Genomic DNA, 53,261 nt, shown 5'->3' with positions numbered 1-53,261 from the left:
TTATTTGTCAAGATTCATGTGGAATAACATGTTGCGTTTACACCCCGGTTTAATACTGAGGTAGGTAGGCTACTGTTGTCCGTGTATACCACCTTTTGGGTGTGAATACACACTCTTTTGGCTGACAGTGTACGACATCGCAGTGGCATAGGACCATACGCTACCGCGTATGGCTTTCGTTGAAAATGCCGCTGCCGCTGCCGTGGAAAGCTGATGCCAAGCGTGCAAGATGTGATCTACTCGAACATCGAGGTATTTTGTGATTCAGCGAGATGCCTACATAGTCAATAAACGACTTCGTACCCAGTCTTATTCATGTTTCTGATAGATCTAGACACACATTGATCAGGGACATTGATCAGGGTTCGCTTATCACAACGACATTGCAATTGACCGATTGACATCTCACAATAGTATTAAGTTAGAAGCAATGAGTGCCAACTCGAGTACCGCTAATCGCAAATACAGGAGTGCTGGAGTCAAATCAAGTTAAAATGTCCTTTCCACGATTCCTCACGTGACCTGTAATAGTACTACACGACCATACTTCGATTGAACAAAGAACTCTCCGTTGGGGATGTCTCACACACTTAGTTTGATGAAGGTCTGATACGCGAGAGTTGAAACCTTGCGACGATTAGGCCTACATTCGCCACTCTGTTTTATGATAGCCTTTATGCGATTGGACGGATGCATTTTTTGCGCATTATACTGCGTAGCAGGGCATGGTATGGTATGGAATGAAATAGGAATCTTCCATCCTCCATACCCGCCCCATGAATTAGTAGCATTATGTAGCCCGAGTAGTCGCTAGGTATCGGGTACATTTATATATCACTTCACTTAGTTATGACCCGATCAATGGTTGGTTTTGTTTTATACATATATATTATCATCAAATTTCCTCGGTCACTATTGTATTTAACTAGCTAGAGATATTGCGTTTTGGCTAATGATCTCAATTGAATATAATGCGGCCCGCGAATAGATTCAGAATTTGAATGCGGCTCGCGAGCAAACAAGTTTGCGCAATCCTGGCATGATTATTTCATCAACCATACCTATTTGATTATAACAATGCTGTTGGTCGATCATGACTTGAAATGCCATTTCTACAAACTTTTGTAGCATTTGTACTACATCTTTCGTATGCGTAGATATACGACCATTAGAGGTTTCAAGGCTTCCGCGATGGTGAAACTATATATTTTTCTTTGATAAATCAACTCTGCGGCACTGTAAGAGCCGGGATTTTGGCTCATGAATAGTCTTATTCTTGCGGCATGAGGATTTATCATGTATCAATAATAATTTACGTGCCTGACATTTTCTGAGTCATTACCTCCATCAGCTCTACCAGTACACCTGATCACGTGGACTGAGGGCTGATAAACAATTAATATCGGCATATGCAAGTATGAATTTTATTGACGAAGTGCAATCAGCAACCTTAAAAAATTCTCGCGCTTAGCTCTACTAAAAACAGCTAAAGCCGATAAAATGTATATGAATTTGAAAAGTCATGCGTTTGCGATTATATAGCGTGTACGGGACTTAGCTCGCCACGGAAAGAGTATGTGTTCTCTGTGGATCATATGCATATAGGGGGGAGATGAAATGAGACGTAAAATATATAAGATCTGAGCGGCTAAGCCCCCAGAATTAGGATTGGTCAAGCAATCGGGAGGGGGCAACAACAGCGGTTTTTGGTGGGGGAGGGGCGACAATGTGCTGTTTCGGTCCGGATTAGAAGTAGTCTGAAAACGTAGCTACTTACATTAGATAATTAGGTTATCGATTTGTATGATCTACCGAATCAACAGCAATCGGATATTCGATAGAATATGAATATATTTTTTAGTACAATGAATAAAAATAACCATCATTTACTGTAGTGAATCCCAACCGGTAGATCGCGAATACTTTGTAGGCCTGCTCCAGGAAAGATTATAACTGTAAGTAATTATATTAGGCTGATTGTCTCTACTTTGTCGATAACTCAATGCGGCATTTTACTGTTCCTGTCCATGTGATCGAACCCGACTCTTCACGAAAGGAATAGCTTGCTTACTGCAGTAAATCAAATGAAGGCAAATTGGAACTTGAATCACGTCATTTATTTTTGATGAATAAGTTCGTTTGTGGAGCACTTGAAAGTCTATTGTCAGTCGATGACTGAAATGATAATTGTGTTTTATCAATAATAATTTACGTGCCTGACATTTTCTCAGTCAGTACCTCCATCAGCTCTACCAGTACACCTGATCACGTGGACTGAGGGCTGATAAACAATTAATATCGGCATATGCAAGTATGAATTTTATTGACGAAGTGCAATCAGCAACCTTAAAAAATTCTCGCGCTTAGCTCTACTAAAAACAGCTAAAGCCGATAAAATGTATATGAATTTGAAAAGTCATGCGTTTGCGATTATATAGCGTGTACGGGACTTAGCTCGCCACGGAAAGAGTATGTGTTCTCTGTGGATCATATGCATATAGGGGGGAGATGAAATGAGACGTAAAATATATAAGATCTGAGCGGCGAAGCCCCCAGAATAAGGATTGGTCAAGCAATCGGGAGGGGGCAACAACAGCGGTTTTTGGTGGGGGATGGGCGACAATGTGCTGTTTCGGTCCGGATTAGAAGTAGTCTGAAAACGTAGCTACTTACATTAGATAATTAGGTTATCGATTTGTATGATCTACCGAATCAACAGCAATCGGATATTCGATAGAATATGAATATATTTTTTAGTACAATGAATAAAAATAACCATCATTTACTGTAGTGAATCCCAACCGGTAGATCGCGAATACTTTGTAGGCCTGCTCCAGAAAAGATTATAACTGTAAGTAATTATATTAGGCTGATTGTCTCTACTTTGTCGATAACTCAATGCGGCATTTTACTGTTCCTGTCCATGTGATCGAACCCGACTCTTCACGAAAGGAATAGCTTGCTTACTGCAGTAAATCAAATGAAGGCAAATTGGAACTTGAATCACGTCGTTTATTTTTGATGAATAAGTTCGTTTGTGGAGCACTTGAAAGTCTATTGTCAGTCGATGACTGAAATGATAATTGTGTTTTATCAAAAACGGTTTTATTCTCTTTGTGCAAAAAACATACAGCTCTTGTAGAAATTCGAAATATTCATTTCAAACTTCTTTCACGAGACCCCTCAAAGCATTTATTAAACCTTCTGATACGACTACACTGTAAACCGAAACGCGTACATTTATGCACAAAAAAAACACACAATATTCGAATTTTTTTTTAGATGCCACATTGCGTGGTAGCGATGTATGTCATAATATTGTGTGGTCTGAAGTGGCGTGTCCGTACCTATCACTGCAGAGCTCTAAATTATGTACCTGATATACCTCCACAAGCTCTGGAAAAATATTTTATTTTAAAAGAATCGGTTGTAAAATGTACGTTAAAAGTGCAAATTGCCGTTATAAATATGACAAGAAAAATTGAAAACAACAATGTTTTGACACTGTAAGACAGGATTTTATACAATAATAACAGAGCTTCTTGGAGGTAAAGAACTTCAATATATAATTGAATAGTATGTTCATATTGACATGAGCCCGAATATTTTCGGCTGACACTCGTCAGGGGTAATCGTCAGTAACTAGGAAAGAATTGGAATGAACATTGTTTATCAACAAAATCGTATCACAAAATATGATGTCACCAGCATGAAATTTCGAGAGAGCGTTCAGTGCACTATTCCGATGCAGCTGGTACACGACCTCCTTCTGTTGACAGAGTTCCGGCTGGTGTATTTTGATAAGTGAACCACAGTATGCTAATCAAAGTACTAGAAAAACTCCAAGTCACTCGCGAAACGCTCAACGCCAACATAGAGATATACATTATACAACAACCCAATCGCAATAGTGGAAGTAAAGGGACTAATGGCAGCGGAAATCACATGTATAAAATACACCAGCCTAAACTCTGTAAACAGGCTTTCGTGTTCCAGCTGGAAATAGTGCACTGAACGCTCTCTCTCGAAATTTCATGCTGATGACGTCATATTTTGTGATACGATTGTTGATATACAATGTCCTTTTCAAATCTCCACTAGATTTGCTGACGATTACCACTGACAAGTGTCGACCGAAAATATTCGGGTTCATTTCAATATGAATATGCTATGTAACAGTAATAACAGTATAAAAGAACTGGATTCGGAACTAAAGCAAAGTGTATGAACAGTAATGTTACCAATAAACATTGTTTCTCACGAATTGACTAGTTACATGATCAAATGATTGAATTGCCAAAAAAACATAGTAAACCAATTTTGGCTCAACAGTATGTTATTTTGGAAAAGCCTTAATGTACAGTGCCACTAAAAACGAAAAGTTTACAAATTGAATGCATAGCAAAAAGTCTAGCCACAAAAAAGACGAATTATTTTGCAAATGCAAAAAATAACAAAATCCACTATGTGCAGGTACCAAAAGAAAGCAGTACTCACAGCACAAGTACTTTGAGCAAGGGAGATTAATTAGCCTACATTTTTTTAATCGATTGCTGGGCATTTTGATCTTTTTTCCAAGAATTGACGGACTTGTTCAACTGAAATCCCGAATTTTTATCACCAACAAGGACACATTGAATGAATGGCATTATTTGAAAGACCTTGGGATAACTAAGATCTCATGAGTAGTAGCATACTACGAGATCAATTATCATCTCAAGCGGTCTTCTTTGGTTTTCGGATCTGTGCTTGATGGTGATGCCATTGTCCGCCATCCACGATTGTTCATCTCCATTCTCATGACGTGCAATCAAAAGATGAGGAGTCAACTTTGAAGTCGGTAAATCGACTGTATGTGCCTGGAATTAAAACAATATGTTAGCTTTAAATTATTTTGCTAAATATTCACGTGCAAATCCAGAGCACATGACCAACTTCAGCAAGAAATGCTTACAGGGGACTTCTCATCAGGGATGTAATGACTCGAGTAATGACTTTCTCATGACTCGGGTCATTTTCTCAGAACACAAAAATGACTCGATTCGACACAAACTGTGTATTGACTCGACTTGAGTCATTACGCATGACTCGAGACTCAGATGATCAAGATCGACATTTCGTTGTAATTTCAAAGAATAGTAAAGTGACCACACTATTGAGATTTCGTCTATTGGTACTGGTACTTAAAATGAGATCAGAAACTGCTACAAATGAGGAAAATGAATATATTAACATGCGAACCATTCGATATCAACAACTGGGTTACCAAGACTTTAACTGGAAGCTGAGCCGTCGACACAATGACTTGGATTCGAGTCATAACACCATGAATCGGACTCGAACCTCTACTTGTTGATTTTGACTCGGACTTGACTCGAGTCAATCCTACAAAACGCGAGATCGAGTTGTGACTCGGAGCCTTGTGACTTGGTTACGACACTGCTTCTCATACTAAAGATTCAAGTGTAGTTGAATCAGCGAATAGTTTGAAAGGGCACTGCACTCTAAAAATCATGTCGTCTCAAATTGAAGGGCGAAACGAGAAATTTTTTTAGGCCGCAGCCATTTTCTTCAGAACGCCACCGTAAAGAAGCTGCAAATTTTTTGAATTTTCCACATCGGAATCATGCTCCAGCAGTCACGCAGAAATCGAACTTTATATCGTTGTCAGCCAATGTTATTATGAAGGAAATATGTCGTACACGCGAAGGTAATTTAGATACCGCGTTCAACGGAAGATGTTCAGTCAGGAGATTCATGTCAAAATCGGGCCTAGTGTATTCTATTTTTTTGGGACATAGGGCGTGTACGACATGTTTCCTTCATAGCATCGGCTGACAACTATATAAAGTTCGATTTCTGCCTGACTGCTAGAGTATGATTCCCCTGTGGAAAATTCAATAAATTGCAGCTCCATTACGGTGGCGTTCTGAAGAAAATGGCTGCGGCCTGAAAAATTTTCCCGTTTCGCCCTTGAAGTTGAGATCACAATAGTTTTTAGAGTGCAGAGCACAGTTAACAAGCTTAGCTCCAAAGGGCAAATTGATTAAAAGTTGATATATTATTTGATTATAAATTGAAGCATTAATTGTGTTCAGATGCATGAATTTCTCTACATCATCAGAATTTTAAGGGGTAACAATGAACCTAGGACTTCGTTCCATCATAACTTGTTAGCTGCTCAATCTTAGAGGGCCACTGCGCTATAAAAATGTTGTGGTCTCAAATCAACTCGCAGGTCGAAAAAAATTTGCCGTAGACATTGTCTTCAGAAAGCCACCGTAATGGTGCTGCAATTAAATTAGGGTTAACATACGATCTCCTTTAGGAGGATTTGTCCTCCTTTTTCAGGTTTTTGAAATTGTCGTCCTAGGACGGCCAAATGTCTTTCTTTTTGGTAACTCCAATACTGTTAGTGTGAAAATCCTCCTTTCCCGATTCCAAAATATGATAAACATAAATTAAATGAATTTTGCATAAGACCCGTTACGCTCGAGCTTCCGCGTTTCTAGTGCGTTAACTTCGCCATCGCATATTTTCGCAACGGGTTAAGAATCGATGACGCGCAGCCACATCAGTTGGTCTTAATACAAAATTTTGCAGCCTCATTACGTCGAGCGCAGTGTTTAGCATAGCATAATTTACCTTCGTTTTGGGACGGCTCAAGAATTTCGATCATATCTGAGGATTCTATTTTCTAGAACTTCTATGTATATCTAAACTGAAGCAGATCCATACTAGACTGGTAGCAAATCTTACCTGACAAAGACACATCGCACTCAAACCATGGTTCGACTTTATTTTCTTGTCTATTCGAGAGCCTTCTGCAGTTCGAGCAGGATATGAATTTCATCGTCTTCAGTTCCCTGCGAACAATTAGAATCATAATAGACAGGTGAAGGACTAATAAGAACCATATTAGACAGGCGAGGAGCATTCCTGCAATTAAAAAGTTTCCATTCCAGCCATCACATTACATTTCAGATAAAGGCAAGTTTGGGCATTAGCGCTGTACGCAAGTTGTGGAATTACTGATTAGATGCGCGCTATCTAGTTTGCTATCATCTGAAGGCTACTAATTCTTGTCTGCTTTAGACACTCGTATTCCCTCGGCGTCACTTGTCAGTGTTTTATTTGTTATTAATACTGCGCATTGTGCAGTACACGGGGTTGAATTACGTTTTCAAAAATTGATGCAACACGAGATTCTCGATGGCGCAAATTCTCAATTTATTCGTTAGTTTGAACGACAACATTCTATGCTGATTTCGTTATTAGATGTACAAATTCGACCTCATCGTTAGAAACGTAGATTTCATCGCGCGCTCTGAGAAACACCATCTCCTATCGCGATTTGACAAACAAATACAAATTCTACAAATTAAAGTGCATTATTTGCATCAATGAGGGCCGCAAGCCGCGTTTAAAATATTTCAGCAGGAAATCGCGTCTCGTAGCATTGTGCGATATGCGTGCACAGACGAATATCGCAAATGGGTTGCGGCCCCGCGTAACACCGATAATACGACTTGTTGAATTGCAACTGAATATTAGAGTCAGAATGGTCATTTCAAAAGATCGTTGTTTTGCGTTTCAAAAAGAGGGATTTCGACACCCCCTGGCTACGCGCCTGCCGCCACCCCATGCAAAAATAAAAGTCGGCGCCTATGACTGTACCACTGTTAATTATCAAACACAATACCAACCTCTTGATCAGTCTGCTCTCCAAAAACTTCATCAAGAGTGAGAAGCATTTCCATGTACTTCTCATGCATTTCTTCAACACATCTAGCAACAAGCAGTTGAAACTCATGTCTGATCTATTGGGAATAACAACGCGTTAATCAGAGCTGTTAGTCATGAATATGCACATCACTTGAACAGGTTAGTTAGAGTGAGTAAATTCATCCATATTATTAATTTTAAAATACATAGTTATGCACTAACTTATCTTGATACGAACATAATTAGATTTTCTTAATTTAATCATCACAATAATTGAATTATTTTTAGCATATGGTATCACGAAATCTCATTAATCTAATTCTAACCCAATAGTGTATATTAATGCAATAGGAAGATACATAGGCAATATAATTGGTTAATTTGCCGAAGCACACAAACAATTTTATTTTACTGATTTTTGAAGTTATGACTGCAAATTGAAGTCATCTGTAAGGAATGAAAGAACTTACAAGTCTAATATCTTGCAACATTGGAAAGCTCTTCAAAATTTCAGCAACGCACCAAATTCTAGCACCTTCAACTGATTACGTCTGTCGTGATGAGTGTACTTCATGAGAGTGATGACATTCAGCCAATTGGCGCCAGGTCTGTTGTACTCTGTTTCCAACTGCACCAACTGCATCTTTAATTGTTATATTAGGGTGACCTTTCGAATAACATGAAACTTATAAACAATAAAAAAAAAGAATAACAATCATCCCAATCACCTGATGAGCCTTGACACAAAGCATGCGCTCTCCATGAAGATGTACCAGATGCCTTTGTCTTTTGTCTGAGATTCCTCAACTTTTGTGACAGCTTTTTGGAGAAGTAATACTGAAAAGCATTTCATCATGAATGCACTTTAATACAGAATATATTGAATTCGGAGAGGATTCGGGCAGTGGGTCATAGTCAAGAGAGGACGGTGCTTCATACAGCAAAACAAGTACAGTGTCTTCATATTTTTGTGTCTCCTTTTACAATGGCTACAGAGATCTTCATATTTTGAATACACTATGCCACAGATCCTGCATGACATGATAACACTCGGATGTTGTCTGTGACAATAAATGTGTAGACAGCAAATCGATAGTTCCGATAAAAGGGCACAAACCAAACTTTCCATCAGACATTCTACCAAACCATATCAAGTAATTGAAACAGGTCAAGTGCAAAGAAAGATGTACATAACTTCATCTGCAAATGAGGTTTCATCACTAGATCTATTATATCTTCAGATGAAATTATTAAACAGCATTAGCTCCCATTTTCATGGTCTGCTCTTATGGCGCATCAAGCTGCTAGATCGAAAATAGGTAATCTATATCTACCCATACCGCTGGGCGCTGGTGCTGTATGTGAAACTCGATAACATGAACATAACATTATTTACAGATGATGTTGAATATTTACATAAACGAATTACCTTGCAGTAAATCAATGTGCTCCCTCCTCATTCCGTTTTGAACTAAAAACATCTCCATTTCTTCGCTATATGCTATTTAGATTCACGTAACAAAGACCGACAGATTTACGGTATATCTCACTCACACTGGTCCTGCGTGGTAACGATCGATTGTCTCAGGATTGCGTCATACAATCACGTGACTCAGTAAGTCATGCGTAAAGAGACAGAGTTAATTTTTTATTTCATCAATGATAAAATACAAAGGGTACTACTAATAATTAAATCATTGCTATACTGTTGCTCGATGGCAATGACAGCGGTACCGGATACAAGTCAAATGTCCAACGTCGGGGTGTTTCATCCATATTTGTATTATAAATTTCTTCAGTAAGTTCGGTAGGGAAATAATATGATCACCTTATTATTTTATCGCAATCTCTTGGTATGTTGATCTGATATTTTGTTTGTAATAAACTGAAATGAGAAACAAGCGATTAACTATAAGGATTAACGTGACTATCGTAGGTATGTAAAGTCAGATCAGAGCAAACCTCAAGACAGCGGGTCGTCAGAGCGAGATAGTGTAATGGTTATGCGTCCGGCTTCTCGAGCGGCAGGTCGTGGGTTTGATCCCCGGCCGGGTCATACCACAGACTCGAAAATTGGTATCCGCAGCTATCCTGCTAGGCGCTCAGCAATCACGGATAGCATGGAGGAGAAAAAAACGGGGGTGCAGACTAGATGACCTCATGGGGCCGTATCGCAACTCCGTCGTCAAAGCATCTCGATGGTGCAGGCGAAAAAGTATATCATATCTCTCAGGTATTGGTACAGCACGCGACCATAATATCTGATCACCAACCTATTTGCTTGAAGCCCGGTACCACCGTCGGTTACAACCTTGGTTATTTATAACTGTAATAATATTGTTAATTAAACACTGCAGCCTGAAGAAAAATCTGTGGCTAAGGACATACCGATCAAATCACATTTGGCGAGGCTTTACGACGTGTATCAATATTACCGCGCTTTAGGCTGCCAGGGATGATATATCACGTCAATAGTAACTTCGTGAAGTTTCAGAGTGAAGATTGGCCAGCGACCACTCAAACTCCCTCTCAATGGGGCTGTTCCACTTCATTTTGAACACGCGGTGGCGACAAAGGTAACTCGACCCAAATCTGTTTTGTTGCTATGTACTTCACTATGGGACTGGACTAAACATCGACCTAATTTCGTCTCTTGACGTACAACGAGGATGGTGAAAGTATCCATATCAACTTAAATCATCCATATGGATATCAAATAGCTGTTAAATGACGAAATGATGCTATTTCTTGGCGTCTTGTCCTCGTGATGGAAGTGCTGAAATTATGATTCTATCCTTATCACCAACTGCGATGGTTCTATCATTATCATTTTCGCCATTCAGCGCCCAATACTACACCAGGTTGGACTGGGCTCAACACAAACCCTTTCTAGATATATTATTACCTTAACCAAATAGCTGTCTGGTTGAAAGACTTAATGTCCTTCCAATACCTTCCTATTCTTCAATCTCATCACTATCTGTTGGTTTTTTAAATGATAAAATACTAATAATACCAACTAGATCTCATCCTTTCTGATGATTGGCAATTAAACAGTGTACCAGTAGTATTGTAGCAGTTATAATACTAATTATACCAACTATAGATCTCATCCTCTCTGATCATTGACAATTAAAGGATGTACCAGTTGTATTGTTACCGTTATTTTGTTGAATAAAATGGAACGGTTATAAACTGTAGTTGCAAAGCGTACATATAGTCTATAAAGCAAAGGTTCTCGAATATTTTTTTGCCCGACCCGAAAATAAATAGTATGGTAAGCACATAAACATTGGATTATAACATTCTAAGCAACGGATTTATGCATACTCATTATTACACATTAACATAGTTCTTAGGAAGAAGGAATGTCAACCTGCTATTTGAGAAACCCATGTATGGGACTGAGACAAAAAGAAAAATATTATGGTGTAAACCAAATTGATACAAATAGCATTACCATATCCAAGAATTGTAAAACACAAATATGAGCTTGTGAGCCTTGGTCATTTTTGATCATCGAGTTTGTACTTGAAAATCTTGAAGGTTGTAGCAAAGTTCGTTGTGCTACCAACATAATAGGTATCAGATAATCAGATACGTATAATAAGAGTCCATGTAGTGAGCAACCGAGAATAGTCCTGTTTTGTTGAAGTACCGGTAATATGAGATAGTTGTCTTACAACTAAGCCTGATTGCCAAGTCTTTCAGTTGGAAGTACACAAATGACGCCATGCTTTCAATATCCGACAGTGCTGAGTGTTCAGGATTTATAATTGGAATGATGGTTGCTTTACACTATCAACTATAGAGTATGCTTCTTTCAATAACGGGTGAATCTCTGTATATTCAGCTATCCCCTTTTCCGAATTGTTGAATTGTCAGAACAAGATGCCGTGACTGATGACTTGTACGGTATATTCTTTTGCAACAGCTTTTGACACTGACCTCTTTTCTGCAACCTCTTTCATTGAAAACAGAATAGATGAGGCTGCCTTGACTGAAGTTTCATCAGCTTCATTGTAATTCAAACGCATGATTTGTATATGTTGTAGGACCTCACAGCAGCAAATGTACAATGTACATAGCATAATTTTCCACAACAGACAACACTCATGGGGGTACTGATTTACAGCAGCGGAAGCAGGATAAATCATGCTGGTGAAATGATATTCTGCAGACTACTTTTCCAGGAGAGGACCAGGCATCCATACCTCTTCTTCGTAAACGGAACCCATCCTCCTGATAACTTTTTGTTTCTAATTGATGCATCTTCTGCGATCAAATGACCGTCATCCTTACACAATGAGGCATATGACACTTGCCATATCAACGACTCTCGGAAAATTTACAGCAATGTACCGGTAAGCTGCAACCTGCCAGGCGCCAATGTCCAGCACGAGGACAAGACGCCAAGAAATAGCCTCATTTTCGTCGGCTAACAGTTATTTGATATCCATATGGATGATTTATATTGATATGGATACTTTCACCATCCTCGTTGTACGCCAAGAAACGAAATTCGGTCCGTGTTTAGTCCATTCCCATAGTAAAGCATATAGCAACAAAACAGATTTGGGTCGAGTTACCTTAGTCGCCACCGCGTGTTCAAAATGAAGTGGAACAGCCCCATTGATATCCGGTATGAATGTTTGACACCGCAGGAAATTCGTCCGGAATGACTATACTGATATGCATGTGAGCTTATAGACACATCATATGAGCATTAACCCACATCTTATGACATTCCCTGATGATGTGTGGACGTGCACACAACATGGCGGATTCTCGATGTCAGATCTCAGCCGATAATATGTGTCAGCCAAATATTGTATATACCTATGCACAATGTTGTGTCTCATTCAACGCTGTGAATTTACAGTGTAACATTATGCGTAATAATGCTGCATTCATATACGAATTTGCAACGTCAAACACGGCTTTGTGGCAGTATATCATCATTATCAAGATTATTATTGCCAATACCAACTGGTGTCCAAGATAGATGGATCATCTCTCCCTCACGAGATTTGCGGAGTCATAACGTTTCCGTAAATAAATCAAGAAAAACCTTAGTATAGTTGAGTGAAGTGACCAACCACAGGGATTTCATGTACCACATTAGGGTGTTGAGGGATAATTTATGATGACATCATCAAATATAATTACCTTACTCCTCCAGGATTGCTTCGATGTCCCGACAAAAAAAAAGAATACGTATTACACTTGGATACGCAGAGAATTGGAAGACGCATATATTCATTGGTTGGTCGATCGATCGATCAAGCAACTCGGGAATAGGAAAAACGCATTGCGAATGACTGAACTACACATTGCCGCACAACTAATCCAATAAGCGATACGTACTTAACCTGATGCCATGGATCCGTTCGGGGTACGCGAACTAGTTTTAAGAGGGCCGTATAATTCCCAATGTTGAAAGTACAATTGTACAGTTAGGGTTAGGGATGGTGTGAACGTGAGGTTCACGTTCGCGTTCTGTGTGTGAACCTCGGAAATTTTGAGGTTCGCGTTCACAACAGAACCTTGGAAGGTTCTGCACTGTGAACCTTCTTCTTACATTACAATTTTAACTTCATTATAACATCTTTGGTTCACATTTATTGCATTTCAACTGCGAACCACTCTATGCATGGCGCTGGCAGCAAAAACAATCAACACTAAACGAGCAATTCGAGCATGCACCTTGACAATCTCAAAAATTTTACTTGCCTTGTTACAAAATTTTGCTCGAAATATCCAGCTTTCCGTTTGTGAATACACTACATGTAGTCAGCGAATGATGCTTATTCAACCAATCAGTGAGATTGATATCGTTTTATGATGTAAAAATCTAGAAGGCGCACGGCTTAATCTTGACTTCATATGTTTACTGCATCATAATGAGCAAATCCGTGCAATAAGGGTGTTGGCTACTGCTGTATAATTTCTTAATGGGGTAATATCGGTAGAAAGTATAGAAACCTGTTTTGCACTCTGCTCAATATCCGTGTATATTGTCCGGTCTGGCCAAGACCGTTAAGGCGTAAGCTTGTATTCCCTGGCAAGTCCTCATCAAAACTGTTGTCAAAGCGACAGAAATTATTGAATTTATGGCATTATTATATCATTTGATTGCCTCAGTTGATACATTAGGCGACGTTTAACACGTCAATATATACTTCGGCATTGTGGCATTATGTGACACGAGTAGTCGTTAGGTATTGTGTACATTACTACAGGCTATCCCTTCATTGAAATATAGGGTTGAAATTAGCAATATGACGTCACATGACGTCACGAGGTTCACGTTCGCGTTCACACAGAACCTTTCAAAAAGGTTCGCGTTCACACGAACCTGAACCTTTCAGAGGTTCACACCATCCCTAGTTAGGGTACATTATGCGGTCTGTCCTCAATTTTGATTTATGTCTACATTTTGTCTTATTTATCAGTACTTACAAGTCGCAATACCGCATGGACTATACACACACCACAAATAAACTGCAGCTGGTAACCAGGACTTTATTAGTCATTAACCAAATTTTCGGTCTCACAGGTTCGTTCGGTTGTTGTAAATTTCGGCCCCGACTTTCGTGATGGCAGGTTAAGATCAGATAGGGTATATGAAACCAGGGTTGTAACCAAGTCACAAGGCTCCGAGTCACAAGTCAATTTCACTTTTCATGTTTTGACTCGAGTCCAGTCGAGTCATTTTCAATTCACCACCGAGTCAAGTCCGAGTCCAAGTCATCGAGCAGAGGGTCAAGTCCGAGTCATGGTATCATGACTCGAGTCCGAGTCCAAGTCATTGTGTTGACTGCTCACTGCTCAGTCTCCAGGTAAAGTCTTGTTAAACTCACTTTATATAACTATGTTTGGTGATATCGAATGTTTCGCATTTATAATAGCCTATACTAATTTTTCACACTTTTGGCAGTTTCTGGTTGCATTTTCAAGTACCAGTACTAATCGAACGAAATCCCAGTAGGATGGTTACTTCACAATTCTTCGGAATTACAATGAAATGTCGGTCTTGGCCGTCTGAGTCTCGAGTCAATGACTTGGTCCGAGTCATGCGCAATGACTCGAGTCCAAGTCGATTCAATACACAGATGGACTCGAGTCGAGTCGAGTCATTTCCGTATTTTGAAAAAATGACTCGAGTCAAGTCGAGTCATCAGAAAATCGTGACTCGAGTCGGACTCGAGTCGAGTCATGACTCGAATCATTACAACCCTGTATGAAACGGTAGTATCTTTCTTATCACCATACACGCAATATAAAGCTGACTAGCGTGGTCTAGTGGCTACCCGAATGAAGACATTATTATCAATGCGATCACCAAATGGGGCCAATACTAGATAGTAGCTGCGTAATAGATAAAGCTGTATCTCAAAGCCTGAGGTTTCGTCTTCGTTTTCTTCATCGTAAGTTCGTAACGGAGATGGCGGCGACGACGACGGTATATATGTCTGCGGCGCATGTGGCGATGGCGCCCACGACGGCGATGATGGCAACGAGCCTCGGACTGCATCATGAGTCCACAACGAGCAAGAGCATCATCGTTCTGATCTGCATACTAATAAAATGGAAGAGGACTGTTTTAGAAATCATAGAGCTGCTGAACAGATGAATCATGTGCTTACTTGGCTGGTTGCTGTAGGATAGGGTTGGCATACGTCCGGAATTTCCCGGACATGTCCGGAATTTCACTGAAAAATCTGCGTCCGGGAGGAATTTCTAAAATATGCATAAATGTCCGGAATTTCGAAGGCCTGAAGTAGGCTCAAAAGTTTTTCGTAAATCAACATAAACAATACTATTTTCAAGCAGATTTATGCTATTCAAAATTGTTCTTCGTGCCGCGCGCGAGTTAATGCACCGTATAATGATATTAGTATGGGCACCAGGCACCACCCTCTCCAAAAATTGCAATCAGAAGTAATATAAATAACCATCATTTACCGAAATAAGTCTGATTGTAATCGTCATTATAAGCTATAACGGTATATTCCCAGAGTTGGTTAAGGCCGATTGGATGCTTCAATCACAGACAGTGGTTCCAAATCTTGGGGTCGTTCGCCTTTATCTGGCGATCGCGATGATCTTGAGCTTTGCCACGGAACATTTTCGAGTGGGAAATGAGGTCGCGACCATAAAAGGTTGGAAATCACCGGATGTGCAACCTGCTGGTGCATTTATAGTAGTCTAATATATGGAAGAATCAATATTATTGACAGAATTCATACATAAAATTTAACAGCCAAATGCATATAGTATGTGCCCAACAAGGTACATCGACTATCCTATGGTGGGCTCAGGATCAGTGCTTTTATGGGCGGAAGGAGGGGGTAGGGGGGTAGGGGGAAAATGTTGGTTCGGATATGATTAAAACACATATACCGATAGCCCACCGACCTAACAGTATAGCAAGACTGCCAATCACAATCCTGACAGGCCAAACACGGCCCGTCAGATGATTTCATCCGGCCCGTGGAGAAATCTATTGCAGACCCTAGCAAGTAGCAATCACCAGAGCTCACATTACAGATGGCCTAATTCATGCCCTATGTTTCACTCCATTCCTGTATGCAGTGGTTCACAACCTTTTGGGCTTCGCGGACCCCTTTTGACCGTCACGGACCCTCGCAGACCCCCTCAAGTTTTAGTTCAAATTTAGCTCAATTATGGTGCAACCGTCATCTGTCTTGTGCAAATATGAGCTGTAGGCTTGTGATAACAGCAACAAAATGACTGTACTGGAAAATAACATCATACAATTTATGTAGAAATTAGGGGGACTTTTATTATTATTTCAAAGCTAATTTTGCAACTGTATTTCTTGAAGTACGTGGTCGTGTCTTGAAAATCCGCGTCTTCGATTTGACATGAACGATGAGTGCCGAAAATCCATTTTCACTGAGATAGATGGAAGCTAATGCAATATTAACGCGCAACGCTTCCGACGGTACTTTTGGTGTGATCACAACATTTATGGCACCAAAATGAAGAAACATATTTTTAAGGAACATATCACGTCCAGCCTAGTCATTTTATCTAGCATCTCATCTTGAAGTTATTCTAGAATAGTGGTTATGTATATCACAGGATAAAATGGATTTCGTGGCGATGTTTCAATCCCTTTTGTAGGACAAATGAGGGGAAAAAATTCGAATATTCTTATTTCGAAAGACTGTTCACTAATTTGACGAGGCTGACAACGTCAAATAGAAAAGGTTTCGCAAACATTACGAAGTCACCCTGATTGACTTTACTATCTTCATATTGTTGTTTTTTCCACAAACCCCAACTAAATGTCTTTAAACAGCAATACGTTTGTATCAGTAGGTTATTGACAATTTGACAATTAAAATGAATTTGCACAATAGGATATTTCATGTCAGACGATTATTATGATGATGTGAGTCATGGGGTTGTAGCAGTTGTGGTGCGAAACTGCCTCAGGCTTTCTCAAATTAAAAAAATTAAAAAGTAGGTTATCAATCATTTTGAAAATTTAGAGGTCTCGCGGACCCCCTGGAATTGCTTCGCGGACCCCTAGGGGTCCGCGGACCCCCGGTTGAGAACCACTGCTGTATAGTGTGTACAGTCGATGGGCAATGCTTTGCCAGTGTGACGTCATATTGACGGTCAATGAGTTACACCTCATTTTAAAATCCGCTAGTGGGCGCTACAAAGTGTCCGGAATTTGCTTCACAAAAATATGGTAACCCTACTGTAGGATATCTTTCGAATACCTGTGATAAAATATTCAAAATTTTCGAAGATATATTGAGATCTCTTGGTAAACAGGAACCAGAAGCACCGATTCTTGTTTTAATGACTCATTGTGATATAATGATCATTATCACACTATGGTTGAATTTCGTAACCAAACTCTGTACTGCAACTTTCCTGTTGAAGCGGAAGTTTTATAAAATAATATGTTTCTGTTTGATGGTAATCGTACCTAGCAACTAGCTCAGCTATGCGTGGAATATCTTACCGTCTTCAATATCGTACGATCTCGACTTTACCCTGTTTATGTAGTTGCCTACGGTTGCCACCTATGGTACGCGAAAATAGTTGAGGTGGTACGCGTAGAGTTCGGCTTTTTTGCGTTTGTATACAATTTTCTTTTCATTTGCGGTGGCTAGATCGACTAAAAATACACCATGTAATTATTGCGCTGGCTGTGCATCAATTTCACGTTGCTCCTATTGCGTCACAGCAGATCCACAACAAATAGATAACCAAACAAATGATCAGATTGGCTAACTAGGCTACTAAAGCTAACAAACTAATCATAAGTATGGTAAATAGGATCAAAGAATTCCACGACTATCCCATTCAAATTTACTCGACTGACTCTCATCAGGAGCGACCGCCAGTATATGCAATTTACCGAATTAGGAATATAAAAAATCAATTTGTCGTAATTATGAATAGCAAACAGATTCGTGAACACCATACTGACGCAAACGCTTAGGTAACGGTTTAGCGGGGACAAATTCAGCTATAAGAATAACCGAATACCAACAGAAAAGAATATTCCTAGAGCGTGCCCTTTCTGGCAGCAGAAGATAGGTAATGATTGATCCAATAATCCTAGAGAGCGAGCACCAGCAACTCCGCAAAACTGATTACTACTATTATTATTTGGACATGCACAAGTATGGTGTTTTATAAGGTGCTGTCCGATGTAGGAATTGCAAGTCGTTATGTTTTCATACAGTCAGCAATGGAGTCGGTGGAGTGTGATGATGGGTAAAACTGTCATCCACCTGAGCTTTTCTAATTTTGCTGACTAATTCCTTGTTGCAAGCGCTGAGATGTGGAGCAGTGCGACTATCAGCTCGGCACTATATTGGTAAACTATATGTTACTCTGATCAACCGCAAGTAGCGCATCCAATTCCTTTGCGGGCATCAACGATTTCGTAGTAAATATAACACCGGGCTCCATGCACTTGTGTCAAACAATTGACTCACTGATGATTTTATTTGTTTTTGAAACTGGTCATACAAACTATACCCAACAGCCGAATATGCAAACAAACTGGATATATCTCGGTATAAAAGACTTTGCATTATGGCAATCACAAAGTTTATCTTGAATAGTCACTTTGACAATGTGCTCCGGATAGGCACTAGCAAGAAAATTATTTTATGGCATTTATTTCAGAATGCCGCGTGTACGAGGGTTCTTATCAAATTGTTTCCACGTTTTACGGGGAAAAGAGAATCTCACGAAATGTATTGGCCCCTGAATGTAGCCTTTCGATACGCCAGTGGTTCTCAAACGGTGTGCCGTGTACGGCTCGCAATGGTGCCGCGATCGATTTCTTCGAAATTTTAAAATTATGCGCAATATTATTCTAGTCTATTGCAAACAATCGATAATATAAAGATCGGGCTCGATGTGAAGTTCGTACATTTGACGAAATTGCTGTCATGCCCGCAATCATTATCTCCGCGAAATCGCTTTACCCGACATATCCCATGCCGTGAAAGTTGAATTCAGTTTTGCACAATACGGTGATTGATCGCAGAGAAGAGCACACATGGTGGCGCCTGTGTGACGCTGTCTTCCAAATCACCAGCGTAAAATGAAATAATTTGGAAGCGATTTTCACATTTACAAATTCGAATTACAAACATAGCCGTCCACATTTCGATTGTTAGGCACTGCCGTTATAATGCAGGCTCAAAGTGCAACGTTATGTTACAGGCGACGAATTTGAGCATTGAGAAGTAAAGTAGATCAAATTCTATCAGCTAACAAATTTCCCAGCTACCGAGGTTATTATTCCGCTGTGTTGGAACTAATTGAACTGCGGGTGACTGCCAGTATAACTATTGAAGCCTTACTATCCTCACGCGTGCTACACGGTGGTTCTCAACCGCAGGTCCGCGGACCGGTGCCGGTCCGCCAGGTATATTAGAATTTTATACCTTAATTTCAAGATACAAGATGATAAAGGCTTTTCCATTGATCAAAATTTGAACTGATTTAGAACTTCTAATCTATTCATTCATTTTGTGGATGACCGCTGACAAGGTATTGCTGCTGCCAGGTGTTTCCATAAGGCGTAGTGTATTCGTATTACGTCTGCTGGTAGTGGGAAATGAGCAACATAGCACGATCGTGTGCTTGTTCCGACTCCGAAACGCGTCTTCCGTCGATATTGTCGAAGAGAAGGGTATTATTGAGTTGGTGTGGACAGTTAAACCAGAGCCTTCAGCGCGAAAGACAGTAATCAATCTTCTCTCGGCGGAAGTAAGTTTTTTCGGGCATAGCAATTTTACCTGACTCACCAGACAGACAAACGTAAAATGACATGAATACCATCATAGATAACATATTTTATTACGAACAAAACCCTCGAAATGTCACTAGTACAATACTTGCAAAGAACGGCTGTATACTTTACATTTCGGATTTATTGCAATTTTTGAAGGTCCGTCGGTCCGTCAAATATTTTTAGAAATTTTACCGGTCCACTGTGCTACACGATCTGCGTGGCATCCATGCATAGTGTATACTAGATATTGTGTGAACCTCCGAAAGGTTCAGGTTCGTGTGAACGCGAGCCTTTCTAAAAGGCTGTGTGTGAACGCGACCGTGCACCTATGACGTCACGTGATTGCTAATTCCAACCTCACATTTGAGTGAAGTGATATATTAATGTACATTGTACACGGTGCCTAGCGACGACTCAGGCCACGCTTTTTGAACGTCGCCAAATGTATTAACTGGAGCAATCAAATGATATAATAATCCAATAAAATCAATGTCTTCCCTCGCTTTGCCAACAATTTCGACGAGGACTTGCAAGGGAATGTAAGCTTACGCCTTAATGGTCTAGGCCAGACCGGACAATGTAGGCTACTCGGCGTCTGACTATTGCTACATTGATATTGAGCAGAGTGTAAAACGGATTGCAATAATACTTACTACCGACATTACCTCATTAACAAGTTATACAGTAGCCAACATTTCAATTGCACGGATTTGGTTTTTATGATATAATAAACATATCAAATCAAGATGGAGCCCGCACGCCAGTTAGAATTTTTAAGTGGGACAACGATGTATTCTTTATATCAATTTCATTGCTTGGTTGAATATAAATCTTTTGCTGACAACTTACATCTAGCGCATTTCGCTCTGTGTTGTGTGCTTTCTGGTCAAGCTCACAGCAGAGAGTCGCTAAATATTCACAAACGACAAGCTGGATATTTCGCCAACTTTTGTAACAAAGCAAATGAAATTTTTGAGATTGGCAAGGTGCATACTAGCTTAGTGTTGATTTTTCTACGCTGCCAGTGCCACAACCATGTATAGAGTGGCCGGAAGTGGAAATGCAACGGATTTCAACCAAAGATGTTATAGTGACGTGGAAATTGTAATATATTCAAAAGGTTCACAGTGCAGAACCTACCAAGGTTCGTTTGTGAACGTGAACCTCTAAATTTCGGGGGTTCACACACAGAACGCGAACGTGAACCTCACGTTCGCACCATCCCAAGTGTAAACACCTCCCCGCCTTTGTATTCGTTTGTGGAGATCGTGCTTGGCCTCTTCAACGCGATGGGTAATGACATCGATATTGTAGTAGTGGGTAGAGTTTATTGCCACAAACAAAGTTTATGTATCTATGCACGACACGAAGTTTCAACGAGATCGCAGCAGGCCAGTTATGTGGTAGCAGAGGTAATAGCTAAAAAATTAAAATCTCACACGCAACCGGAGAGTTATGCTTCCGACTTGCACCTGAATTAGAAGAAAAAACATGTTTGGGAACACTGCTGCAATGGAATTTTAAACGATTTACATGTGAAATGATATACCATTCGTGGACGAATTTGCGTCATGTCCACAGACATAGACGATAGCGTAATATCTTCTTTGAAGCAGAGCAAAGCCTACTTGAGTTCTCCGGAAAGGCAGAAGTACTTCTGTGTACGACTGTGGGTGCTGCCAAGTATTTTGCATGTGCCGTAAGCCAAATAAAATTGAAAATCATTGTGCTAGTGTGCCGCAAACGATTTTTCATTTTCAAAGGGTGCCACGTAGGGTTGCATGTGAAACAAATGGTTATTAAAAACACTTTTTCTAACACAATTTTAAACAATGTTTCAAGAAAAGGACTTTTTGAAAAATATTACGCCTTTTTAAGCTGTAAAATATGCCATAATTATGTAAACACTTTCCCAAAAACATGTTGTATGAGCGTAGGGCGAACAATTACCACCGGATTTAACCAACGTATATATCGATATGGGATGGCTGGAACCTTCAAAATAATCGGTTCAACAGTTATAGTACAGATATTTCGTCAAAGGAGTTATACTTACCCTATATTTGCAATTTTCGATATTAATCCAGTATGTCGTCACAATTGAATATTCGTGACCACATGGCCTAAAAACCAAACAAAAAACATTAAAAAACATGCCTATTTTAAATTGATATTTGTTTCAAATGCAACCCTAGTGCCACGAGGTCAAAAAGGTTGAGAATCACTGCAGAAAGCTGGTGCGAAAAGAGTCGATATATCAAAGGATAATTATTAGGCCTGGGTGATGCGAAAGCGGGCGGCGGGCGGAAAATGCGGGTCCCGTTAAGTGTTAAAGGAAGCAAATTCACAGGTGTCTAAAATATCTTACGTGTTTCGAAACACGTGTTAACGTAGTGTGACTTGGCAAATTGTCAGATAAAGATAGAAGTCTAGGCGAGACAAATATCAAGTATCATTGCAGTATGGAACGATATCCTGTTTCTGGTTAGGATATTGAAAGTGATTGATTCTATTGAATCATGCTAGCATATGCTGCAGATCCGAAACAAGAAAAGCGCGTATTATTGTTAAGCGTAACATGATATTCATCCTATGCAGGCGCGGGCAGAAAACGTGCTGTTCCGTAAAATGTAATAGGTAGCCTAAAAGACGCCCCTAATGCGAACGTATGTCATACCTGAATACACAATACAAAAGGGGGATATTTTTTACCTAAAAACAGAAGATTTGTCTTTAAAAATGTACTTAACAGTGGCGGCTCGTGACAGTATCGGGTGGTGGGTCAAGGGGTTCACGCGATTTTCATTGTCTAAATGACGACGCAATAGTCAATAGTGTATTCCGACGTGAAAATATGACTTCGTGGTGGTCACACACATTTTGTATGGTGTACAGTATAGACATTAGGTATGGTTAACTAGGCTTAAGTCGGGGCCTACGATATTCGTACGATATTGAATATCGTAGGCCCTGCTTACGCAGTTCTAATTTTATTGATATATTCATGACAGAAATATATTAAAGTCCGAAGCTTTTCGAGCTGACACTCTTCAAATTATTCGGAAGAAAATATGAAGTACTGTAGCTCATACCCGCATATTTTAGCGTTTGTATCAGTAGGCGTATGATTTCATAGTTGCAAAATGTTCAATGACGAATTCATTGAAATCTGGAATACTCATAATGACAGCGCTGAACATCCTAAGCACATCTACTTACGCATCGAGCCTAAATCTTTGCACATCCCGATTCAAAGAGAAGTCTCGATGCGTTTTAATGTGCTGAAACCACGCTTGGATTCTGCGGATGAAATCGCGGTGGTCAATATGATATTTAAAAAAGCTAGTTACTGCAGCGAAGTTGATAGAAAGCGATTTTTCAACTATAGGAATTTTGAAAGTTCACCAGTGGTTACTACTTCGTAAAAGATGTATTGGACTATAAGCAAGTCAACTCTAGCCGAGTAATGTCGACCATCGGGTAATATCGAGACACCGTTTGCAGTATAGAGACCTTCAGATCACGATACCCAATTTTGTTCCAACTAGAGACACTGCCTTTGACACCAGCAGTGTAAAAGTCTATAACAAGGCGTCCTTATCCTCGCTTATACCTCAGCTATTCATTTTTATCGAAATACGTTGGGAATAAGGTAAGAGTGCGCTTTCATCCCGCGTACGATTAGATCAATGGACAATTTTTAGGCTGATAGGGACCGAGTCTCTTTATCTCTAATTATTGCTCTAAAACAGTGGTTCTTAACCTTTTTTCTTCCAGCGCCCCCTTTCAAAAATTATCGTGCTCCAGCGCCCCCCAACTTCATATTGTAAGGAATGTAATAAAGACAATGAGTAAGAGGTAGGGTCGTAACAGCACTTCGTTAACCCCCCTAAAAACGATTGCCTTGCGCACCCATAGCGTGATAAACCGAACTTCTGAGGGCTTCGCCCCCACGAACCCCATGTTGTGATTTTGATAGTCAGCAAAGTTTGTGTGGCCTGGTCGCCCTAGGTACGAAAATTTTCCATGATGCATGAATGAATAGGTGGTAATTACATATATAAGTCGCTATCAACTTTTTAGCCTCTCAGCCCACGTAATCAGATTTACCAGTAACACTGAGTGAGCTGTTTTATAGGAAAATAAAGGGCACGTAATTAATAATTAAACATATTCGGGCGTGCCCGCAGGTACAATTATTCGTTACCAGGGCCGTAACAGCACTTCGTCAGCCCCCCCCCCATAAAAAAAACGTTGGTCCTGGGCCCCCATCGGGTGATAAACCAAACTTCCGGGGGACTTCACTCCCAGACCCCCATTAGGCTGTCCGCTATTTGCTGATAGCCTATTAGGTATCTACATTGGGTGTCCATTTACTGAGGCAGCTATTCCCGCCTATTCGCACAAAGTGCGAAAAATTTCACTAATTAATGATTGAATTGGTCAATATCATCGGGAATTGCATGTAATTTGAGATCAATTTTTATCCTCTCTCTTCTCACGTAAACACATTTACCGGTAGAGCTGAGTGAGGTGCAATGTTCCCTCTAAGCTGCGCACGTGCGCAGTGCTGACACGGTCTCTGCGCACAGAAAATCTACGTTGCGCACAACAAATCCGGAGTTATTACCTTTTTTTAGTCGTTACGCACTGTTGTCCACGAGTCAGAGCAGTGAGTTGTTGAGTGTGCGCAGACTCATCAAAACTTAAAGCGAACATTGTGAGGTTTCTTGAAAACTGTAGGGCCCGTTTCTAATAATTAAACATATTCGGGCAGGCGAACCCGTTGGTATGACTTCGTTGCATGATGTTATTTCGTGACCCCTGTCTGCGATATCAAAAAATATAGAATCGCTCAACGGGGATATCGCCCAACAGGAATATCCCTGTCGCCCAATCGTACTAAACTAAAAGACGCACACGATTTCAGATTGGTATTTCTTCACTGACATATAATTTTTCCCTGCCAGATGGAATTCGTCTTCTGGGGTTCAGATTGCCAAGACAGGAACATTCGGTGTCAGTCATTTAGGCGCCCATGGACAATTAAACCTATATGTATTTTGAAGGCTATATGTAACGAAGTTTTCGGTGTTAATTTGCTCTGAATACTCATTAAGGATATGTCCTATCACCACATCATCTACTGCGAAGCCATTTTTCTCCAGCGCCCCCCATACCGCCCCCCTGAGCCCAGCGCCCCCCATATCGCCCCCTGAGCGTTTCCGCCCCCCTTCAAGATCGCCAGCGCCCCCTGGGGGGCGCTGGGGGCAAGGTTAAGAACCACTGCTCTAAAAGAAACTGCATAAACGGCATACGGAGCAGAAATTCAACACGATTCATGTTCGCACTTGGCCTGACTAGCAATCTGCAGAAGTGGGGGTCAAATAAACCAAGGAAAACCCAGATACGATATTTCACTCAAATTTACAGAAAATAGCTGTGAAACTAGGACCTGACAATCATACGGTCGTAGGAGTCTTTGATATTGAATTTACAACAGTTCATACTATATATCAGGGGTTCTTAACTTCGCATGTACAACTGGCCGCATTTTACCCGCAAAAGACGCTGCGGGCCGCAAAACATTATTACCATGCATTTGTGAGCTTCTATCAAATTTAGGCTACTGGAGCCTATTTATTAGTCGTATACGGGCGTCTAGCCCATTTTTATGCATTTCAAAACATTAATGGACAGCGTTCGTAAGTTTTCAATCGCTGTTTTTTGTGAGAATATGTATCTTCCGGCGTCGCAAGTAAATCACTTCATGGAGCGTGCATTGCATTCATTTCCAAGTCGGTATATGTACCTTATCATTAATATTACACACGGTATTGCTGTGACGCTTATCGCCGTTTAGGCCTTGTGCGTAACAATACAGGCACTTTTGTGTTACAACAGAGGCCATTATCACTTTGAGCTCTCAGTGACATGAGAAGAAGTCTGGCGTTTCGAGGTCATTTCAGAACAAACCAATTAACCCACGTCCTTTCCTTCCATGGCTGGAGCCCTCCACCAATAGTTACAGAAGTCAACTTTGTCAAGTTGATGTTTTTCGCTGGCCACCTCCCCACGTTTGCCATGCCAGCATTACTTCTGCAAATATGTCCATGCCCACTCTGATAAAATGCACCAAGAAAATTAGCTATACAATGTCTGTGCAGTCGGTGGATTCGTCCAATGCTAGTCTAAAGTAGCATACGCGGCAACGTGTTTCAGAACATGCGATAAAATGTCGACTGGCTACTCTTCTGGTCACGGTTGAATCGGACAACTTCAGCTTCAAAATTTGTCAGGTAATGTTGTCCTTCCTGCTAAGCAGTGTTCCCTCTAATTTTTGACGAGTCTGCGCACACTCACCAACTTACTGCGCAGACCCTTGGACGACCGTGCGTAAAGACTATAAAAAAGGTCATCATTTCGGATTTTTTGTGCGCAACATAGATTTTCTGTGCGCACAGATCGTGTCAGCACTGCGCATTTGCGCACGTGCCCAGCTTGGAGGAACAGTGCTGCTAAGTCCCGGAAACAGCGAATATTCGCACAGTATGTTAAAGTAGGTAGTAACGTTCTTTCTAAGATCAGGTGATATGTAACCTAGAATAAACTTTAGTGGTATCGTTTTAAACTTCTACGCTTCGTTACGACAACTGTTCTTCGACAGATATGACAAATATAGGTTTTCCATATATATATGAGAAAGCAAATTCATCAAATTCAAGCTGCGTGCGTGCGCGGCCGCACACTGCTGACAAAGTCGCCACGCACAGAAAATCTGTGCCGCGCACCAAAAAAGCCGAAGTGATGACCTTTCTTTCAGTCGTTATACGCACTGTTGTCCAAGGCAGCCCGCGGTGAGTTGGTGAGTGCGCGCAGACTAGTGAAAAATTAAAGGTCCATACCAATACTGATTCAGAACAATAACAATCTAAACTCAAGAACACATCAAAAGACCAGAACAGGTAAAAGAATGGGTATTCAAACGAACAGCGACGGTGCGATAAGAGAGCTAAGTAGCTAAATCAATATGCAACAATGCTGGGCCAGTAGTAATTGCGTTCGTAATGAAAGAGGCCGCGGGCCGCAAAATAGACCTCTGCGGGTTGAGAACCCCTGCTATATATTTTACTCGGTTAACACTGAAAATCCCACAAAAATATGTTGTTTTCCTCTCGACCGGTGCGCGCGGCTTATATACCTAATAGTACATTAATTATATAATTGCGCTCACAAAGTTCGTAGGAATGCCACCCATTCCCTATTTCTGAGGGTGACTTTCGTATATTTCCAGTGACCTGACCAGATGGAACGTAGCTTTCAATAGATTAATTTTGGGACAATCACTTTTATCTGGGCTAATGACACAGACCCATGTTTAGTCGAAAAAATAACTGCAAAATAATGAAATTCGGGGTGCATTCGAATGTGCGCTGATAACCAACGCAGCCAATGAATAGCTAGCTGGGGGTGTCCCTGTGTGAACTAAATAGAATCAGATAACAATCATCGCCTGGTCTACCCATGTGCAAGTGCATATAACATAAAGTTACATGTTACTTATCGATACACGACGAATTTGCTGGAGTGATACTAGCATTCAAGTTATAGATCGTTTCCAATGAGTTGCCCTGTGAACATGACTTTTTCTTCGACCTCGAAGTTACTATACAATGAAGCTTCGTCACATCACGCCGAGGCCTCTCATTTTAGTAGTGAAGCAAGACTATGTCGGTACAATAACAGCGAATTCCATAGACAACGACGAACTAAAGTGCGTTCATTTTCCAGCATTATGATCTTGCTAACCTAATATTAATTTTCGAGCGTAAAACAGACCAGGCGAACATGATGTAGAAAAATAAAAGATTTCAATGACAAAAACCCAGAAACCCAAGTGATGCTTAAAAACAGACATGGGTGGAAAAAACTAGGAGTGGCATATCTGGATAAGAATATAACTCGAGATATTGCGTATAGCCTAACCGGAAAGGTCAACGAGTTCAGACTTTAGACACAAGCGCCATTGTTATGTCGTAGATTGGGCCTGTCATATTGAATCTAACACATCATTTTCAATTTGAAGAAGTAAGACGAAAGCAGCCTCGGAATTTCGGTCTCGAGACAACATAGGAGATTTTTGGCCTTGAAACTGGAGACCATAACATAACACAAATGGCTTCCTGTCTAGAAGTCTGCTGCTAAATCGACTTTGGAAACAGACAAGGGGTGCTTACTTCATGAATGTAATCGATTGCGATTACGATTACTTCCGAATCTCGCGATTACGATTACGATTACAGCGAAATCTGAAAGTACTCGATTACGATTACGATTACATTGGAAAAGTAATCACGATTACTCACGATTACATTTATTTTCTTTCTTAGAATTTATCTTTGAACTCATAGTGGAACACAACGTAATGATTGCGATGAAGGGTCTGATGAGAGAACAACTTTATTATTAAATGAGACATCATGGCGTCATTTACTGTTTACGTCATAATATATCCATTGCTCAACTTTATTGCTGGCGATTTCCCGCACAAAACGATTTGCATTCTAGCCAGGGCAGTAGCCAAAACTCCCTATAGGGTTGGAAGAGAACTCGAAGGGGACAAAAAAAAATTTCGTAAATCCGCAATACGCATATATTAGAGTATTTTCGGGTGATTTGATTAACTTGAAAATTCTTTTCGCGCCTCGCGATTTAATGTCGCTGAATATTTTGATTTTGAAAGGCATACCTCACGCCCTCAAGAAAAGATATTCATAATTTATGGAAATAGGCATTTCGGTGCCGGCCATTACCGTACCACAGGAAACATCAAGACACAAGCAGTTTCAGTCAACATGTGACTTCACGGAGTGTGCAACCAAAGAAAGACCTTGGCTGAAACTTTGTGTGCGTAAGTAGTGATATCATCGACCTTATACGCCGGCCAATCCCAGAAGGCCACGTCGCCTTAATTGCCACGCCTACATTGCCACATCATCCGCCCATTGCCGCACCTATAGCACACCCATTGTCACATCATCCGCCCATTGACACATCATCTGCTACGTCATCAGCCACACCCATTGTTACATCATCCACCCATATAACGCCCATTGCTACATCATCATGATTATGCGTACTGAGCTGTTTTTGAGAATATGAATTCTCGCTACACTAAACTTTTAACTAGATTTCATAACGTCATCACAGAGGAATCAGCCAACTATCTTGATCTAGGTTGTAGGTTCGAGTCCTGTAGTCACCGCATTTCATACGATTCAGCACCTTCCATGTCTCCTAACTTTTACTCGGTCTCATTGAAATAGCATTGTATAGTGTACGATTTTATTTCGAAAAAAGAGCATATCAATGATATCGTTGATCGTTATTGCGCCGATTCGCGTGCTGAAATCCTCCAGATCGGTTGATGTTTCGAGGTACACCGCTTTGCTGCCATCCGACGCTGCGATCCGAGTTCTTGCGTTCGATCTGACCGTTTTGTTTGATGTAGCGATCACTGGCTTGTAGTATATACGATACGAGCGGAAGGTCGGGATTAGGAACAACTACGCTGGGCGAATAGATGACGAATTCGTCAGCTGGATTCAGAGGTTGATAATGCTCGATCCCGTCGCGAGTATACGTAACGACCAGACCTCCTTCATGCTTCAGAGTGGCTCGATATTTCTGAATGGTCCCGTTTGTGGAATGTACAAAGAGTTGATCCGAGGTCAATTCTGCTCCATTCGAAGCTTCGATACGTAATTTTGTGATGTCATTAAAAAGATACAAGTCTTTTCTATAGGGCCCCTGGGCCAGAATAGTATCTCCACGGATTGCTAGACTCATTCTTTGAAAAGAAATATCAAACATAAGTACAACAGTCATCACGCAATTCCACCTCGCCATCAAATTTAGTCGAGCCTCTTCTTATATTAGGTGTCGCATAACAGACATTACGAATATATTGCAACCCCTTGCGCTTTATGAGAAAAGGACACGTAGGATAAAACTTTGCATGCTCGAGCCAGGGGTCATCGCACGGCAACCAATTTTGAAACAGCCCACCACACGAGAAACACTTCAAATGATCCTTATAGCCCAAATAGAACAATCCGCAGTCTGCGAGCTCGGTTCCAGAGGTATTGATATTATCCGGCCACCGCATAAATGTGCTTAGTCTACGAGCATAGCGTACCATGTTATAGAAAACGGGATCATTCAACGGGGAGACAGTTACATCTCTATGCTTCGCATAGCATTCATAAATCTTTTCTCCTCTGTTATTTATCATAGCTTGGTACTGTTCAATGGGACAGATCCGAGTTTCATCTTCGCTTATATCTAGGCTACTTGTGGTACCGATGCAAGCGCAGTTTAATGCAGCATAATTTGTAGGATCCACACTACGCTTAGGTAGCGAATCGCTTTGATCAATGTTCGACATTGCTATCCAAATTGATATACTCTCATGATCAGTATGCTTTATATAGATATTGAGCTATGCACCATCGAAAAATGTGCTTGGTACCGATCGAATGATAGGCCCCGAGGTCGTATCACGGAAATTAGAACGTCGACTGCTCACAGAAAAAGACACGTACCTCATATCCGTTCCTGGTACGTATTATCATTAATTAGAATGCTAGTAAGAATGCAACGAGTACAATCACGCGCTCTCCGCGTGCAAAGCGCATGTAGTTCACTATATAAGAGAGGCTCGAATACGAACTAAACTATACCGCAAAAAGGATGTCAACAATGGAGAAAGCAAGCGACGTAGTTAGCGAATCAGCAACTATGATTCCTGATAATCAAGCAGATACATTACCGGTTGGTGATTTCGATTCCGATGTCGATGCAGAATTGATCGAAGTTACGATTGCGGCTGAAAAGAGTAAAGAGGCGGAAGCTAGTGATGATGACGTAACAATTATTGATGAGGCAGTGGCGCAATCTGATGAGGCTTCCTTAGCTGACGTGATGACTCCAATCAATATCGATATACCACGACCGGTGATGGGACCAAGTGAACCTAAATCTAAGCGCAGACTCGACTTCGATAAGAGCATACTACCAGTTGGTGCTCAATTTATGCCTCCGCAGAGTACTGATAACTCGACAGCTGTGACCAGTGCCCAAAGCCCACCTCACTCACCGATCATCGCCCCATGGAGAGTTTATTCGTCCCCTTTTCGCAATAAGCGACGTCGTATCGCTAATAACGTATTGGACGAGGAAAAGTTTGATGGTCTGATTTATAATTTGGATTACCCTCTACTTACGATTGATGATGGTGTATTATTTTTCCGTTCTCTTGAGCAGAATATCGAGGAGGTGTTGTTTGTTGATCGAAAACGGAGCCCTAATTTTCTCCGTGCTGTGTTCATTATCACCCTAATGGAGGCTCATATGCATAAGAAATATTTTGCGCCTCACTTCTTTATAGAAGGCAAAAATCAGACCGGAAAAGAAGTGTTGATCGATTTGTTGTTCTCTGACGATATCGCCAACTTCCTAGATCCTTTTCATCCGAATCTAGAGGCGTTCAAATTTCACAATACCGAGAAATCTATTTCAGTGATGCGCAATTGCGGGTCTCTATTTTTCGATAACAAGATGTTGCAGGAAGCCATTATGTACATTCATCGCAGTCCTTTGCAGTCTGCTTACGGACAAGTAAAGCCGTCGTCGTTTTGGCTCGTTTCTGAAATTCAGAATGGCAGTGATGTTATGTTACGCAATTTGGGAGGGATGTTTCAATCTAGCACAGTGATTATTCGCTTCGGTAATCAGTGTTATCCTTGCTACTTGCCTGAGATGAATAAGCATGCTCGCCGTAAAATCATACATGATATATTTGCTCGTACATTCATACCGTCAGATTCCGGATTTGAGAGTGATTCCTCTTATGTTGAAAACGATGTGCATGCACGTGAATTTTATGCCAAATTCGATGAGCTCAAACGACAGTACAATGACTGGTATATTTGATTTGTTTTCTCAGATTAATATGGAACCTTTTAATTGTGGTAAAGATCTAAATATGTTGTTACAACAATACGGTTCGGGAGACACAAGACGTACGCGAGATGCTACGACTGCTACCTTTGAAGGTTTTATTGATGACGATATCAAGAGAGTTGCCACTTGGCGAAAAATGGTCTCACTGGAAGGATATGGGGAATGGCAAAAAGATTTTCTCGTTATAGCAAAAAATGTGCTTAAAGATATCGATAAATTTACTCCCAATGCCGATGAACTGCGTAACTTGGAAAATATCAAATTTCTATTTCTTTATGAAGCTTTCAAGTGTAAATTGCGACTGAAATACGGAATAAATTTATGAATGTGTATTTTTGCAGAATATAGTTAAAAATATATGGCTCGTCGAAGACGCTACGAGGAAGATGCTAGCTTTATCATCGATGAATCGCTCGGTTTTGATAACGACGCAACAGAGGTTTTGCAATCGCACTCCAACTCGATTATCGATTCCGAATGGATTAATAGCAGGAGGGTTGCAAGAGGTGCGAGAGAGGCGATCAATGTACGTCTAATCGGGAGAGGTATGAATGATATTCATGCACGCATGTCATCGATATACCCGAGAAGATTGCGACAATTCAAAGCTAACTATGCATACGGCTTCTTGCTGTTTAATCGAGAGACAGAAAGACATAGCTATTTTCATCCGCAATCGACCCACGCTGTTTTGAATGTACCGAGAGTTATACTTTCGCGTGAGGACTTTGATCGTTTCATCAACGAAATCGATTTATCAGCTGCTTACGAACAAGCGAGACAAGCAAGGCCGGACACCAAGTTTTATTGCGTTGCTATATTACATATCCAATTTTTCTTGTACGAGATGCGTCGAGTTTTATTAGGCTGCCCGACTGCCTCCATATCGAGCGATGTAACAAAATGTCGTCATATTATGGCGTTTGTGCGAAATAGGCAAGGAGAACCGCTCAACGATTCGCTATGCCTCTTCCGTTGCTTATCCCATTTCATCAAGAAAAAACGAGACGAGAAGCACGTCGCACAATTGGCCTCTCAATTTCGTGAACGGTACCGTATCCCTATAGATGACGGTGTACCACTTGACGAATTAGGCAAAGTCGAGGAGTGTTTTCACGTAAAGATACTTATTTATGAAAAACGTAATCATCAAGCATTTTTATTGCGACAGTCCGAAGCGGATGGGCCAGTGGTTCATATACACATGGAAAATGGTCATTCGTGCCTGATCACTAATATCGAGACTTATTCCGAGACGTATGTTTGTGAATCGTGCAACTTTTTCTTCAAAACCAAGAAGAATTTGACGACACATGTAAAACGCGAATGCAAAACTTCCCAGACTCGGAAATATGCTAGCGGCGTATATCGTCCTAAACCCACCGTATTCGAGCAATTGGAATCTGAAGGCATTTTCGTTGAGAACCAAAAGAGATTCTTCCCGTACCGTATGTGTTTTGACTTTGAATCCATGCTCGTGAAGGATGACCTCAGAGCTAATTCTGCAAAAGTAGAATACGTTAATCGGCACGTTCCCGTCTCCGTATCCTTATCAAATAACGTAACGAATGAAACGAAAACTTTCATATCCGAGGGTTGTCCGCAGACGTTAATCGATGAAATGATCGGGGAAATTTATCGCGTACAGGAACTCGCCTCAACCGAAATGCGAGAATCTTTCGCTAATGAAATAATCGAACTTGAGAATTTGATTGAAGAACGGAAATTGATCGATCCCTCTAATAGAAGATCCTATTTGGATAATATCTCGCTTCGACTCCATACGTGGCTCGATCAGATACCCATAATCGGTTTCAATTCTTCGCGCTACGATCTGAAGTTATGCAAAAAATATCTAATCAAATCCTTGCACAAGGAAAGCGGATTCTTCGTTTTGAAAAGAAACAGCGCTTATTTAACAATCGCAACGCACAGATTAAAATTTCTGGATATTTCGCTATTCCTGAGTCCGGGTTATAGTTTGGACGCTTACATGAAGCTATACGGGGATGGGGTAAACGCAAAATTTTATTTCCCCTACGAATATCTCGACAGCATCGAGCGTCTCGATGAAACGTCGCTACCGAGCCATGAATCGTTTTACAACGCGTTCCGAAATTCGAATATAACGAACGAGCAATACGCAGAATGCGTCGCTGTATGGGAACGCGAGGGTATGACCACATTCCGTGATTTTCTCCGGTATTACAACGAAGGTGACGTCATCGGCTTCTTAACCGCGCTGAATAACAATTTCGAATTTTACAAAACGCTTGGGATTGATATGTTCAAGGGTAACGTGAGCCTTCCGAATATAGCGAGTAGACTGATGTTTCGTGATTGCTACGATATCACTCTTCTGAATAAGGCCAATGCTGACCTTCACGAAACGATTCTGAACAACTTGGTAGGAGGTTTATCACAGATAACGTCACGGTACGCTATGGCAGATGAAACGAAAATACGCAGTCTTCGCTACGGTGACAGTGCTAAAACCGTCAAGAAAGTAGTAGGATATGACGCAAATGCCTTGTATTTGGGATGCATAAATCAAAATATGCCAACGGGTTACCCTATAAGGTGGATTTATGATGAGGAAAAGCAAAAATTCCATAAACAGCGCGTTTGGCCTACTCATGCGGAGCGCGAATGGTTGGAATACGAAAGTCACGTTCGTGACATCAAAATTCAGCACGCGTGGAACGGTAGTCAAGTGAGAATCGGAAATAAACGCCTATTTGTCGACGGGAACGCCGGTAAACTCATCTTTCAGTACGATGGGTGCTATTACCACGCTTGTAGGAGCTGTTTCCCCGATAAAGAGAACACCGAGAGGCGTGAACTCACCAAACAAAACACGGAATATTTGGAAAAATTGGGATATACCGTTATCCGAATGAAGGAGTGCGTTTGGATGAATATGAAACGAGACCCCGAAATTGCGCAATTTGTCTCAAAGTTCGAACGTAAAGTCACGAAAGCTTATTATCTCACTGAAGCGGAGTTGCTCAAGCGCACGCTAGACGGGTCATTTTTCGGTGCAATCGAGTGTGACATTCATTGTCCCGACCATTTAAAATCGAAATTCGAAGAGTTACCTCCTTTTTTCAAACATATGGAAGTAAACGAGTGCGATATCGGTGAACATATGCGTGAATACGCCAAGGAAAACAATATTAAGTTTCCAAAAAAATTTCTGGGCTCTAGTTATTTCACGAAAAAACAGTTGTTTAATACGGATTTGCTTCAATGGTACTTGAAAAGCGGCATGATCGTGACTCGCGTATTCCAAGCTGTCGAATATGAACCAAAAAAAGTTTTCACACCCTTCGTTGAGCGGGTATCCTCTGAGCGTCGCAAAGGCGATGTCCTCCCCAAAGATCCGGCCCGTGAAATGGAGGCGTTGACCTGGAAGACGATTGGAAATAGTGCTTTTGGTCGTACTATTCAAAACCCCAATAAATATAGGGAACACGAATACGTTACGTTGGAAGAATTACCATCGCGCGTTGAAAAAAAATTTTTTGTCGATGCTGTTGAAATTGATTAGAGCGACGAGGGCTTGCTCGAAGTGTCTACGCGTCCGCTAAACATTTGTCACGAAAACCCAATCATTGTGGGCTTCTTTATATTCTGCTGTGCCAAGCTGAGAATGCTCCAGTTCCTATATGACTGCCTACATGTGTATTTGGACGATAGCGATTGGGCTTTTTGCGAAACAGATACTGATTCGGCGTACATAAGCTTAAGCTCCGATACGATCTATTCTCTCATCAAGCCTTCCATGAAAAAACAATTTTTTGAAAATCACGACAAATGGTTCGTGGCTCGCGCATGTGCAGAGCATAAATGTGATTTTGAACGAGATCCCGTCGGTTTTAAAACTGATAAAGCATGCTGCATTGAGGTTCGCAATTACTCGAAACGTATACCGGGTTTATTCAAAGAAGAGTGGATCGGAGACGGGTTTATAGGGCTCAATTCCAAGACCTATTATTGCAAAGGCGACACCGATAAGTACAGCTCGAAAGGGCTTCAAAAAACAGCCAACAAAACTTTCAAAGATTTCAAAGGCATTCTTCAAAATAGATCGATCACGGGTGGTGTAAATAGTGGTTTTCGTTGCTATGGGAGCGATATGTTTACGTATAAGCAATATCGAAATGCATTGAGTTATGGTTATTATAAAAGGATTGTGCTTGATGATGGAATTCATACATTGCCTTTATCTCTGTAATAAATGGATCGAATACGTACATTGCATGCTCCGTTTCGGATGATCGTGGCTGGTCCGAGTAGTAGCGGGAAGAGTTATTTTACTTATGAGTTGGTGAAGAACGCAGAGAAGATGATTAGACCGGCTCCTGAAAAAATTGTATGGTTGTATAATAATTATCAGGCGTTGTACGATAAAATGAAAGGGGTAGAATTTTCGCAAGGGCTCTCCGAGCTCAAAAAGTTACAGAAAGGAAATAGGCACGTTCTCTTGGTGATCGACGACATGATGACGGAAGCGAAAGAGGCTAGAGATCTATTCACTCGATACAGCCACCACGCAAAGATTAGCGTCGTGTTCATATGTCAAAATTTGTTCTATAGGGGTCAAGGCTTTCGGGATATGACCCTGAGCGCGAGCTATATCGTGATATTTAAAAATCCCCGTGATGCGAGTCAAATCAGTTTTCTTTCACGTCAAATGTTCCCGGATAAAGCCGGATTCCTTACGGAGGCTTATAAAAAGGCAACTCGAAAACCGTTCTCGTACATACTGGTTGACGTGACGCAAGAGACAGACGAAAATTATCGTCTTCGCAGCAAAATATTTCCACATCAAAAGTTGACGGTATATCAAGAATAAATACAGCTCGCGCTACGGATTTTAGGGCATTCAACATGTCGAAGAGGGGAAGTAACATATCTCGAAAACGATTGAGCGACTATCACGTTAAATTAAAACTTTTGAAAAACGCTAAAGGGAAACAGCGAAAAGAACTTTTATCGAACAATCAATTTTTAAGTTGCGTCTGCCAGTGCGTTCATAACTTGGCTTCGGGGACAGTACGTATCTCCCCGTCGAGAAAGTTGAGGCTTGGAAAACACAAATCCGATATCAGACAATTGTTGGCGCAAAAAACTCGCAGAGGTCAACGGAGGGTGCTACAAAAGGGTGGATTCCTCTCAGGTATAAAAATTATGATAAAATAGAAACTTTTTTCTAATCAGTCTGTTTTTAGCTATATTAGGCGCTGCAATCCCCGTCATCGGGAGTCTGTTGGGTAAACTTTTCGGGAAGAATGCGTGAACTACAATTCCCCGCATTTCGAAGCAAGGACGAATGGGAAAAGAAATTTGATAAACATATATCGAAAATTAAAAGCTCTCCATTAAATGCTTCCGAGAAACTAGCTCTGTATAGGCATGGTATTGCTCAACTGAGAAACTTGAGAAAAGACGTAGACGCAGCGACCGCCCGCCTTCCCGCCGCACACACGGGGCTCGCGAGCCCCGTAGCGAAAGAAAAGCGCCCGCAAAAGAAACGTCCGCGCCGGATTCCACAACCTTCGTTTCCCTGGCTTTATAAGAGACAGCGTAAGCCTAATCCCCGTATATACGGGAAAGAATGGGAGACGTAGACTATTTTGATCCGAAACAGCCCAAATCGTATAGGGGCGCTTATTTGCAAAAGGAAAAAGAATGGCTTAAAGGACAAGATACTTATACTTTTCATTTTCCGTTACGTAAGAAATTTAGGCGTGAACGTGTAGTGGTCTCCGGTATCAATGCCCAGTTTCAGAGCGATTTGATGGATCTGCAATCTATTTCAAAGTACAATAGCGGTTTTCGTTTTGTGGTGGTGGTGATTGATATTTTTAGCAAATACCTTTGGATGATAGCGATTAAAAATAAAACTGCTTCAAGTATGATTTCTGCTTTCAAACGTGTGTTTCGTGAACGCGTACCGTTAGTTTTACAAACCGATCAAGGTAGCGAATATACCAATCGCGCTTTCCAGAACTATCTAAAGGAGAACAAAGTTAGATATTTCTATACGAGGAGCGAATTAAAATCCTCTGTCGTCGAAAGAGTGATTCGTACTATGAAGGCGATTATGTATCGATTTTTCACAAAAAATAACACGAGGAATTACGTGAGCGCTCTCGACGACTTTACTTACTCCTACAACAGGACGTATCATCGTAGCATTGCCATGGCCCCAAACCAAGTGAATTCGTCTAATCAGGAATCGGTTTGGAGAAGACTTTACGGATTTCAAGAAGCTAAACAACCCGACCTCGCTGTAGGAGTACCCGTCCGTATATCGAAAATTCGAAATCTTTTTGAGAAAAGCAGCCTACCCAACTGGCAACGGGAAATTTTCTATATCGCAGACGCCCAAAAGGGGGATCCCCCGATGTATCGCTTACGTGATTACGGCGGTGAAGTCATTCAGGGTAGATTTTATAGAGAGGAGCTCCAACGCGTAAAACAACCGCAAACTTGGCGTGTCGAGAAGATTATAAGAAGGCGTAAACGCGCGGGACGAGAACAGTATTTAGTACGCTGGTTGGGATATGGAAGTGGATTCGACAGCTGGGTCGATAAGAAGGATATCGTCTAGTCGGAACCTTTATCAGTTTTTGGCGCAACTAGTAATCATACTGGTCATCGTATCGTTCTCTCTCTATAATCTTACCATTTCGAATGGGAACAAAGAGCTTTGGATATCTCTCCTCTCCTCTTGCGTTGGTTATATGCTTCCGAATCCCAAGCTCAAAATATGAGCTACGTCACGCTATTTTCGAACGCTTCCATGGATAAATTTCCTGATAATACAACAGCGAGTTATTGCGTTGAATTGGACGTCCCGAAAAACGTGGAAGATACAGAAGTTTCTCTGGCTGAGATCTCCTTCCCTACGGATTATCAAAAACAGTATAGGATCACGAAGAATAGGTATGGGATCAGATCGCAAAAGAGAGCAAGAAAATTTCATTTTAAATTGGGAGAATACGACTCGTTATATGACATGTATAGATCGTTGGAAAGAGACAATCCTGATGTAAAAGTAACATGTTTCCCAGAAAATCATAGTATGTCTATCTCTATACCTCATAACGAGGTAACCGACAAATTGCGACCAGAGACGGACATAGGGCATAGTAGCTTGCTACGCCGTGGAGAATTGTACGGTGCTCTTATGCGTAAGGAAACGAAGGAGGAGTTATTGGTGTTTCATTTCCCGAATGCTAATTGTACATTGTGGAATTATTTTTTCACTGAGGGTATCATTCATTTGAACTTTCGCATGCGACATGATCCGACTATCGATTTCGTTTATGTTCATTGTAATATCATTGAGCCACAAGAAGATAGTGGTAGGCTCTTACCGTTGTTACGCGTCGTACAGGTGAACAATCGTAAATCATTTTCGAAATATTACACGAAGCCTTTTTATTTCCCTGTTAATATAAATAGGCTAGAACGCGTCGAAATATCGCTACTTGATGAGAAGGGACAGAAAATACCCTTTCGAAGTTCTCCTTCGAGTGTTGTATTGCATTTTCGTAGACGGGGAGTTGCATTATGAAATATATTCATATTACGTCACACGAGTCTGATTTTACTATCGATCTCGCGAAACCGATAGATTCTGGTGAATGGGAGATAGGGCTTGCCGAGTTGTCTTTTAAAAATAATTTTCAGCCTACGCTCGAGCCTTACGACGGCTTATTATGGTACGTGAATGATGCGGAAGGCGATAATAATTTTTATTATTTCCCGGCTGGTGATTATCATGATAAAATTAGTTTGATGAAGCGTATCAATCACGATCAGAAAAAAGCACGATTTATTTGGGTAGATGGTTCTGGTCCGGTCTTGATAGCGGGGCCTTACAAGAGTTCCAGCGGTCCGAGACTTTTCATGGATAATAGAAACCCCGTTCTCAGAGGAGGCGCTCGTTCGGAGGTAGAGCTAGATGCTGGATTACATAGACGAAGAACAATTCACTTTCAAGGGGAAACTGAGCCCGTGACCAACGTTTTAGTTTATACGGATGTCATCACACCTCAAATTGTAGGTGATACGAGTGCGCCTCTACTACGCAATATCCGCGTTACGACGGGGATAGATGAATATCAGCATATGCTATTCAAAAAAATATATTTCTTTCCTCTGAATACGGAGCGAGTAAGCCAGATACGCGTTATGCTTCGTGATGATAAAGGTGAAGCTATAAAGTTCGGGAACGCACCTCTTCATCTCACACTTGCTTTGAGGCATCATGAGGAGTCATTATTGTTGTGATCGGGAGGCGTTCAGAAACTATTATCAGCAACAGAGCGGTGGCGATATCAATTTTTTTCGGGGTAAAGTGCAGAGAGGTCATGGACTTGGAAACTTATTTCGTTCGTTCGGAAGAAGCGTTATGCCTCTAATTTCGAAAGGTGCAAAATCACTCGGGAAGCGTCTACTACATACCGGAGCGCAAGTAGCCTCTGATGTTCTTAATGGAGAGAATGTTGGGGATAGTCTTAAAATACGCGGCAAAGAAGCCGCTGGGAACGCTCTCGATTCTTTACTGAGAAAAAGAAAAATGCCAAGACGGGGTCGTAAGATCACGAAAAAGAGACGTCGCAAAGATATTTTCGATTAAATATATATTACACCACGATAAGCATCATTTGTTACTTGAGACTTGATAGATGGCGGAGTTAATTCATGTACAGTCCCCAGAGGGGGTACATCCCTCATTGGACTTATTTCACATTCCCGCGACACAGACTAGCGTTGAAAAGAAAAGAATCATCAAGATAGCACCGATTTCGAACAACTCTAGTGTGATAACATACCGCTTCGAGGGCTCAGAAGACTTTATCGATTTGAGCGAGAGCTATTTCTTATTTCATTTACAATTAAAGAAAGATGGCGAAGCAATTGGCGCAGATGATGATGTTGGTGTTGTAAATAATATCTTGGATTCCTTGATTTCTCAACTACAGATTAAAGTCGCTAACGAAACTTTGAAACAAGATATAAAAGTACAGTGTTATTCGTCCTATCTGCACAATTTATTCACTCCGCTTGACGTGCAAAACAGCACACTGAGAGCTTCAGGATGGAGAAAAGATACTTTAGGAGAAATGGATACGATTGGTGGAACTAGCGCCTCGGCTAACAAAGGATATTACAACAGGAGTAAAGCCTATAAGGGGAATAACGTGGTGGAAATACGTGCGAAAATCCATCACGGACTATGTCTGCAAGACCGCTACATCCTACATGACGTGCCTCTCGAGTTTGAGCTTACCTTGAATCCGAAAAGCTTTTTCATGATGGGAGATGCTACCGGCCAATTCACCTTAACAAAAAAGGAATTACAGTTATGTACCGTACGAGTCAGCGACGATGTGAAGACAGCGATGATGGTGAATGCTCAGGCGAAATATCCGTATATCGACATGAGGTTAATCACCCGAACATTTGGGGCTGCTACGACGCAGATAGATATCGGGAATCTATATAGCGGGACTCTACCTTCTCGCCTAATCATCGGAATGGTAGCTACGAAAGCCTTTCAAGGAGATGTTACGAAAAATCCTTATAATTTCATACACAATAATATGCAACGACTCGAACTGAAACTGAACGGATTTCTGATTCCGGAGGGAGGTTATGAGCTAGATTTCGATAAGGGTCATTACACGGAGCTTTACCATAACCTGATTGAAGGTACGGGCGCAATGGAGAAAAATACAGGACTCCTAACACCTGAAGAGTTCGCTAGTGGTTTCTGTCTACTGGTTTATAATTTGCGCCCCGATGATTTGGATGATTGCTTTGACTTACAAAAGAGCGGTACCTTAAGTTTACGAATCACATTTCCTGCTGGCGGGCTAACAGCGGAAACTACTTTGCTCTGCTTCATGGAATTTCAAAAGCTATTGCAAATCAGTAGCAGTCGTAAAGTGACCGTGCTATGAACGGAGATGAAATAGACCACATCTTGTGGTGCTGCGAGTCAACAAAACATATTTTCCTTGGCACATTTCCTATCGATCGACATCGCGAAGAATTGAAACCGATTATGGGTATCTGATCGAGCCACGTATGGAGTCGAAGCGAGATATTATCCAAATAGGATCTTCTATTAGTAGGATCGATCAATTTCCGTTCTTCAATTAAATTCTCAAGTTCGATTATTTCATTAGCGAAAGATTCTCGCATTTCGGTTGAGGCGAGTTCCTGTACGCGATAAATTTCCCCGATCATTTCATCGATTAACGTCTGCGGGCAACCGTCGGATATGAAAGTTTTTGTTTCATTCGTTACGTTATTCGATAAGGATACGGAGACGGGGACGTGCCGATTAACGTATTCTACTTTTGCAGAATTAGCTCTGAGGTCATCCTTCACGAGCATGGATTCAAAGTCAAAACACATACGGTACGGGAAGAATCTCTTTTGGTTCTCAACGAAAATGCCTTCGGATTCCAATTGCTCGAATACGGTGGGTTTAGGTCGATATACACCGCTAGCATATTTCCGTGTCTGGGACGTTTTGCATTCGCGTTTTAGATGCTTCGTCAGATTTGGCTTGGTTTTAAAGAAAAACTTGCATGATTCACAGAAGAATGTCTGGGAATAAAGTTCAATATTTGTGATCAAGCATGAATGAGAACTTTCCATGTGTATATGAACCACTGGTCCATCCGCTTCCGATTGTCGCAATAAAATTGGTTGATGATCACGTTTTTCATAGACAAGTATCTTTACGTGAAAACATTCCTCAACTTTACACAGTTCATCGAGCGGTACACCATCACCTATAGGGATACGGTAACGTTCACGAAATTGAGAGGCCAATAGTGCGACGTGCTTCTCGTCTTGTTTTTTCCCAAAGAAATGAGATAAGCAACGGAACAGGCATAGCGAATCGTTCAGTAGTTCACCTTGTCTATTTCGAATAAACGTTTTTATATAACGACAGTTTTTAAGCTCCTTAGATATCGATGAACTAGGGCAGCCCAATAAAACTCGTGGCATTTCGTACAAGAAAAATTGGATATGTAATATAGCAACGCAGTAAAACTTAGTGTCCGGTCTTGCTTGTCTTGCTTGCTCGTAAGCAGCTGATAAATCGATTTCGTTGATGAAACGATCAAAGTCCTCCCGTGAAAGTATAACTCTCGGAATGTTCAAAACAGCATGGGTTGATTGCGGATGAAAATAGCTATGCCTTTCAGTCTCTCGATTATACAGCAAGAAGCCGTATGCATAGTTAGCTTTGAATTGTCGCAATCTTCTCGGGTATATCGATGACATGCGCGCATGAATATCATTCATACCTCTTGCGACCAGACGTATATTGATCACCTCTCTCGCCCCTCTCGCAACCCTCCTGCTGTTAATCCATTCGGAATCGATAATCGAGTTGGAGTGCGATTGCAAAACCTCTGTTGCGTCGTTATTAAAACCAAGCGAATCATCGATGATGAAGCTAGCATCTTCCTCGTAGCGTCTTCGACGAGCCATATATTTTTTAACTATATTCTGCAAAAATACACATTCACAAATTTATTCCATATTTCAAACGTAATTTACACTTGAAAGCTTCATAAAGAAATAGAAATTTGATATTTTCCAAGTTACGCAGTTCATCAGCATTGGGAGCAAATTTATCGATATCTTTAAGCACATTTTTTGCTATAACGAGAAAATCTTTTTGCCATTCCCCATATCCTTCTAGTGAGACCATTTTTCGCCAAGTGGCAACTCTCTTGATATCGTCATCAATAAAACCTTCAAAGGTAGCAGTCGTAGCATCTCGCGTACGTCTTGTGTCTCCCGAACCATATTGTTGTAACAACATATTTAGATCTTTACCACAATTATAAGGTTCCATATTAATCTGAGAAAACAAATCAAATATACCAGTCATTGTACTGTCGTTTGAGCTCATCGAATTTCGCATAAAATTCACGTGCATGCACATCGTTTTCAACATAAGAGGAATCACTCTCAACTTCGGAATCTGACGGTATGAATGTACGACCAAATATATCATGTATGATTTTACGGCGAGCATGCTTATTCATCTCAGGCAAGTAGCAAGGATAACACTGATTACCAAAGCGAATAATGACTGTGCTAGACTGAAACATCCCACCCAAATTGCGTAACATAACATCACTGCCATTCTGAATTTCAGAAACGAGCCAAAACGACGACGGCTTTACTCGTCCGTAAGCAGACTGCAAATGATTGCGATGAATGTACATAATGGCTTCCTGCAACATCTTGTTATCGAAAAATAGAGACCCGCAATTGCGCATCACTGAAATAGATTTCTTGGTATTGTGAAATTTGAACGCCTCTAGATTCGGATGAAAAGGATCTAGGAAGTTGGCGATATCGTCAGATAGCAACAAATCGATCAACACTTCTTTCCCTGTTTGATTTTTGCCTTCTATAAAGAAGTGAGGCGCAAAATATTTCTTATGCATATGACCCTCCATTAGAGTGATACCGAACACAGCACGGAGAAAATTAGGGCTCCGTTTTCGATCAACAAACAACACCTCCTCGATATTCTGCTCAAGAGAACGGAAAAATAGTACACCATCATCAATCGTAAGTAGAGGGTAATCCAAATTATAAATCAGACCATCAAACTTTTCCTCGTCCATTACGTTATTAGCGATACGACGTCGCTTATTGCGAAAAGGGGACGAATAAACTCTCCATGGGGCGATGATCGGTGAGTGAGGCGGGGTTTGAGCACTGGTCACAGCTGTCGAGTTATCAGTACTCTGTGGAGGCATAAATTGAACACCAACTGGTAGTATGGTCTTATCGAAGTCGAGTCTGCGCTTAGATTTAGGTTCACTTGGACCCATCACCGGTCGTGGTATACCGATATTGATTGGAGTCATCACGTCAGCTGAGGGAGCCTCATCAGATTGCGCCACTGCCTCATCAATAATTGTTACGTCATCATCACTAGCTTCCGCCTCTTTACTCTTTTCAGCTGCAATCGTAACTTCGATCAATTCTGCATCGACATCGGAATCGAAATCACCAATCGGTAATGTATCTGCTTGATTATCAGGAATCACAGTTGTTGATTCGCTAACTACGTCGCTTGCTTTCTCCATTGTCGACATCCTTTTGTAGTATAGTTTAGTTCGTATTCGAGCCTCTCTTATATAGTGAACTACATGCGCTTTGCACGCGGAGAGCGCGTGATTGTACTCGTGGCATTCTTACTAGCATTCTAATTAATGATAATACGTACCAGGAACGGATATGAGCTACGTGTCTTTTTCTGTGAGCAGTCGACGTTCTAATTTCCGTGATACGACCTCGGGGCCTATCATTCGATCGGTACCAAGCACATTTTTGATGGTGCATAGCACAATATCTATATAAAGCATACTGATCATGAGAGTATATCAATTCGGATAGCCATGTCGAACATTGATCAAAGCGATTCTCTACCTAAGCGTAGTGTGGATCCTACAAATTATGCTGCATTAAACTGCGCTTGCATCGGTTCCGCAAGTAGCATAGATATAAGCGAAGATGAAACTCGGACGGGTCCCGTTGAACAGTACCAAGCTATGATAAATAACAGAGGAGAAAAAATTTATGAATGCTATGCGAAGCATAGAGATGTAACTGTCTCCCCGTTGAATGATCCCGTTTTCTATAACATGGTACGCTATGCTCGTAGACTAAGCACATTTATGCGGTGGCCGGATAATATCAATACCTCTGGAGCCGAGCTCGCAGACTGCGGATTGTTCTATTTGGGCTATAAGGATCATTTAAAGTGTTTCTCGTGTGGTGGGCTGTTTCACAATTGGTTGCCGTGCGATGACCCCTGGCTCGAGCATGCAAAGTTTTATCCTACGTGCCCTTTTCTCATAAAGCGCAAGGGGTTGCAATATATTCGTAATGTCTGTTATGCGACACCTAATATAAGAAGAGGCTCGACTAAATTTGATGGCGAGGTGGAATTGCGTGATGACTGTTGTACTTATGTTTGATATTTCTTTTCAAAGAATGAGTCTAGCAATCCGTGGAGATACTATTCTGGCCCAGGGGCCCTATAGAAAAGACTTGTATCTTTTTAATGACATCACAAAATTACGTATCGAAGCTTCGAATGGAGCAGAATTGACCTCGGATCAACTCTTTGTACATTCCACAAACGGGACCATTCAGAAATATCGAGCCACTCTGAAGCATGAAGGAGGTCTGGTCGTTACGTATACTCGCGACGGGATCGAGCATTATCAACCTCTGAATCCAGCTGACGAATTCGTCATCTATTCGCCCAGCGTAGTTGTTCCTAATCCCGACCTTCCGCTCGTATCGTATATACTACAAGCCAGTGATCGCTACATCAAACAAAACGGTCAGATCGAACGCAAGAACTCGGATCGCAGCGTCGGATGGCAGCAAAGCGGTGTACCTCGAAACATCAACCGATCTGGAGGATTTCAGCACGCGAATCGACGCAATAACGATCAACGATATCATTGATATGCTCTTTTTTCGAAATAAAATCGTACACTATACAATGCTATTTCAATGAGACTGAGTAAAGTGTTAGCAGATATGAAAAGGGTCGTTGACTACAGGAATCGAACCTACAACCTAGATCAAGATAGTTGACTGAGTCCTCTGTGATGACGTTATGAAATCTAGTTCAACGTTTAGTGTATTAGGCGAGAATTCATATTCTCAAAAACAGCTCAGTACGCATAATCATGATCGTACGGCAATGGCCGTTATATAGGCGAATGATGTGGCAATGGGCGTGACTGATGACGTAGCAGATGATGTTGCAATGGGCTGATGATGTGGCAAGGGGTGTCCCATAGGTGCGGCAATGGGCGGATGATGTGGCAATGTAGGTGTGGCAATTAAGGCGACGTGGCCTTCTGGGATTGGACGGTAACAAAAGTAGATCATAACACTACTTGCGTATCCATCAGTGTTGGGATCAAGTCACTACCTTCGAGTCACGAGTCATCTCGAGTCATGGCCGATTTTGACTTGAGTCAAGTCAAGTCAATCGATTTTTAAAGGTGACTCGAGTCAAATCAAGTCACTCGTTATTTGGAGGTGACTCGAGTCAAGTCGAGTCAAGTCAAGTCAAGTCGCGAGTCAAATCACAATTCAAGTCAAATGGAATTTGCGAAGCATGAGTGATGATTCAAAGTCATTACAGTTTGCTAGCTGTGTGAAAGACAGATTAATTAATCATTCTTGAAGCAAATAACGAATATCTGGTTAAATATTACAGTGCAAGAATTATCACCGAAAAACTCAAATAGCTCCGCTTCTATGGGTTGGAATTGAGTCAAATTTGTTTTGCATCGTTTTTGAAGACAGCGCAACATTTTCATGGGGTTGACAGAAAAATTGAAAAAAAATTTTTTTTTCATTTTTGGGTAAATTCAAAATTTTCAAACTGCACGAAATCCGAGATTACTGGTTGGAACTAATTCAAATTTGGTGTGCGTCGTTTTTAAGGCAACCTGACGATTTAACCACGTAGCGGGAAAGATTCAGGTAAAAACGTTTTTTTGAACAACCCTAACATACATGCAAAAAAGACGATGTATCCATCTCGCGCACGTAGAACTGCTATAGTAAAATACGTGAGTAACTGTACATGCAGCTACATGCTACAGTCAGTTATTATCAGCTAAAATACAGGACCTAATACGAAACTTTGAGAAGCTTGAGAAGTGTCCTTGGAGGACGCCCAAATGTCTTCTTTTTGAGATTTTGTCCTCTTTTCTGATAATCTTGGTTGAATATAGGGTAAAATTCGACTGCTGAGTACATTAAATCAGCACTGTAGTAAAACTATTTCGAGAGCTGAGACGGAAAATTGACTTTTATTCAGTCAACCGACCACGAAGTCGGGAAAAAGTTAAAACTTTTTCCAGATTCTACTCCAGAATTGTAAGTCTGAAAATTTGTCCTCTTTTCACATTTCCAAAATAAGGTAACCCTATATACTACCCATCTACACATCCGGGAGAATATAAACTCACAAACTATATTTTTTCGATTTAATTCATGCAAGAGGGGTGGTAAATCTAAGTACTGCGCAACGTAAGCATTGAGTCGTCTAAGAAACAGAGACACATTGCTATTTAGATTAATCTTATACTACAACTATACGACTACGTAAGCTGTGATTGTTTAGTTTACAATCAATTTATTTGTGATCTAACAATGGATGATCAATGTAACGTACAATCAGTGAATGACTGGTTGCTCTCACAAGTGACTCCGGCGTAACTCGAACAATTCGAACTTACACAAGATACTGTGATTTATTGAACACCGTTTACATGATGACTCGAAATTGACTCGTAAATTTTGCTCCGAGTCACGAGTCAATGCCCATTTTTGAAGCTTCGAGTCAAGTCAAGTCGAATCATTTTTCCACAGTGACTCGAGTCAAGTCAAGTCATACGAGAAAGTCATGACTCGAGTCATCCCAACACTGGTATCCATTGTCCATAACCGCGCTACGCGTGGCGAATAATCTTGCATTGCTCCTAACCAAACCGCCACAATATAAATGCCACCCGGGGCACCCACAGAGGAAAATGATGCGCCCCGCGAAGAAATGACAATTTATATGTGCGACTCATGAAAGAGTTCCTTTGGTTTTCTTATAAGCTGGCGCGTTTGGGTGACTCCAATATCTATTCATTATATAACAGACAGGAGGTCACAAATTGGACCCGCCCACAGATGGTAAAATTATGAATTGCGTGCCCTAAATTTGCGAAGACAATCCCCCCCTACCCCAGCTCGACCGATATATCTGACCACGGGGGTGAGAGAGGGTCAATGCAATTACCAATATTATAGATGAAATTAAGTCATAAACTCGAAATATTTTTTCGCACTGGGCGCGATTTCAAAGCAAATACACAGCGAATCCACATCGCCTCAAAACGTGCCTTCAGGTTGTAGCAAAAAGCCCGGTCGTACAGGGGGTCTGAGCGACTTCCTCCTGTAGGGGCCGGAGCCAAACTTTTCGGGGATACGAAGTGCGGATAGACGGATGTATAGACGGATGGTGATGGTGCAGTGACGTGCGGTGACGTTCATGGCTGGTGAGGCACTGACCCCCTTCCCGCCGCACATACACACGTAAATTATCTAATAAACGTACACAAGCAAACATGTGAATGACAACATATGCAAAAGAGACGGGTAGGCGCGAGCGTTTTCTTTTCACCCCGTTTTTCCTTTAGTAATATATTCAGTTATATACAGATTGCTCACCGAAAAGGATGAAACGGTTTAAGATAATAATTTTGGTTCTATATTCTTTATTGCCCGTTGCTCGCCTTATGTCCTTTTCACAAGCTAGAAATGGACGATGGACACGGTAGCCGCAGAACTAAATATGCCACGCACTAACATCAAACATGGTTGAAGACGTCACTCAGACTGTGGAAAATAAGGGTTAGATTGATGATTTTGATTGGGGATGCAGATTTCCTTGGATTAAGATTCGCAAATAGATAAAGCCTACAAGGTTGGCTGATTGAATTGACGACCCGTTTCTTATCACAATTAGCCATCTTCATACGCAGGCTATCTAGGCTACTAGTCGCCATCTGCTCCAAGCGGTTTCGTACAAAAGCCTAGAGGTGGGACGTGCTACAAGTCGGCAAATACAAATATGATATCGTTACATAGAATAACGACTTGGTGTAAATAACTATTGCAGTTGAAAACACTATAACGACCACAAAAAACGACAACGCGGGCTATGTAAGTATAGTTGTCACATACCACAATTTAAGGTTATAGGTATGGGTGTAAAATACATATCAGCAACATCAGTATGGGAGTTTTTGCTCCGCAATACGTGACGGCCGTCGCTACTAGACTGTTAGCTCCGAAATCGATAGTGCGTTTCACTGCGCTGCGATTGTCCGACTGTTAGCGAATAGGACATGAGGCAGACTCGTTTGTGCCTCACCTGGCCATTGTTTCTCTGCGATGGCATTGTCTGTAATAAAGTCGAATGCCACATTTCTCGGCGATTTTGAGGGGCGTCTGGTGCTCTGACACTGTTAATATTTGGATTTTCAGAATCAGTGCGACGATAACAGTTGATTGATAGGCCTACCAGTTATAATGAATTCCTAGCGGTTTATGATGAATTGCATTGTCGAAGGTGAGGCACGACCTGCCCGTGCCTCACCTGTAGGGTTAGTTCGGATATCAATAATTTTCACTATCCGGATAACGGTTATATCGGTATATTCGGAAATTAGCTAACCGGTTAACCGGATGATAACTGCTAATTGAGACAATCAATTTCACGAGGTCTGTATGAAAAATGGATCGCAAAATCATTACTCAGTATTATTGTGTAGCTATACGTACACGCGCAGTACGAGCGAATACGAGAAAAAATCACACAATTTAATGTTCACTGCTTCTGCAACGCCCTCCTTGTAAAGCACACTGCATCAATTGTGGCATCCTGTAACCGGGACCAGAGTTTTGCAACAAAGAGTCCACTCCACATGTATTGAATGCTCTTTCTGCTACCACAAAATGTTCTGAATAGCGCTTCTTTTTTGCCCATTCTTCTGTTTAGGTGTCCAGTACTGGATGGACGAGAGTAGCTGATACTGGAATTGATGCCGACATGATAGCTCGATCTAATTCCTCCTTGAGAAATTCACGTGATCAGGCACGTAGCCAGCCGAAAAAGAAGGGGAGGGGGATAAATAAAATGAGGGAGTTTCGATTTCTTTTCAAATTAAGTCTCAGCGGAAATCAATTACCCTTGCACGCACGAACATGTTTGCGAAATGCGAACATTCGATGTCATTCAGTTCCGCGATGTCACTCACAATCGCTGACCAGAATACTCCAAGCGGCATATTGTCTCCAAGCCGCCAAGAAATAGGAGCCAACGCATGCCAAGCCCGAGACGCGATTGTTACGCCAGCGATGATATCTTTCGTGCCATGTCTATTGCAGATGCGATTGTGTAGGTCAGCGATAATATCGTGAGCACAAAGTCAATGCAGATGCGATTGTGCAAATCAGTGATGGTATAGTGTCCATAGGGCCTATTGCAGATGGCATTCTGCCAGCGGAACTATAGGCTTGCTGCAGACCCGATAAATCAGGCCAGTGACGATAGCCGAGCACCCAATTTGGCGATCTTCTTAGCGGGAGATTGCATTGAGCTACTCTCTCGTTTCGCCAGACAGCATTGTTGCGTCCCAATGCCAATCTCCATAACAATGAAAAATTCGAGGCTGATTGTGGGAGTTCCAGGGCCACGAGCGAAATAAAATTTATATTATAGTAATCAGTGCAGAGTCAGCTTTCGATTGATATCCGTTTTACTAAACCTAATGCTCGGAGAGCCGGTCAAAAATGACCGTCAAATTGCCTGTAACCAAATGGAAATTGCGACGTGAATAAATTTCACTTAGGCGTGAGATTTGCTTGTGTCGACAACATATAGGACACTATATGCTGTAACCGTGTAACTACGCATGAATAATCGCATCTTTTCAAGATTATATCAAACTATATAGCTTGATATAACCAAGTGCTGTGCCGGTATTATGCAGTGTTGGGATGACTCGAGTCATGACTTGACTCGAGTCATGACTTGACTCGAGTCATGACTTGACTCGAGTCACTTTCCTAAAATAACTTGACTTGACTTGACTCGGCGCATCAGAAATGTGGATTGACTCGTGACTCGGAGCAAAATTCACGAGTCAATTTCAAGTCATCAAGTAATCTGTGTCGATAGAAAGTCACCGTACCTTGCATTTGTTCGGATTGTTCGCGAAACTCTAGTGCAGAGGTCTCAAACACGCGGCCCGCGGGCCGCATGCGGCCCCCGAGAACATTTTGTGCGGCCCGCGAAGACATTTGGGAATTTCAAATATTCGACAATATATTCAAGTGTCATATATCTTTTTAGATTTAAGAACTTGAAATTCACTCTAAAACTACTACAAAAGCCTGAAATTTAAACAAACTTCGCCATCACATCACCCCTAAAATCTTCCACGCGGTCGAAGATCGGTATTATGTTCCATTTCCATTTCATGATGATAAAACATGAACCGTTGATGATTCGTGACTGAAAATTTTGATTTTGTTTTGTGCGACCTTTCTTCAAATTACTCGATTTTGGATTATCTGGGTAAACTGAAAATGACTCGAGTTGAGTCGAGTTGAATCATACGGACGCAACAATCTATGGAACTGTCACGGGGAATAGCAATATATCAAAGACCTTTCGCTTGCGTTGCCTAGGGTATATAGTTATCTGGTCTACATGGAAGCCATTGGCATTCTGTAGCCGCCGTGACGTGTATTTGGTTACGTCCTGGGTGTTGTTTGCTCTCTTTATCCATGTTATTATCGGTGGCGAGTAAAGTAGTGGTACGCTCCACAGCTGTAACACCAATGGATTCTTCGGCGATTGGTCATTTCTACTCCAGGGGTTCTTAACCAGGGGTCCGTTGTATCCCCTTCGTGGTACGAAGCACCACATCAGAGGGTACGAGATGCATTGTGGGAATAGGCCTATATGCTGTGGAATATTTCCGGGGCGAATTTATGGAATTGGGAAATATTCGTCGTGCTACGCGCGATTTTACGTGAATAGGCTTTCCGATTTCTATATAGGTACCATCAGCGGTGTCCTATAAAAAGCCTCGTGCTACAAGTGGGTAAATACGGAATTTTCGGCCTGATGTAAGATGACCAATGTCGTCGAAACATGATCATTATCAAAAACAAACAAATCATCAGAAATTGTGTTGAAAATGGGCAGGCGGCACGGGAGATCTTATCGAAAGCATAAGCGGTACTATCGCTAAAAGGTTAAGAAACAATGCTGTTACTATGGCACAATAATGATTATATTTAAGTTGTTATTGATCTGTTCCAATGTTAATCAGAGATTACCGGGATATTATACATTGAATACCCATATTATTGATGCTGCGGCCCGCGACGTCATCAAAATTAGGAAATTGACCCGCGAACACATTTGAGTTTGAGACCTCTGCTCTAGTGTAACCCGTGAGAGCGCCCAATCATTCAATGATCGTGTGTCTTGCTGAGCCTCCATAGTTCTATCACAAATAAATTGACAACA

The 53,261-nt window shown here is 41.2% G+C and overlaps 4 protein-coding genes and 2 long non-coding RNA genes across 7 annotated transcripts; 4 read left to right on the top strand and 2 right to left on the bottom strand.

Annotated features, from left to right (window-relative positions):
- Nucleotides 1-3,393: 3,393 nt before the first annotated feature.
- LOC145437042 (uncharacterized) lies at nt 3,394-10,252 on the bottom strand. Of its 2 annotated transcripts, XR_013914553.1 has the most exons (4): nt 8,196-10,252; nt 7,707-7,820; nt 6,760-6,866; nt 3,394-4,859 (listed from the first exon to the last, which is right to left on the bottom strand). It is a non-coding gene; the product is annotated as an uncharacterized LOC145437042 (long non-coding RNA). The 2 variants fall into 2 exon arrangements; XR_013914552.1 differs by having other exon boundaries at nt 7,707-10,252.
- A 19,531-nt stretch (nt 10,253-29,783) lies between these two features.
- On the bottom strand, nt 29,784-41,430 carry LOC145437040 (uncharacterized). The gene is made up of 6 exons (XR_013914551.1): nt 41,367-41,430; nt 38,751-38,880; nt 36,314-36,420; nt 35,383-35,464; nt 33,440-33,558; nt 29,784-31,739 (listed from the first exon to the last, which is right to left on the bottom strand). It is a non-coding gene; the product is annotated as an uncharacterized LOC145437040 (long non-coding RNA).
- LOC145437039 (uncharacterized) lies at nt 36,417-37,532 on the top strand. The gene is made up of 2 exons (XM_080314204.1): nt 36,417-37,238; nt 37,291-37,532. Exons 1-2 carry the CDS (start codon nt 36,950-36,952, stop codon nt 37,356-37,358), a joined length of 357 nt encoding a protein of 118 aa, XP_080170330.1. The 5' UTR covers nt 36,417-36,949; the 3' UTR covers nt 37,359-37,532.
- LOC145437990 (uncharacterized) lies at nt 38,154-38,675 on the top strand. Its single transcript, XM_080315357.1, has one exon. It carries the CDS (start codon nt 38,154-38,156, stop codon nt 38,673-38,675), a length of 522 nt encoding a protein of 173 aa, XP_080171483.1.
- On the top strand, nt 40,762-42,039 carry LOC145437989 (uncharacterized protein F54H12.2-like). The gene has a single exon (XM_080315356.1). It carries the CDS (start codon nt 40,762-40,764, stop codon nt 42,037-42,039), a length of 1,278 nt encoding a protein of 425 aa, XP_080171482.1.
- Nucleotides 42,040-42,468: 429 nt separating this feature from the next.
- LOC145437041 (uncharacterized) lies at nt 42,469-46,644 on the top strand. Its single transcript, XM_080314205.1, has 3 exons — nt 42,469-42,566; nt 45,087-45,143; nt 46,123-46,644. Exon 3 carries the CDS (start codon nt 46,124-46,126, stop codon nt 46,604-46,606), a length of 483 nt encoding a protein of 160 aa, XP_080170331.1. The 5' UTR covers nt 42,469-42,566; nt 45,087-45,143; nt 46,123; the 3' UTR covers nt 46,607-46,644.
- Nucleotides 46,645-53,261: the final 6,617 nt, after the last annotated feature.

The sequence above is a fragment of the Botryllus schlosseri genome, chromosome 4 (assembly GCF_051294905.1).
Source record: "Botryllus schlosseri isolate E-star chromosome 4, Bs_hap1, whole genome shotgun sequence".
Taxonomy (NCBI): domain Eukaryota; kingdom Metazoa; phylum Chordata; class Ascidiacea; order Stolidobranchia; family Styelidae; genus Botryllus; species Botryllus schlosseri.
The sequence above is the reverse complement of the archived record's forward strand: the minus strand, read 5'-3'. Positions and strand labels throughout refer to the sequence as shown.

Coding starts and splice junctions, on each gene's coding strand:
- LOC145437039 (XM_080314204.1), top strand. CDS start 36,950: ATGTCGAAGAGGGGAAGTAACATATCTCGAAAACGATTGAGCGACTAT. Junction 37,239..37,290: donor AAAGGGTGGATTCCTCTCAG/GTATAAAAATTA, acceptor GTCTGTTTTTAG/CTATATTAGGCGCTGCAATC.
- LOC145437990 (XM_080315357.1), top strand. CDS start 38,154: ATGAAGGCGATTATGTATCGATTTTTCACAAAAAATAACACGAGGAAT.
- LOC145437989 (XM_080315356.1), top strand. CDS start 40,762: ATGGCGGAGTTAATTCATGTACAGTCCCCAGAGGGGGTACATCCCTCA.
- LOC145437041 (XM_080314205.1), top strand. CDS start 46,124: ATGAGTCTAGCAATCCGTGGAGATACTATTCTGGCCCAGGGGCCCTAT.